Source organism: Pinus tabuliformis, chromosome 3_2 (genome assembly GCF_031772625.1).
Source record: "Pinus tabuliformis cultivar Carrire ecotype Pingquan chromosome 3_2, CPIR1, whole genome shotgun sequence".
NCBI lineage: Eukaryota > Viridiplantae > Streptophyta > Pinopsida > Pinales > Pinaceae > Pinus > Pinus tabuliformis.
Window position 1 is genome coordinate 9,109,142 of NC_142302.1, and position 72,089 is coordinate 9,181,230.

At 37.1% G+C, this 72,089-nt stretch overlaps 3 protein-coding genes and 1 pseudogene across 4 annotated transcripts; 2 read left to right on the plus strand and 2 right to left on the minus strand.

Moving 5' to 3' along the window:
• Window positions 1–12,560: 12,560 nt before the first annotated feature.
• On the plus strand, window positions 12,561–13,733 carry LOC149179552 (E3 ubiquitin-protein ligase AIRP2-like). Its single transcript, XM_089418014.1, has 3 exons — window positions 12,561–12,974; window positions 13,058–13,292; window positions 13,491–13,733. The coding sequence occupies exons 2-3, from the start codon at window positions 13,105–13,107 to the stop codon at window positions 13,675–13,677; spliced, it is 375 nt and encodes a 124-aa protein (XP_089274140.1). The 5' UTR covers window positions 12,561–12,974; window positions 13,058–13,104; the 3' UTR covers window positions 13,678–13,733.
• Window positions 13,734–15,127: 1,394 nt separating this feature from the next.
• Window positions 15,128–18,664, minus strand: LOC149179553 (chaperone protein dnaJ 8, chloroplastic-like). 2 transcript variants are annotated; one of them, XM_089415692.1, is made up of 4 exons: window positions 18,528–18,664; window positions 16,229–16,355; window positions 15,921–15,989; window positions 15,128–15,805 (listed from the first exon to the last, which is right to left on the minus strand). In XM_089415692.1, exons 2-4 carry the CDS (start codon window positions 16,337–16,339, stop codon window positions 15,635–15,637), a joined length of 351 nt encoding a protein of 116 aa, XP_089271818.1. In that variant the 5' UTR covers window positions 16,340–16,355; window positions 18,528–18,664; the 3' UTR covers window positions 15,128–15,634. The 2 variants fall into 2 exon arrangements, with proteins under 2 accessions (XP_089271818.1, XP_089271817.1); XM_089415691.1 differs by lacking the exon at window positions 18,528–18,664 and having other exon boundaries at window positions 16,229–17,478.
• A 205-nt stretch (window positions 18,665–18,869) lies between these two features.
• On the minus strand, window positions 18,870–21,862 carry LOC149179554 (uncharacterized). Its single transcript, XM_089413577.1, has 4 exons — window positions 21,363–21,862; window positions 21,180–21,257; window positions 19,733–20,291; window positions 18,870–19,634 (listed from the first exon to the last, which is right to left on the minus strand). The coding sequence occupies exons 1-4, from the start codon at window positions 21,860–21,862 to the stop codon at window positions 19,278–19,280; spliced, it is 1,494 nt and encodes a 497-aa protein (XP_089269703.1). The 3' UTR covers window positions 18,870–19,277.
• Window positions 21,863–33,845: 11,983 nt separating this feature from the next.
• Window positions 33,846–40,866, plus strand: LOC149179555 (chromatin remodeling protein DDM1 pseudogene; annotated as a pseudogene).
• Window positions 40,867–72,089: the final 31,223 nt, after the last annotated feature.

A 72,089-nucleotide genomic window follows, 5' to 3' on the forward strand; every position in this document is an offset into this window, starting at 1 on the left:
ATATGAAATAGATTCTAAGTTATAAATCTGATACCAGTGTTCAAGTTCCCAATGTTCCCACATTCCGGAAACTCATGCAATATAAATTCTAGGTTATATAATCCATATAAAATAGATTCTAAATTATAAATTTTAAGCATTATATTTATATTTATTTATTTTGTAACATGAATTTTTTATTGTAAAAAATTAAAATATAATTAATAAATATATAAATATAAATTTTCAAATTCGGATATATATATTTAATATCTATATCTCCAAACTCAAAAAATCATATATATATATATATATATAATTATGATTTTTTGAATTATATAATAATTATGATTTTTTGAATTTGGATATATATATATATATATATAATTATAATTTTTTGAGTTCAGAAATCTAAATCTATATCTATATCTATATCTATATCTATATCTATATCTATATCTATATCTATATCTATAAATTAGCTCCCCCGGACACCTTTCCCATGCCAACGTTAACCCTTCATGTAGTCCGCTTTCATCTTCTAACCTGTCCGACGTCAACCCTTCATCTCATATGCCTTCTTCTATTAACTTACCGACCATCCTTCTCACCATTGTTCGGATTCCCCTTGCTCAACGTCCATTCAACTCCCAAGGCATGTGTTCAACCTTCCTACGCCTTCCCTTATCAACTGTTCCGGACATACCTCTCCCTGTCGACCAATTTCGTATTCCTTATCCAGCTTGAACTTTGATAATCATAATTTTACGTCTAATAATCAATTATCCCTTAAAAGTTCATTTTCCAATAATTGAAGTGACAATTCTATTGAATTGTTATCTAAATAATAATTTGATTATTAAAGATTTGAATAATATAGATTTTGTTAATAATAATACGGACAATACAAATGATAATATTAAGGATTTGAATAATTATGAGTTTAATAATAATCTTAATTTCCATTATAATTATTCAAATAATAATTACAATATTAATACTAGTAATAATAATAATAATTTTTTTCTTTTTCTTTTTAAAAATGTAATTAATATTTTTAGTAAAAAATTTAGTTCTTCGGTTTTTAACCTCTTAAATAAGGGTCTTAATTTTGCCTTTGCCCCTAATAAGATTCTCAAGGGTCCTAATTTTTCCCTTGCCCCTAATAAGATTCTCATTAATGACATTATCTGTAAGATTGAATTTGGTATAAAGACCTACCTGATAATGTTAAGGAGGTTATCAGCCAAGACTGTGCTATCATTCTTAGAAAGGCTAAGTCTCCTAAAAGAAACATTAGCAAAGATGAATTTCTTGCCCTTAAAGCTCTAAAGGATAACCCTGACATTGTTATCCTTAAAGCTGACAAAGGTGGAGCCGTCGTCATTCTTGATAAATCAGACTATGTGAACAAAATGATTGACCATCTCTATAATAGTGGTAGTTACATCAAGCTTAATAAGAATCCTATTAAAAAACTTAATAAAGAAATATTAACTGTCATTAATTCCCTTAAACCTCTTTCTAAGAATCTTATTGAAAGCAATCCCCTTACCCCCAGAATTTATGGCCTTCCCAAGATTCATAAGGTTGGGCCCCCCTGAGACCTATTGTTAACACAATAGGTGGGCCTACGTATCTTCTAGCTAAATTCTTAGCTTAGAGGCTCAAACCTCTTGTTGGTTGCACTGATTCCTTTGTTAAGGACTCTACTTCCTTTGTTAAAGAATGGAAGGATATTAGGTTGGATCCTGGTGATTTGTTGGTAAGTTTTGATGTTGTTTCCCTTTATACCAATATTCCTATTCAAGAGGCCATTGATGTCATAAATCGGATCACTGACAATGACACTGCCAAATTAGTTGGCCTCTACCTCACCTCTACCTTTTTCAGTTTCCAAGGTGAGTTCTTTGAACAAACCTATGGGGTAGCGATGGGTTCTCCTCTTTCCCCTATAGTTGCTAACTTATTCATGGAATATTTTGAGATTAAGGCATTAGCCTCCGCCCAATTTCACCCTAAGAAATGGAAGAGGTTTGTTGATGACACTTGTGTCGTTTCGCTGCATCGTCGCGAGAAATTGGATTTGTTTCTTAACCATCTTAATTCTCAATTTGAATCCATCAAATTCACAATGGAGGTTGAGGTGAATGGGTGTCTTCCTTTCCTTAACATCCTTCTCTCTAGAATGAATGATGGTTTCATTTCTCACTGAGTATTTCACAAAAAAACTCACACAGAACAATATCTTCATTCCAGTTCTCATCATTTTCCGATGCAAAAATTTGGGGTTCTGAGTACTCTAGCCACCTGTGCTTTAAGAATTTCGGATGAGAAACACCTAGAAGAGGAAAAATCTCATCTTCTTAAAGTTTTTGAAAATAATGGCTATAGCAGATCTCAAGGCCTCAAATATTTTCAAAGGGCCCATAAAGAATCAAGGGTTAAACCTCCTTTGGATGACCCAATTTCTAAGGTGTATTTCCCGTTTATCTAAGGTACCACTAACAGGATTGCCCATATTCTTAAGAGGAACAATGTTTCTTCTACTTTCAAACCCCTTAATACCATTAGAAATTCTCTTATATCCATTAAAGACCCTATAGACCCTAAAGACATGAAAGGGGTCTACTCGATCTCATGTTCCTGTGGGATTCCCTACATTAGGGAAATCCACCGCTCTATTAAACAAAGAATCTAAGAGAATGCAACATAGATCAGGCATAACCGATCGTGCTCATCAGCTCTTTCGGAGCACGTAGAGAAATATAAGCACCATGTTTGCATTGAGCATGTGAAGGCTATTGCCAGGGTTGATCACTTCCACCATAGGAAGCTAAGAGAGGCTATTGAGATTGAGAAACATGTAATCAATCTCAATAGAGATAATGGGTGGAAATTGAGTAAGAGTTGGATTCCAGCACTTTCGTTTTGATTTTCCCTCGTTATTCCCCCCTTTCCTCTTTTTGTTTCTAAGAAGAAGTTTTGACCCCTTATGTTTTTATTTATAAATATGTTATTATAATTGCGTATATATAAAATAATAAATAATCGTTTAATATTATTAATGAATAATTTCATATATGTATAGACAATTAAATGACTAATTTTGAGCAGTTCTATAACTAAAAATTAATAAATATTATATTTATATATTATTATTATTTATTTATGATAAAAAAATTAATTATATTAATTAATAAGAATATGTTTATGATTTTATTCACTCTAATTTTTTTATAAATAAATTGTTATTATAATTTATAGATAATATATAAATATTAATTTAATATTATTAATAAATAATTTCATATTTATATAAACAAATATCAGTTAATTTATAATAGTTAGTCTTTAATTAAAGATTAGTAAATATTATTTTATTAATTAAATAACTAATTCCTAACAGTGAATTCTAGAATCTAATACATCTTTATTATTTATTTTTTAAAATCAATAAATTTTTCACCTTTATCTCAAGAATGAATCATATTAATTGGTTCAAAATATTGACCAAATAATAATGATATGATTAATACAAAAACAATTTTATTTATAAAATTCAAAAATAAAACTTCGTAAAATCTAAACCTACTCAAACCAACTACTTTAAAATTTTTCCAAACCAAACTTTATCTCTTTCATATTTTATAGCTTCCTTAGAGTCAAACTATTATTTTACTTTAATCTATCTATCAACTTTACGTCTTTGTCTTTGTCTATCAACACGACACACCTTGAATCCCCTTGAATCACGTCGCCATGGAGTTGTTTTGCTTTATGCTCCACTTAATTTCTCTCATCTTAATAACAAAGATTTAGCAAAAACACAACATATTTGATCCGAGCCAAACTGAACCGCTTTTAATAGTTTGACTAGGGTTTACAATTTCCATCACATAGGAATGATTTATGCTATGCAAAACAAAATGTTCTATAGATATTTGTATCTAAATATACTATTTATTATTATTATTGTTATGGTTATTATAATGTTTTTTGCGATTTTTCATATTTTTTAAATAATATTTTTATTAGTATTATTATTATTGTTATTGATAATATTTTGTGATTTTTATATTTTTTTAAATAATGTTTATGTTATTTGTGTTTTATTTTTTATTTTTTTCTTCTTCTTTATTATTGCTATTATTATTGTTTAATGTAAATTTTAAAAATAAATTATTTATATACAATTTGAGTGGGCTTAATGGTTAAGAGCATGTGTTTCTTTCTAAAAAGTCACAGGTTTAATAGTCAAATGGTTGGGCCTTTGTCCCACAAACAAGGGGGTCTTATACACCAAATTAAATAATAATATTTTACTAGCAATTGCCCCCTAAAGGTGCAAAGATACACCAAAGGAATAGAAGATTGAGGAAGATCGTCTTGCCAATAATATAAAAGAATATTTGGAATGATCATATTGCCAATAATAGATTCCATTGCTAAATGCATGCTCATAACTAAATTTTAGAATTGAAAATCTACTACATAATTTCAAAAATCTTTCAATAACACAAATAATCATAAGTTTTTATTTATAAAATACAAGTAACTCAATAAATTTAAGTACATTGATGACAAAAAATTATTCACTAAAATAAACTCGACTTACTATCAATGTTCTTAGAACAAGTTTAAATCATCATCTACATAGTATAAATGAATTTATTTTACCAACAATGCCCTTAAAACAAGTATGAATCATTATCTACAAATTTTAAGTTGATTTGCTATCAATGTGACAAGGAAAGATATTTTAAATTTGATACATCATAAGAAACCAAAAAATTGCGTCAAGTGAAAGCAAACCTTTTAGGTCATGCAAAAATTGTTTTATTTGTGTCACATCACATCACAAGTAAGTTTCCTTCCACACAATATGCCATGCCAGTGCAAAGTTCCTATCATCAAAACAAAGGAAAAAGTTCATTAGAAATGTTTTCATGGAACCTAGCCAAAACTTCTTTTCACATATTTCAAACATAAATCGATCTAGCAATTTGACCAAAACCCAATTTTGCATGTGACAAACAAAACATGACAATGTAATGTGTTGAACATTACTAACATTAAAATATGATGAACATAACCTGACGTCACATTGTGACAAACATAACTTGACATCACGGTGTGTTAAACAAAACCAATGTTGCAATGTGATGAACATAACTCAATGTTGCAATGTGAAAAGCATAACTTGATGTTGCATTTAAACATAACCATTCAACATCATCACATTGTGATTCAATCCAACATATCCCAATGTCATAATGTGACAAACATTACCTAATGTTGTAATGTGACAAACATAACCTAACATTGTAATGTGTCATGCATTACCCAACATCACAATGTGACAAACATTACTTGACATTATAATGTGATGAATAGAACTCCTGAGTTGATGTCACAATGTCAAGAACTTAACTTATTGTCACAATGTGACAAACATAACCTGACATCTCAATGTGATAAACATAACCCAATGTTACAATGCGATGACTATAGCCTAACAACATTATGTGCTAAACAAAACCCAATGTCCCCATGTGATGAACATAAACTGACGTCACAATTTGACTGACATAACTTGGTGTTGCAATGTGTTAAACAAAACTTGACATTGTGATGCGATGAACATGTCCTGATAGCATAATTGAATATCATTGTTCACCATCATCACATTGTGATGAAACCCAACCATAGTAAACTATTGTCAACTATGTTAAACAATGTTTAACCATGTTCAAACATTGTCAACCATGGTAAACCATAATCAAGCATGGTCACACACAATTAACCATGTTAAATCATAGTCACCCATGGTCAACATGGTCTTCCATAGTCTGCCATGGTATATTTTGGTCAACTATATTCAATCATAATGAACCATGGTCAACCAAAAGCAACCATGGGCAATAATAGTTAACCATGGTAAGCTTGGTCACCATTGTCAAATGTTATCGACCATGGTCATTTATAGTCTTTCATGGGCAAGCATAGTCAACCTTCGTTAAACATGGTTAATTGTGGTCAACCATAGTCAACCATGGTTTCTCCATGTTAAACCATAATCAACCCTACTTAAACATAGTCAACCATGGTCAACCATAGTCACCCATGGTCAACATGGTCATCCATAGTAGACCATGGTCTACCTTGGTCGACTACACTCAATCTTAGTTATTGATAGTCTCTTACTCAACCATATTCAACCATAGTCAATTATGGTTAGCCATATGTTCATCAAAATAAACTCTTATCATACATAACTTAATCATATTCAACTATCATCTACTAAACTTGGCCACACACATTGATCCTCAACTAACACAACTACATTTTAATCATTAAAATAGTTTATATACACTCACCCATGCTATTATTGTAATTTAATTAATTAAACCAAGCGAAGAGGGTGTTTGATCGTCAAGGTGAGTTGCACATGTGTTTTATTTTGACAGGAGTTGAGAAATGGAATTTCGTAGAACATCTTATCAATAATGTTATCTTCAATGAAGGCATGAGTGAAAGAAATAAAACATGGATGAGACAAAACTACACATAGATGCAAAAATGGAATATCTACCTCAGTGGCAGTCCCACAAATAGCAAGGAGCTAAAGAATTTTGTTATGGAGAAGTTTTGTAAACATATATGGGGAAAGGAGATGTGAAGAGGGTGTTCGACCATAAAGGTGAGTTGCACATGTGTTTTGTTTTGAAGAGAGTTGATAAATGGAATTTTGTATAGCATCTCCATATCAATAATGTTATCTTCAATGAAGGCATGAGTGAAAGAAAGAAAAGATGGATGAGACAAAACTACACATAGATGAAAAAATGGAATATCTACCTTAGTGCTAGTCCCAAAAATAGCAAGGAGCTAAATAATTTTGTTATGGAGAAGTTCTATAAACATATATGGGGAAAAGAGTTGGGTAGAAAGAAGTACTATGTTGAGGAATTCAACCCCACTTGTGATCTCTAGCAAAAAGAGTACATTGGAGCTAGCATTTCATGGAGGGAAAAGGTTCTTATTGCTCAATTAAGAACTAACTTACAACAACGTCAGTGTGAAACAAGACAGTGGAAAAGACATAAAGAAGCTTGGGAAGAATGAATGTGTACCTTTTGCACGTCTGGGGCAGTGGAATCAGAAAAACATCTCATTTTGGAATGTGATGCTTTCAAAGACATTAGGGACAATTATGGGAATATGTTAGCATAGATTCCTTGGCATTGTCTTTTCAATGAGGGGACTGTTATAATGTTGGGTCAACTCATCATCAATTTGAATAAGAAAGGATTAAATTGCGAAAGGTGAAAAGTAGGGAGACTGATGGTCCCATAGACTATTTTTAGTCTTGTGGATGTTAAAATATCATTTCATTTCAATAATGCTTGCTTACTCACCATGGAAGCATGTGGATGTGAAAAATGGTGCTTATAAATCAATTGTATGGCAAGTTTCCTACACCAACCCCATTACAATTTCTCTTTGGGTTTTAGGCGGTGTATAAATCAATTGTATGGCAAGTTTCCTACTCCAACCCCATTACAATTTCTCTTTGGTTTTTTTAATGAGTTATGTTGAGTGGTTAGATCCTTCAAATTTCTGTGAAGATGAAAGATGTCTCAAATTCCATATATCTTATTGGCGTTGTCTACAGAGGCCACAATTTTGTCAGAATGATGAATTTCTCGTCGGAATCTGGCATAAAAAAATATTCTATAAACCAACTGTGACAATGTTCAAATCATTTTTCATTGTGGAAATGGATTCAGCACCATCAAGAACCTTGACACCTAAAATCTTGAAGCTTGACAACTCTAACCCGAATTTTGAAAATTTCTGCTAGATTTTCTCAAAATCATGCTAGTATAAATTTTCAAAAATTTCTACCAGATTTTTTCAAAATCATGCTGGTATAAATTTTCAAAAATTTCTACCAGATTTTTTCAAAATCATGCTAAATTTTCCATTTGTTCGGCAAAGTTGCAGCATGTTTTGACAACACGTATCTTATCACTTATCTTAATGCATGGGGAATTTCAAGAGACGCTCTTATATTTAGAAAAACACTCATTGCAAATTTCTTTAATTTCCTTTTGCTTTCTCTTTCCATGATTTCCCCTTTAATTTAAGGAAAAAATGACCCACATTTGAATAATTTTATATTAAAACTTTGTAAAAACAAGGTGTCTACTATCCACCACAACAACTAAGGAAAAATATCTTTAAGCTTCTTTCAAAGTGGACGCAATTCATTAGCGCTTTCATTCGATGGCATTGTCCTTTACCAAGTTCACATATTAGGACAATGAATTTGCTTTATTGAAACCCAAAAGTACATTCATCAAAATAGTATTTTTTTCACTTTCTAGTTCACGGATACCCGGGCCAGTGGGTAGCCACTACGTCCAGGTTCATTTAACACTGAGTAGACGCCACCCAAAGGGCATCAACACCCCTCTGCCTATTTACTGACCTGACCCCAAGAGCTTTCGGGATTCAACTCTGTGACCTTCCATTAGCAAAGCACTTGATTTCACTAATTGAACTGACTCTTGAAACTTCTTTATCAAAATAGTATTGTAAGAGAAAATAATTATTTAAAATTAAAATAATAATGTAGCCATCCTCTCAAGGATTAACGATATTACAAGAATAGATTCATCTATGCTTCCATAATTATATGGCTTTGTTGTTGATAACTTCTACATTTATCAGGACTTTCCAATGAGTTTTGTGGAAAAAGTGACGACATTAGATTCAAAAGATCCGCGAGTACCCCGTTGTTTCCAACCAAGGACATTTCGTCCTTTTTGCCGTCATGATCTCTATCGCGATCTTTCATGGGTGTTCGGTTCAGGCTTCAGGTAGTCATTGGGAAAGTAATCCACTCCATCGAGGCGCATGAAATGGTTCACTCCACTCCGTCGGCTGGCTGCATGACGGGCTCGCTTGAGCTGCTATAACATCCCTGCGTCACGTCTAGGTAATGAATTTACTAGAATTGATCCCGTGTTCCGTAGCCCGGACAGCTGCACTAGTCGTTGACACATATGCCATAAGGCCCGCAGGCTCTAGGCAGTATGCAATTCTGATTAGATCGGTCCATTTTCCAGTCCGTTTTCGACTAGAAAATGGACCGTTGTGGTTGCCATCGCTGTCAAGTCTCAGGCACCTGTACTCATTCTCGTTGTAGAAAGGATCCATTGGCAATGACCGTTTCCCTTTAGCGCAAGCAGAAGAAGATAAATTGTCGATCGTCCCATTGAATGAAACGTGCAAATCCAGGGCCGTATAGACGGCCTCGGAATGGAGGGACAAAGAATTATGCCCTGCAATAATGTTGTTGCAGCTTCAACCATCCGAAACATTTCACCCTCAAAGATGCCTCTGAAGAAGGAGCATTGTCAATGCGCAGTGGTGGAAGACAATGATAACTGTTCGATCAAACAACGGTGGAAATAATGACAGCTGTTTGTTGAACCAACGGTGGAAAACAAAAAGGTAGACGAAGTCGGTGCTGAAGACTTTCAAAATAGAACACCTTTGGTCTAAAACTAGCAATTGTCCCAAAAGGTACAAAGAGAGGCCGATAGGATTAGTGAAAGGAAGATAGTTTTATAGATAGTCAAGCATATATAAAGGTATATAGTGACGAAGGCAATAATCACGTTGACCATCCTGTACCAGTGCATTTGATATTAGAAGAACAAAACCAAAACCAAACCATTCATATTAATATAGTAAGTGTAGAACACGTTCATACTTAAAGCTCAATAGGTTCAATAGATTATTGGCAGCACGGTTTTTTTCTAAATAAAAAGTAAATTACAACGTTGTACATGTTAAATGAAAAGTGGAGAAATTTGTGATTTGCAAATGTTAAAACAAATCACTTACATTACTGGTTGACAGTAGAAGTAAAACATTAACATTATTAAAATTTTGAAACCGATTTTAAATTCATGTATTGTATTTTTCAAAGTATTTTGTTTTACATACTTAAGTCCTCAAATATAGTGGTTTTAGATTCCATTTTGGCAAACCCACCATTCAAAACACTATGTATTTCTCTGGCCCTCAAAGCAAGCTTTTAGCACTTATTAATCTATGCTCTGTCCAAGATACAATTCAAACTTTCGTTTTCAAGCATTTTAAGAGGCAAAATAGTGCAAATATTTTAAATTTTCTATTTACTTGTCTGAATTTCTACAAATAAAATATATATGATTGTTTTGATAAGATTGGAATTGATGGTTCCTTTGTCTAATTTGTGTAACAATTCTTTTCATGCTGTGCACTGTTTTGATCCTGATGTTCTGGGCTGTAAATAGCATCTTTTTGTATTTGGTCAATGAGGTTTTTAAAAGAATAGAAACAAACGCAGGGCTTTATGACAGAGGGGAGCTGCTTCTGTAGCAGTAAAAAGTGATGAAAAATCAGAAGTGGTTACAGAATATGTTGTGGGTATATCAGGGATGAAGTGGGTCTGGTCTGATTGGGGTTCAAGTCCGCTGAAGTATGTAGTAATTTGGGGTGATGCAATCAGAATGGGCTTGATGGGATTGCAATACAGGAAAGGTCAAATAAACATCAGAAAAAAACAACCCATTAACATTAGAAATAAAAAAAAATAAGCAGGAGCACAACAGCCAAATTCTTATTCATTGAAATTAATTGAGGCAGTCTCTTCCATAAAGCTTATCCCCAGTCTATTCTATGCTTCCTTACATCAAGATTAGATTTCAAGCTTGAACCCCTTTAAATGGGAGCTTAATCCATCTTCATCCTTATCTATAAATGTTTATTATAATTTTTAATTTCTTCCTATTGTCTAGATTTGTCTCCCCATTATTATCTAGAATTATGTCTACAGCTTAATCCCAGTCATGAGTAGATATTTTAATCCATAAAATTTTATTATTATGTAGAACTCTACCTCGAATTATATTATCCATACATAAATATTACTGTCTATAAGTTTTCTAATACTATCTAAACGCCTTTAATGCCTAATTCTCAAATCCCTCCAGGAACGTGTTCTCCTGTGTGCTAATATGGATCAATTTGAAACACTTGATACCATCAGTATTCGGATTACTTGGATTTGCAGCGCTGAGATTAATGGTACACTGATGGTTCTCCTACATGTAGAATCAAATTACATATTTGGAAAGTTTCAACATAATTTTACCTTGACATGCAGGTAGTAGCCTTGCATTTCTTACAAAGGAGTAAAAATATTTGAATTTTGAAGGTTCGGATGAGTAATATTCCAGGTTCATTGAGAAGGCAAAGTATTTGGAGTCCTTCTAATGGCCAAGATAGGCAGTGAAATGTTTGAGCTTCTGCCGAAGAATTTTCTTATTTATTGTAAAATATTCAAAGCCCTTTTGGCAATGTAAAGGTATCTGGTTTTCAGTTCTTCTACGACATAGTATCTGAAGTGCAGATGGAAAATGGGAAATGCCCATTAACAAAAAAATGATTCAAATGCCTTCAACTGTCTATAGGCATACTATTTCAACTATAGTTTTTTGAGGGTGGAGGAATTCCAATCAGTAAATTCACTGCAGCATTGAAATCTGTTAATAGTTAAATTCCAATTCATGGGCCAGGCATTTGAAGCCCTCTTGACAGGTAAAATGCTTTTGGGGAAACTGCCTTTTTAAGCACTTTTGAGGGATTCTTCCTTTCCACTAGAGAAATATTCAAAGCCATTTTATTGACTGAATTGCTATTTTAAAGTTTTTGAATTCCTGCCCTTACCATGAAAAATATTTATAGTCCTTCTAATTGCTGAGTTACCCTTTTATGTACAAAATACTTGAAGACCTTCCAATGGGTAGAACTTTCTTTGGCTAGCAAAGTGTTAGAAGCCTCACTAATTTTTAGATTGTCATTGGCCACCATTAACAACTGATACTGTTGCGAAAAATGTTGTTCAAGAGGTAAAATAATTGAATCCTTATTGGAGGGGAAATACCAGTAATTGGAAAATGATTTGAGCTATTTTGTGTAGTATTGTGCAAAAGCAGATTGCCATTTAATTTGAACAAAACGGTATCTATGGTATTGACTCAATAGATGGTTAGCCACAAATTTTCCTACGTAGCGTTTTTTAAGATGTGGTAAAGATATGCCTGATCCAAGCAGACTCTACCTGGGGTTTCAGTTTTTTTATTTGGAAATTGAGAATCTGGCTTTACAGTGAGGCTGGATTGTTATGATAAAATTCTTTGAATTTTTCTACAGAAATGGAAGTCAACAAGAGACCCTCATCTTTATTCAACTGTTCCTTTTTACTTTTATGTTCTTTTCCAAATAGTTATTTTCTGTTTCTCTTTTACCTTTTTGAAATTATGTTAAGGCTTTTCCAAGATTTTGGCATTCTGGACTAAAATACTCAAAATTATGCAGGGGATCTTCATTTACAAGGGAGTAGGATGGCGCCTGCATTCAAATGGGATTATCATACAGCCCCATAGCACAGTTGTTCCTTTTTCTTGTACAATGGGCTGATTGCAGCCTAGCAAGCACATTAGGACTTCTGTACATACTAATATATAAGGTCCTATGCTTATTTTGTTTTTTTTCCTCTAGGAATTGTTCCGTTGTTTGACTGGCTTGAAATTCAACTAAATTATATTGAATAATATGATTTTGTTATTTAGGTCTATGTTGCTATTGTAAAAATTACTCCTGCTTCAAATCTGAGTCCCCTTTTGTAGAACCCAGAGTACCTCTGCAATCTGAAAAAATCTAATATTTTTAATTATTGACTAGTTATTATTTTTTATGGTATTTACTATTTATCTTTGATACTGGTATTTCATGGTGGTTTAATTCACTGCCACATTGTTTATTCTTTTATGCTTTCTAATACTGCAGTGTTTCCATTTAGCAGGTGTATTCAGATGGAACAACAACAATGTCTACATAAGAAAGAAAAGCCAGTCTTCGAGAATTCTATGGTAAGCTGTTTTCTTCTTTTCTAAATAAAGGGGAAAAGGGAGGTATAACAGCTGTGATCTAATGGAGATTTTGTCTTGGGCAGCTGTTATATATCCTTCCTTGCTGCAACTTGAAGGAGGTATAACAGAGATGGAAGATAATAAGCAGAAACTGATTTGCAAAGAAAGATACAAGAAACGTGTTGATGAAGAAAGGAGACATCTTTCTGAGCTTGATTTGGAACGTGAAAAAGAGTGTGGAATATGTTTGGAGACTCAGACCAAAGTTGTATTGCCTAACTGCAGTCATTCCATGTGTTTGAATTGCTATCGGGAATGGTAGGAGCAATGAATCCTAGTAATGTATTTTATTTTTTGTAGTTTCTTATTTTTCTAACAGCATAATTCTATTTTTGAGCTTGAAAGATCATCTTACCCCTAGTTTCAGGGTTAGGCACATTTACATGAGACAGGAGCATTGAAAGGTTTGACAGATTTATAATTAACGCTGTCAGTTGTTATTGTTGTGTTTTGCAGGCATGCACGATCAGAATCATGCCCTTTCTGCAGTGATAGCTTGAAAAGAGTGAACTCAACAGACTTGTGGATTTTTACAAGTAGTGAAGAAGTTGTTGACATGGAAACATTGGGCAGAGAGAACTTAAAAAGGCTATTTAATTACATTGATAAGTTGCCACTTATAGTGCCAGAGAGCCTGTTTTAGGTTTATGATTCTCATTATGATTCCTATATGAAGTGAATGAATGTGAATTATCACTAGAAAATAAACAACAACGTCCATGTCTTATCGCCGATTATTGTTCTTAGAATGGGTAGGATTGGTCATGTCCAATGAAGAAGCTTCTCTAGATTTTTATGTCTTCCCATTTTTAGCAGCTCTCAAAAAAATTAGAAACCTTTAATATAAGGTGAATTTTTAAAAATTTACATCAAGAATTTGATTCTGGAAATTTCTGCAATCCCTACACATCTTTCCTTTAAAGGGCATTTTACAATTTGGCTTTCCAAAAATGGAAATAGTCTCAACCAAAATTTTCAGTTATACTTTAATCTGTGTCTCCAGATAACAACTCCCAATGATCGCCAATTCACACAGAACATTGGTCACACACCAATTCTCCCACATAACACTGCTTATGCATCACTCATTCGCAATAGGTTAACAGGTTTCTTTGATATCCAATTCTAACAATAGTTTTAGACCATCTTTGTGTTTTGCTTCCTCACATAATCTGTGTCTCCAGATATTTTTCCTTCTACACTCCCATACTCCCATACACTCGTTTTCCTTCTACTCACACCAATCATCTTCAACTTTGATTTCAAACCAAGAAAGGGGTTCAAGGTTTCTACAATTTCAAATTCAATTAAAATGATTTCAGTTTCTTGGAATTTTCTCTGGAGCAATCTTTGCTGCCCCAAAACTGTTTATACCCTTTTCCATAAGTAGGATACATACGCAGCAACATTTTCACTCAAACCCTGAAAAAGAACAAGCCTTCAGGGAATTTCGTCTGGATCTTTTATCATTAATGTAAACAAAGAAACACAATCTATAAATTCCCACTATTTTCTTGAAAAAGGAATCAGAAGAATTTACATTTTAAATGGCAAATATGAATACTTTCGAAATTGTGATGAGTTTCTTCTTCCGTATCTATCACATAAGTAGTTTTAGTGCCACCCCATTGTTGGCCACTCTTCGCCGCTACATCTGTAACCTGGACACTTTGCCTACTTCAATCGCCCCGCACAGTTCAGATCTCTCTTGCTACAGGATCTACGCATCAATTCTGCACTCAATGGCTCCACAATTATAGCCCCAAGCATAGTTTGTCAGGGATTACCCTATATTTGTCACGGTAACAATCTAGAAAGCAAATACTCAAAACTAATTGATTGAATATATCTCAGTCCCAGATGAAACATATAAAATTAACATTAATGGTAAAACTTAACAACATTTGAATCCTGCAAATACAGGCAGGGATTGCCTATAGTTACAGCCAAGAATAATGCCTTGTTCATGATGATATACAATAGAAAAATTCATTATGGAATGAAACGGTTTCATTATGTCTCAAGGATCAAATATGTAGAAATTTTGCATTATGTAATGAAACGGCAGCATTTCATCTCAATGATCAAAGATCTCTTAATCAAAATAATGGTTTCCATTAAATGAATGTCATTACAAATTGCAGGAAGAATAGTTAGGAGCTCTTTAATGAAGAGCAGATCCCCATAATAATCACATGGTCCAGAGAGATATCCCGCAGGTATGTACAAGTAGTTGAGAGTATAAATGAACAGAACATATGTACAGGTAGTCTAATAATCAGGACCCATGACCAAATCAAATGACTCACTAAAACAGAGACAACTCAGAAAGCTGTTGCTTCATCTGGATCAGTAAGTCCTTTGTGTTATGGAAACCAACGGAAGATAAATAAAATCAACTATACAGTTAGAAGAACATATTGTATTTCCAGGAGATGAATGAAGAAGCTTTATGGGCTTTCTAAAACAGTTGTTTTTCTGCCAATAGCAGGAACTTTATAGATAGCCCATAACAGTCAACATGGGATTGGTAATGGAGAGGCCATAACTGTTTGCAAGGCCGGACAATAGACACCTACACAGTCTATGATAAAATTTCATCAGGCATAAATGTTAATATGAGAGGAATAATCAAGGGTTCCAGCTCCTTCCCATCCCATCCATTCTTCCCACTCGTCCCAATAAGCGTTATTGATTCCCATCATGCCCTCGACAGAGTAATCAGCAGAATAACTTTGCTGCTTTGCCTTTGCTAAACTGGACATTAACGTCTGCTCATTATCACAAAAGTAACAACAATCAGAAAACCGTGGGCCTGCATAAGAGTCCCATATTACAGAATGAAAATGCATATAGATAAAGATTACTCTTAGGCAGGCAATTTACCTCATAAGCCTGATTGATCTTGTGAAATTGAACCCCACGCACATCTCCTTTGCAAACATCCAGATGATACTGTAAGCAGATTATATCAACATATGAGTGCAATATTAATGTTTTCTGACATTATATATGACCAGGGATATTGCCAGACAAATTTTCTTAAAAATTCTCAAGAATGTGTGAAGTCTGACATTTTTAATTTCTATTTCAAACCTGTATCTCTTTTTCTATTTGCTTCAGAAATGGAAGATTTATTGAAAATATCTGATCTTGAAAGTAAGAGACATAGCTTCAAATGGATACTTGCATACCTGCAACGCAAGGCGACGGTAGGCTCTCTTCACATCTTTTTCAGAAGCCCCAGGGGTCAATCTCAGCGTCTCATACTGCTCTTTCATCCCAGGAAAAGCAACAGAGGCCATCACAGTTACATTCCTCCTGCCTCCCATTTGTAATAGAATACAGATTAATAGCAGTGTGCAACCCATTGTGAGTGTCTGGAGCATCTTCCATAGTAGAGAAAACAAGGGATCTATCTTATTTGTGACAAGCACTCACCATAATCCCCAACTTTCTGACAGAATTAAGTCTTCTTGTTTCATGACACATGTACACACTTGGCTCACAAAAGTTTGAATGATCCATAGTAATCTATATCTACCAGAAACAATTGCAACATAGCAAAATCATCCTGAACCAAAAACTATCACATGCCACGTACCAACACTAATTCTGAAGGGTTAATCCATAATAGTAATACTTTAGGTGAGATCACGTAATTACAGAAAACCATCTCTAAGCATCTTGAACCCAAATGTCTATAGGTCTCGTGTGAATTCTATGATAGGTGCAACAAAATATATAAGAGTTCAGTTTTGCAACAGTTAACAGAGGTTCGCTCAAAATAATTGTGAGTTAAACTTTCCTCACTGATTTCTTCACAAATTTTTGTACTTTTGTATTCCTAAAAAAAATTGAATATCTTTATCTTTTTGTACCTGTAGAGTTTTTCCCAATTCCAAATCTAGTATACCTTTAATGTTTCTAGTATATTTGAGATCTATTTCTATTATTATTGGAATTTATCAAATATATAGGGGTATTAGTGCCCAGTGGGAGCATGGGGATGCTACAAAGCATATTCCTTATATTCGACACTTCTATTAAAGTACACCCATGGATCCACTCAAATGTCTCTGTTTGCTATTTGCTTGGTATTTCCTCTATCGAGCCCCTTTGACTTACCTTACCAGGCATTAGAAGAGGGTTCAAACAAGCAAGAGAAAGCTGAACCAATGATCATACGCTGTTAATTTTGTGAAGTGAACCTAGCAAATGTAGGAGTAGTTGCAAAAAAAACTTGCAAGATTCTCCGACAATTACAAAAAAGGCATGATAAGCATCGGATTAGCACATACCTCTCAGATGGGGACCAAATATGATTGCACTTTTCGAAAAAAAAAAAGTTTAAATTCCCACATAAGAAACGAAACAATTAGATACAGACCGTTTGAGATTCTAGAGAAGATTGCAGAGACACTCTTTCCAATCAGCATTAGCCTCGTACAAGGGCATTTGTTTTGTGGTGAATATAGATCAATTGAAGCTTTCTGAACCATCTTTATCAACAGGGACTGTCTTATCAATAGGAAGTGTTGATGAAAGGTAAAGTGTTGCGGAAGAGAAGCACGTAGACTTGGTAAAATGAAATAGAGTTATTCAAAATTGGAAAGAAGGGAGAACTCTGAGTGTCTAATAAATGGTACATTTAATAGAAGGGATAGGAAAATTTCCCTCAATTAAAAGTTGATGAGGACATTCAACTTGTAGGGGAAAAGGTTGATCTGAGTTGGACAAGGAAAGTTTGATTTGCAAAGTTGGATAGGTTGTAGAGCTAGGGAAAAAAAATACAGAGTTGGTTACAAACGACCCGAGGCTAGCGGGGTTTTAAGTAGATTGCAATTGTATGCCTGTAGGAGGTGTAAGATTGTAACCCCAAAGTTGTGGGAAGGAGACAAGAAAGCAACCCCTTGGTTGGAGGGTTGTGGGCAAGACAAACTAACCATAGCAGTTGGACACCCGTTATCCTAAGTTGTGGAGTTAACCAAGAATGTAACTTTTCTTGCAGAGGAAAATACCATATTATGGGGAATCAAAAGGCCTGCAACTCAACATTGCTACAATATAGACATTCTTGAGTTGTATGTCACACTCGAGTTAAATGGGTCTGGACTAGTGTTCATGTTCAATGCACTTAATACAACATTCCATGGGCACACACCAAGAGTTACACGTCACATCTCTCAATACAATAACAATCAGTAACAACCGGATCAAACTAACCATTTATTATACAGCAAATTGCTTCTCCAAACAAGATCAGACATATGCTAGCTACCAATGACAGCTCAGCTAAAGTCTACAGGTCTACGTAATCACATAATTATGAGATATGATCAAAATAATTACATGATTATTGACTACATGTACTTATTCTATCAACAAAGCAATATAACATAGCTATACAATTCCCAAACAATGATTGTGTGAGCAGTCAGGAAACTGAAATAAAAAGATCAAATATACACAAAGTAAATAGCAAAATTTCACCTCTTTTAGATCATATGTAAGACAAAAAATGCCAAAGCAATCTGTTCTCTTCCCGTCCGGAGTCAGGGTGGTAGTGGGTGCAGGGGTTGGCGCCTGAGTTTGGCTACAAAAATACCAATAACGACACTTAAACAATTCACCAAACTGCACAATAAATCAGAGAATTTCACCATAGCCTTTCCAGTGTGGATTTTACCTTGGAGCAACTAAGCAGACAACTTTCATGGACGGAAAACATTTTTCTGTATTGACATTGAAGGAGAACGTGGCTGGTTTTTGCGGCAAGAAAGAACTGTTCAGACGATATAAAGAGACGTTCTTCTTCCTCTGCAAAAGCTGAGATGTCCCAGTAAACGAGATATCGGCCATGGCCATATCCAAGCTGATCAGACACCGTGAATTCAGAGATGTCGGAGCTTAAATTGAGTTGAAGGGTAGAATATAGATGGGTCTTTGTTGTATTAAATTCAGAGTTGTGCCGCGATGGGATATCCCGTTTTCAAAATTTTTGACAGACCCCAAATTTTATTAAAAATTTCTTTTTCATTGGGTATGATGCAATTAAACCACGAGGAAATTTGATATGAAACCTTTCTCACTGATAAAGCTATAAGTCAAAAAAACTGTTCTCCAGGCACCAAAAACTTTCAGATGGCAACCAATGACACCATTTCATTTACCTTTCAAAAAGATGAACATGACCTAAACAGGTAATGTCCTTTACCTTGGTTAGAAGGTTCGTTCCTGATTTTACATGAGCGAGGGTTGCTCCTGAAAGGTCAACCCTATAAGTTTATGTGTGCGTGTCCTGCAATACTGTAAACTAAAAGACACTGGAGCCAAAGAGAACCTTACATCTTCTACATGAGCATGATTTTGGTAGGTATCCAATGCAGCAATCTTACTTAAAAGTCTCTGTCTCAAATTGCCCGTATACATCTGTGAGCCCTTCAAAATCCTAGCATTGCTTCCTAAAACCACATTGGCAACCTCATCACATTGTCCTGACTGACCGTCCAATTGCAATCTCCTTGCAGTCTCATTTGTGGGTTTCCACAGCTTGATTCCATGCAGAACAATATCTGGTCCCAGGATTGGTATCAGGCTCTGCGATGAAAATATCCCCAAAAACCAAAGCATCTTCAGCCACCCATCATCTCAGAAACTAAAAATACAGGAGAGGAGAAGAAAGCAACGTTACTTACTTTCACAATGGCAGGATGTTTTGCGAGATTGTAGCATTCCAGAAGCCATAAAAAGCAGTTTAGCTCCGAGGGGCCCCTTAGTCCTTTCTTGGAGATCTCATTATGCAGTGCCGTATGGCGTATACCCCATTCAATATACAGTTTAGTAAAGTTATAATCGATATTTGTATTTACTGTTACATAGCCCTGTTGGCTGAAAACAGAAATGGCTGCGGGCCCCATTCTTGAGAGCCAGAGTAGGTGGTAAGCCGCCCAAGCGCCTACAGCTGCGATTTCCTCTGCAAAATACCTTCGAACCTGAGACATACAGAGTCGGCTAATAAGCACTCCACCAGAATCGATAAGAAGAACTGCAATTGTGCAACCTTGAGAGGGTTTCCGTTGAGGTTTCGCGAGACTCCAGCAATACAACTCGCGCCAGCTGCAGAGGTTTTGCGAGACCTGGGCAATACAACTCGCGCTAGCTGCAGAAGTTCTCGGTTGAGGCCATAGTAATTGAAGGGACCATGACGAATATCGTATGTCAGTGGAAAGCAGAAGGGTCGCGCCAGGTGTCAACCTGACAATGAAAAGAACGACGAAAGTCTGTTTCAATAGGAAGGCCTATCGGCCTAAATATAGAAAATTAAAATTGAATAATAATATATTTAAATATAGGAAAAAAATATTTAAGGTTTTTTTTTTGTGTTTTTTTTTTTTAAATAAAGCTTTTTTATTTCGTAATATGTTTAAATATATAAACTGTTTTTTTTTAAGTTTTTTCCTTGTTTTTTCTTTTGATAAATAAAACTTTTTTATTTTATTATTTGTTTGTGATTTATAAGACTGTCTAGTATCTAAAAAAACAATGATTTAGGGGTATCTAAGTTGTCAAAATAACCTGGGATTACACTCAGTTTGCTCTACACTAATCTTTAACATGACTAAATTTAAGGTGTCTTTTCTAAATTAGTACACAATTTGAAACTTAGATCACCTCAAAATATAAGACCCTTCAAAACCAATCACACTAATCAGATTTGGTAAAGTATTGAAGAATAATAAATTTTTAAAATAAGATAAAGTTTTAAATCTTTCGTAGAGTATTGAAAAATAATAATTTTTTGAAATAAGATAAAATTGTATATCATTATAGTTGATTTGGTAAAGTAGTGAAGAATAATAAACTTTTGAAATAAGATAAAGTTGTATACATTATAGTCATTGATGAGAAAACACTATTCATATTTAACTTCTTTCATGCCACTAAATTTTAAGTTCTTTTATTGTGAATTTGTACTTATAATTGATAAAAACTATATAATATTTCAATTTCTTATTTTTAATAATTTCATTATTTTTTTTTGTGAACTTGGTAGTACTTCCTCTATTTATATTATTTGTTCAAAATCAAATTTTCCATTTGTTCCAGGTGGTCTTACTTGCCCGAAGGAAACCAGGTAGCCACCTGTCAGCATTAAAAGCTATCCAAAATTTAAAAAGGTCCTTCTCTATCCGTCTAGCAGCATTATCTATACTATCTATACTGCAATTCAAGTTAAACAAGTAAAAACTATTCATCATAAAACTTCAACAAAATGTAACTGGACCTCTGCTTCAATCCTCGTCCGAGGATATTACTGGGGCTGGCGCTTTGGCGCTGGAGCCCAGCATCTCGCTCCTCTTCATGTCTTGCAGTGTTTGTTCAATTCTCCCCAGTGCTAAGTTGTTTCTGTAAGTTTGGATCTGGATTGCCACTATCTCCCTGAGGAGTTCTGCCCTGATGGGATCCTTCTCCTTGGTGTCTTCCTTTGCCTCTGGACCTCTGCTTGCTACTTGTTCCCTATTGAGAGTCATAGCCCAGGCCACCACGTTCTTCATGACCCAGTATTGTTGGATCGTCTGTCTGAAGAGAGTGTGCCATCCTCGGGAGTTCCCTGGGTCAGGAACCATGTCCTCCCATTCTTCCATGGGAATGTCTTGGTTCCTTATGTTGTCATTTAGTTCTCGCTCCCAGCCAGCTATTTGGGCTCTGACCTCCAGTGGGTTCCCTGCCATGTAAGCGTCGATGAGGGTTTTCATGTGTTCTCGTCCTGTCTTTCTCCCTCTCTTGCTTTGCTCTTTGTTTGGGCCGCTCACCCCCTTAGCCATCTTTTTGCCTGTGTCTCTCTTACCCTTCATGGTCACCTCTTTTCCGTCTCTTGCCATGTTGTCTTCGTAGCTGATACTGCTTGCTTCTTTCCTTTTGATGGCCTCCACTCTGTACTGGACGTAGTTTGAGGTGAGACCTATCACATAACCATAACAAGTATCAGTTTGATGTTGTACAAACATCCAAACAATTTTCCATTTACCTGTGTCACATTTGATATCCCTTTCAGGGCCGAATTTGAGGCTTTTTATGGTTTCTTTTAGTGTTTCCCAACTCGTCACATGGTTTTGGGTTCTTCTAGTCCTTTCTTTTTTACCTTCGTATTATTCTTTCGTCAACATCCGTCACTTAGACAATGTGATAAAGGCATCTACACAAGACCGCCACTAGGATAGACTGAATTACTATTCTTTGCTTCGCAGGGAAGCTTGGCCATGGAGATTTTCTCCAGGGGTCTAAACAGCAGGACCCTGGCCCTATTCTCCGCCGCACTAGGTAAATTTCTTATTTTTTGTTTTCCTCTTTTCTCTATTCTCTTTACTCTATGTAACTCTCTGTTTTTTCCCTCTGTTTTACCCGAGGAGTCCCCAACAGGAATCATAAGGGCCACACTCTCTCGCATTTCATTTCTTGAGGTTACCGTGGTGGAAACCTCTCCATTCCTGGTTTCTGCACCATCCTCTCCTAGTCGTAGGCACCACATGGTCATAGCGAGCTTCCCCATCCTAGTATCCTTACCAAGTTTGCTCGTCTTTCCTCTACTTGCTCCCTTCTCTCTGAGCTCTAGCTTCATCACTAGGGTTTTCATTAAGAAGTCTATAATCTTCACCCATCCAGGGTCCCAGGAGTTCCTGGATTCATCCCTACCAGAATCCCTGCCTATCCTGGACACTTTTCCTAGTTTTTTAAAGAAAGGCATCCTAATTCTTAAAATGTTGAGGGCCAGAGTAGCAACATACCAACTATCAGAGCTGGTTCCGCTGCTATCCCTGGGTTGCATCGTCGTTCCTCGGCCACCTTTCTTCTCTCCTGCTCTCGTTTTCTCCCTCTGCATGCATCTGCCTATAGACTTTTTCCCTTTATGTTTTATTCCCCTCCCCATTCTGTCCTTGCACTTCTCTTCCACCTGTCTATCGTATTTACTCCCCTCTCTGATCCCTACGTCATCACCTTAGAATGGTGACACTTCGTCCTTTCCCACGCTATATCTCATTAAATATCGCTTGCTCCCGGATTCTCTTGCAGCATGTCCTCTTCCCTCGTCCTACCAATTGTTGGCATCCTCTTGCCCACACTCCTGCTGGCCCCCCTGCCATCCTCATTGTCTTCCTTTCCCGTCTCCACCGGCCTGCTCTCGGGGTCTGTTCCTTCCCTGCCCTGTCCGTCCACCTGCCCTTCCCCTTGTCCTCTCCCTCCACTTCCCATTCTTATACTTGTCCTTTCACTCGTGTGGACTCTTCCTACCACTTCCCAGTCCCATCTCCCCTAACCCACTTCCTCCACGTTGCTGCACCCCGATCGGGGGTTCTCCTCCTCTTCCTTGTCTTTTTCTAGGATTTTCACTAAGTTCTCCATCTCCTCCATCTGATATAGTTCTTCTACTTTTTATCTAAAGTTCTTCCTACCTGGTCACATCCCCAATTTTCCAGATTATCTGCTACCACATTGCCCTTCCTTTAGACGTGTGTAGGGATGATGTAGTCTATTTGTCTGATTAGCTTACTCATCTCTTGGACCAGCCATGCAGTTCTCCAGCTTTGGATGATCTTCTCCCACTGTGTTCCTTGTTGTAGCTTCTTCACCATTTCAATCACCATTTTTGAGTCTCCTTCTACCTGTAGTTTTTGAAATCGCTCTCTTATCGCAATTTCCAGCCCTCTTTTCAGGGCATGAAGCTCTGCTTCATTATTTGTCGTGTTGCCACAGTCCATAGCGTAGACTCTAAGTGTCTTACCCCTATCATCTTTGAATAATCCTCCTGTCCCCGCCTCTCCAAGGTTCCCTTTTGCAGCCCCATCGAAATTTAGTTTGATGAATTCCTTCGGAGGCCTTTTGAATTGGTTTTCTTCCTCTCCTTTGGTGGTGTGGTGCTTCCATGAAGATGTGTGCAACATACTTGGTTTCAGGTTCAGGCGTGTCATTACCTTTTCTTCCTGTGGATTAGTTTTCCAATCCTCCTCAAACCATTTCTCTGCTAGTATAGTCTCTCGTATATTTTGGGTTATCTGGTTCCATTTTTCTGCTTTTGCTCTTCTTTCTTCTTTGAAGATCAGGTTGTTTCGTTCTTTCCATATATTCCATAGGACAAATCCTAGTGAGAGTCTCCAAGCACGGTTCAGGATTGTGTTTTGGTACGGATTTTTCTGCCAGTTATCTATTGTTGTTTTCATGTTATTTGGATTCCTATCACTGATTTCAAAAAGTTGATGGTGTTGTTTCCATAGGTTATCGCTGTATTTACAAGCATTGGTAAGGTGCTCCATTGTCTCTACCTGTTCTCGGCATAAGATGCATATCGAGGGGCCTTGCATCCCTTTTTTTTTCAATTGATCCCATGTTAATGCTCGACCATGGCGCAAGATCCAAATAAAGAAAGCAATCTTCAGCCATGTTTTTTCCTTCCATATGCTTTCCCAGGTATTTGTTTCTTGATGCTTGAGGTGTTCTGCTTGTAATTGATAACCTTCTCTAATTGTAAACATTCCTTTGATCCTGTAGCCCCATCTTAGAATGTCCAGTCCTTCTTTTTTTGCTATTTTCCTGGTTGCCATTTCCGTTTCGTATAGCTTCCATTGGGGTGTTTCTGGTGCTTCTAGCCAATCCTATTTTTGTTTCCACTTTCTCCAATATTCTCCTAGGTCTATGCACCAGAAGTTTTGCACTGTGTTTCCCCCTTGGAGATTAGTGAATTGGTGGATTTCTTCTAGCTGAGGCTGGCTGTTTAATTTTTCTCTCTGTTGCCACGCTTCTTCCCAGAAGTTGGCTTTGTCACCTCCTCTGATTTCCCAGAAGCTGTGGTTGCTGATTAGATCCTTGTTGACACTGGCTAGGTTCCATATTGTTGAACCTTTCTTGTCGTTATGGCTTCTCAGCCCAAAGGTCTATCCCTCCCTGTATCCATCTCCACCACAACTTTGCTCCCATTACCTGATTCAGTATGTATGGGTATCGGAGTCCAAGGCCTCCTTCTTTTAGGGGTTTGCTAAGCCAGCTCCAGGATAGAAGCGCCCATTTTTTTACCATGCTGGGTCCTTGCCATAAAAACTTTTTGAACATGTCTACCATTTTTTGGAAGACTGTTTTGGGAGTCGCTTGACTAGTTAGTTGGTATATCGGGATGGATTGTAATACTGACCTTAGTAGTATTACGCGACTTGGTATGTTCAAAGTTCTGAATGTCCAGTTCTGCATTTTTCTTTGGATTTTTCCCAACAAGGGTTTCCAATTAGCCACTCTGCTCTGCTGGTCATTTAGCTGGATGCCTAGATATTTCGTAGGGAAATTTCCTATTCTGAATCCCATAATTCTTGCTAGGAAGGCTTGAGAGGGTGCTGAGGTGTTAAAGAAGAAGATATTAGACTTATCTTTGTTTATCTCCGTCCTTGAAGCACTAGTGAAGTTTGTGAGGATTTCCATAATTTTCCTAGCTTCCTTGAGCGATGCCTGTCCATACATCATTATGTCATCTACAAATTGTTGGTGGGTTAATGGAAGGTCATTCCCCCATAGTCTAAGGCCTGTATATTGTTCACTGCAGACTTTCACTTTTATATATCTTCCTAGGCCTTCCGCTGCTAGGATAAACAAGAAGGGCGAAAGCGGGTCGCCTTGCCTGAGCCCTCTGGTTGCGTTGAATGCCTCTGTGGGGGATCCATTGAGCATAATTGACAGAACTAGGGTGGTTACCATTGACATTATCCAACTTATCCATCTTTCATCAAAGCCAAATGCCTTCAGTATTCGTTGTAGATACTCCCAGTTCAATCGATCATAGGCTTTGGCCAAATCTAATTTTACCAGCATTCCTTTGGTTTTTGATTTTTTTAATGAGTGAATTTCTTCTTGTGCCACCACTATGTCGTCTGTTATTTGTCTACCTTTGACAAACCCTGTTTGTTCTTGAGATATCAACCCAGGTAATATGGGTTTTAAACGGTTGACCATTATTGTGGCCAAGATTTTGTATATGACATTACAGAGTGCTATTGGTCGGAACCCTTGCGGTTCTTCTGAGTGCTCTGTCTTCAGGATCAGGGCTAGAAATGTTGAATTCAGGGTCGGGTGCATTCTTTTGGTACACCTAGACTCCTCCACTAGTTTCACTATGTCTTCACTTAGGAAAGACCAGGTCGCTTGGAAGAATTCGACAGTGAATCCATCTGGCCCTGGTGCTTTGTTTCTCGCCATATTCCTAATTACCTCCTCCACCTCTGATTTAGATATTTCTCTTAATAGAGCCAGGTTCTGGTCTCTTCTCACCAAATTGGGGATATGTTGAATGATTTTATTAATATTATCCCCCTTCTAATGTTTGGTTCTGTCAGGAGCCCTTTGAAATGCTGTACTAACAGATTCTCCATTTCTTCCTTTTGGGTGAGCCGATTGCCTTGTTGATCCATTAAGGAGAAGATTCTGTTCTGCTGCCTGTGCTGTATCATTGCTTTATGGAAGAACTTTGTGTTTCTTTCTCCTTCTTTTAACCATTGGATTCTTGATTTTTGTTTCCATAGGATTTCCTCTTGTTGTCTTCTTTCTTCCAATTTGTTAATCAGCAGCCCTTCCTCTTCTGCGAGCCCTTCACTTCTACCCTCATTGATTATTTGTTGTTGTATTTTCTTCATCTTTGTTTGGATTATCTCCTGTTCCTTCTGTATGTTACCGAATTCTTCCTTGTTCCATTTCTTTATCTTACCTTTTAGATATTTTAGTCTAAGTTGAAAGGTGTGCATCTGGTTTCTTCCTCCTATCTCATTCTCATTCCCTTTCCACCATTCCTTCATTTTTTCTATAAGGGTTGGTTCTCTTAGCCAAAATGCCTCAAACCTAAAGGGTTTGTTCTGGTTTCCTTGATTCATTTCTATTTCTAGTTTAATAGGCCAGTGGTCTGACCCTAGACACAGAAGAATTGATGCTTCATAGAATATGTCTTTGCCAATGAAGTGTTCTGTTGCCAAGAATCTATCTAGCCAAGAGGTTATCTGTCTGCTCCCTCCCCTTCTATTGTTCCATGTATATTTTCCATTTATAGTTGGGATGTCTACCAATTTTAGTTCTTCTTGAAGATCTCTGAATCTCTCCATTTCCAGCTCTTCTCTTTGCAATCCTCCTCTTTTCTCCTCTATTGATGTTATCAAATTGAAGTCCCCTGCTATCAGCCAGAGTTTTTCCTCGTGAAGTTTACCAAGCTTCTGTATTTGTTGGAGGAAATTTCCTTTTTCCACTGGAATATGAGGGCCATATATTGTAGAGACTAAAAACCATTCTCTGTTTCCAATTAGACGGAACTGCCCCGTGAGGATTCTTTTCATACCCACCCAATAGTCTACTGTGATCTCTGCTGGGTTCCACAATATTGTTATACCTCCCGCACTACCTTTCGCATCTATGGTCATGCATTCATACCTTGGTTTTATTTTGCTTAGTATGTCCTCCATTCTCCCTCCTGTGATTTTTGTTTCTTGTAGTAGCATGAGTTGAGGTTTTTCTTTTCTTAGTCTTTCAGCTAAGTGTCTCTGCTTGCCTCTGTTATTGAGGCCTCTTATATTCCAGGATGTAATTATCATTGGGTTACTTGGTTTATTTGTTGAAATACTGTCGATAGCGGTACTACCCTCCCTGTATTCACTAGCATTTCTCCCATAATCTGTATAGATTCTTGTAGGTTTCTTCGACCTCTTTTCTTTCCGCCTTTCATTTTATTTGGGTAATCTTGGGTACTGTCCTGGTGCATCCCCAGTTGTTCTGCCATCTCCACCTTCCCCTACCCCTGTTTAACTTGATACTGCTGGAATGTTTCTCTGTATAGTCATTTTTGGTCTTCTGGAATGAATCACTCATCTAGGTGTCTCCATTCATTCAACAGTTTCCTCAGCAACTCTTCTTCCATGCTTAGTTCTTCTCCCCTACTTGTATCTATTTCCATTGTAGTGTTATCCATCTTCTCTCTATCTCCCTTCTCCTCCTTCTCTGTCGGCTCACTTTGGGCTTTCCTCTTAGGTTTTAGTTTACCTTGACTTGAGCTACTTTCCTTTCCTTTTTCCCCCTGATAGTCCATTATTTGGACCTCGTTATCTTCTTCTTCTTCTCCTCCTTGTAGCACATCGAAGCTATTTGTTCTGCTCGGATGAGCTTGTTGTTCTTTTTCCCCCTGCTGGTATTCTCTCTTACTTGTCTTCTTTTACTTTTCACTTCTTGAAACCCTTCCTTGTCTTCTTGATTTTTCCTCTGTTGTTTATGCATGTTCTCTCCCTCTTCTATATTCAGTGGGCACTCCTTAAATAGGTGGCCATACTCATGACATCTTCTACATCTGAATGGGATGTGTTCGTAGTCTAGGGTTTGCTGCCAGACCTCTTCATGGTACTCTAGTTCCACTGTGTCTGGGATGGGTTCAGCTATATTCATGTAAACACATATTCTCGCATATGAAGTATATCTTCCTTTTTTTGTCATTTCTGCTATTTTAACAAATCTGCCTATCATGTTTCCTATGCCCTCCAGTATCTCTGGGTCCCAGAAGTCCATTGGGAGGCCAAAGAACCTACCCACACCGGGACTGCCAAATTTTTTTCCTTGTCTGGGTCATAGCATTCTTCCAAGCATCTCATAAACAATCCACCATTATAATGAAAGTAAGGACCATTTTCAATTTTCTTTGTCTTGTAGGTTCGAGAATATTACTGTGAAGAAGCCTCTAGCTCCTAGCTTGAGCTCGATATGGCCTCGGGGCTGCCATTTTTGCTGAATCCATTTGGTGAGGTCCTTTTCTGTCGGCCATACTCCGATGAACTTGCATATTAGTGCGTGGTATTTCATGTAACTTCTGTATCGCTCCAGTTTGTTCATCAGTATGATGAATCTTGGTTTCTTCGTCGCACATGGTAAACATTTACCTCTGCTGCCTGCCTGCCATCTTGCTTCGAGGACCGGTCCTGACATTCTGTTTGTTTCTCCCGCTTGTTTTTGGTTACTAGTGTTCTGGCATGATTCCCCTGCTGTCGCGTCTCGATAGGAGGGGATCTCTCCCCCCCTTTCCTCCTCTGTCATTCCGCTCTGTTTCCTGGCCTCTTGGGTTTGCAGCTTTTCTGCAGTCTGCAGGATTTTGGGGACGTGGTACCATCTATCTCATGGTTGCCTAGCCATTAGGATTGCAGAGCTCTCCGACCATTAACATTACAACATTGAGTGCAACAATGAAAATCCAAATCATTACTTTACAATATTATTAATGGTCGCAGTCTTGGCTTGGCCTAAACTGCTCCTTTTTTGGTGGCTGCATACTACAACCTTTGGAAAACTTAAAGAATTCTCGTGGCAATGCCCTTTCCGTCACGACTTAATAATTTCATTATTATTCCCAATTTTACTTTTTAAATTTAGGAGTATGATTATCTTCATTTATGTTTCAATGATAAATATATCTCTATCCTACTCTTTTTAAAGCCTATGCCAATTATTACACGTTAAAGGTAATAGGATTTTTTCGTATTTAACTTTAAAAATTTAGATCTATATTTTATATATTAATTATTATTAAATTTAATTATTTAGAAAAAACAATGATATTTATTTTTTTTATTAGAAAATTAATCTTATTTTTTTCATTTAAATCTAATTGGAATATAACAGGAAATTAGGTTTAATGGTTAAATAGGCTTTAAATTTTAAATGGTAGATTCTAACATATTTAAAATTTAAATTCTATTTGTTTTGAGAAGATTATATATATATAATTTGAAAAATAAAATATATTTTGAAGATGCATTTCATAAAATTATAATAAGAAGTTTCTTAAATAGAATTGTTAGATAACTTAACAAAAGAGCCTTTTCCTTTAAAAAAAAGCATAAGCAACTTCCATCAAGTTCAACAAATTATAAAACTAGAACAAATCCAAAAGAGATACATTGTCAATCCATATTGAAATTAGCGTTCAGAGTTAGTAAGATCAATTGATCGAGTCCCCATAGTTATGCATTCTTGGTATTGAGAGGTCACATGTTCAATTCTCTCAATATTCTCGGGGTGAACCAAATAGAAAAATTCGCATTGAAATCATCATATATGTATAAAATTCACGACAAGAAAAATGGCCCCATCACCTATACAAAATATAGATTCTTAAAGTTGATGAATTTGAAGAGGTAGATCATGGATACAAATCCTACTCTATTATTCATCTCGGACCCAAAAGTACACCAAGCACAAAACCTAAAGCCATAGATGTGCTCATTTCCTTGCCATGCCCTATTAGAAAATGTCAATGGATGACTCAAATACCAAAGGTTTCACCTATCTAACAAAGGAAGATTTTGATATAGAGGAATAAGAATTGAAGAGAATACCTTTAGACTAAAGTATTTACCATAAATCTCTCTCTCTCTCTCTCTCTCTCTCTCTCTCTCTCTCTATATATATATATATATATATATATATATAAAATTCACTTGCAAGAAAAATGATGAGAGTTCCCCGTCATTTATACAAAATATAGATTCTTAAAGTTAATGAATTTGAAAAGGTAGATCAGGGATAGAAATATCCTACTCTATTATTCATCTCGGGCCCAAGAGTTGCTTTAAAATAGAAGTAACAGTGTTCAAAGACACTCAGAACAAAACCTAAAAGCCCTAGATGTGCTCATTTCCTTGGCATGCCCTATTAGAAAATGCCCATCGATGATTCAAATACCAAAAGTTTCATCGATCTAACAAAGTAATATTTTCATATCGAAGAATACGAATTGAAGAGAATACTTTCCCTTAAAGTCATTACTTAAAGTGAAGTAAATCTCTCTTCAAAATAACCAAATTATGAGCAACCCAAATACCAAAAACATTAATAAAGAAAAAGCCCAAATGACTTTTCAATATAACTTGCACACCAATCTTGAAATAAAATATCTACAAATTTCTTATTCCATGGCCTATGCAGATTAAAGATTTTTGCCACCTGAAACAAAAATACCATTGTAAATTTATAGTATATAAAAAAATTAGATTATTTCCAGTACTTTCTTGACATAGAAAGCACAAGCCAAACCATACATATTTCTCTTCTAGAAAAACACCCCAAGTTATAACTTTTCCATTAAACACCAACCACACTGAAGCAATGCTTTTAAGAATAACTTTAAGTTTCCATAAAAACTTCCACCACCGTACAAGGGTCATAATCCAATCCTTAAATGTGCTTGATACCCACTCTTTGTTGAATTTTAACAACTTATATAGTAAGTATTTTGTATTTCCTTCATTTTTTAAATTGTTTTTAGAAAAAATCTATATATTTTTAAATAAAAATATTTTAAAATAAAAAATATAATTTCGTTGAATATAAATAACTAGTTTTAAACCAATGGCAATAAAATACTAAATCTTGTTATTAAGAAGAAGAAAAAATACCCGAATCATAATTATTATAATAAATAACACACTATCTATTTTTTTGATCCGTGCATCTCTCGGGTAAAATAATACTTGGAAAACACTTTTCTAAAAAGGTTAAAATGTAATACGTATCCCCACAAAGATAGAGCCATGGTGTATTAACATATTAATATAGTCAAAATTCAAGTAATCTTCATGAAAAAATCGTAAAAAGACAATAATTTTACTTAGCCTCAATGTACCTGGCCCCAATGTAAACATTGATGAAAAATGGGAACAACTAATTAAAAGAATGATTATTGGAAAAATTATTATTTAAATAATTTTATAAGTATATTAAATCTAACCTCAAAAAATTGAAATCAATAATAATAATTTTTAAACAATTCCAACATACGCATTTTAACCCGTCAAAACAAAAATCAATTATTTAAATTTATTAAACAATTCTTAAACTAAATTTAATGAATTATGTTTCTTAATTTTATAGGTTTTTATAAATTTCTTTATACTAATGAATTATATTTCTTAATTTTATAAGTTTTTATAAATTTCTTTATACAATACACCTGTATAAACCTCTTAAGGATCAATCTAATAAGATCCATAAGAAAATACTAAACACTCATAATCTCAACAAACAACCTTAAAATTTCTGATACACTCCATAAAAAAAATACTAAACACTCACAATCTCAACAAACAACTTTAAAATTTCTGATACACAAATAACATCATAAAATCCATAAGAAAATACTAAACACTCACAATCTCAACAAACAACCTAAATTATATTCTTAAAAACCAACAAAAACGCATAAAATATCTAATACACCTAACACCCTTGGATCACCTTTAGAGATTCCAATTCTTAATCCAGACAATGTCATAAATTCAGAAGTTTTCATTAATATTTAACAATTAAAAGTTGTACATAAGTATTTCGATAAACCATTCAAAATTAACTTGACTATCCTTAAAATGTGTGTACTTAATTTGTGTACGTGAACTTAGTGCAGGAGTTAGTGTTGCAACAAAGTATTTTGACAAATTTTTTACATGGAAAGACGAGTGGGAATTAACTTAAAAGTCAAGAAACAATTTCATTGCCGCACTCACGAAGTGTGTATATCATTTGCTTTTGTGAACTTAGTGCATGAGCTAGTGTTACAACCAACAAACTATATTTGTCTTCATCTTTGTATGGATGATAATATTATACACTAGCAATTGCACTTCACTAAGAGGGGTAAAAAAACTTTGAAAGTTTAAAAGATAAGTATTTTGCTTTTGACCATTAGTGTCTGTGGTTTTTTCTATTTTGTTTTAATTTCATTATTTTTTTTTCTCTTTTCGTGTGGTTCTGGCTCATTTAGTCTCAACTTCGTTATTTTTTTTTTTTTTGCGTAGAGGGTGAGAAATAAGTAATAAGTAAAGAGTAAACTCAAAGATAGTATGCAGAAACAAGCAAAGGTGTAAGGATCATCCTCGACGTGCAAGCGTCGGAGCATCTTAAGTTTAGCCCACTCGATTAGTTGTTCTAGGGCATACTGTAGGATTTTGTCACCTGTGAAAATTGGTTGGATTTTGGGTGTTTATTCACGACATATCGTTCGGTGCCCTAAAATTGGTTATAACAATTCCAATTGGGAGGGTTTTTGTGACCCCTACGCCGATGAGGCTCTAATCTGCATACATCTAATTGGGCCTGGGGCCAAGGAGGATATGAAGAGGATCTAATTTATTTTGACTTGGTCGTTTCCATTTATTTTGTATGCGCAAACATACACAAAAAAAATAAAAAAATTTGAAAGACCAAGGGTATTGAGTCAACCATTAAAACAAATTCAAACATCTAACTTAGGAGATGTCGATTTTCTCAATGCAACTCCTAAAGCACATCCATATCCGGGCAACTTGTCGTTTTAGTGTGCCTCGCACGGGTATATTTCAGGTGCCAAGTCTGACGGGTGCAAATTTCACTTAGACTTGGTACCCAGCTTCATCCCTTTCAAACTCATTGAATATGCATGTGATTGAACATAGTAGCGGAATCTTGGTTAAGATCTTAACACTCCATCGAGCGATTGGACCATTATCGGATTGGTATTGACGAATGATTTTAAAAATGGAGAAAGATTCAACCGCCAGCCTTAAAGGAGATGCACATTCACCTATATATGTTTTAGAAGATGAGAGAATGTCTGGAAGTGAAGTGCCAGTTGTTGATGCAGAGGATAATTATTTATCAGTGCATGGTGAAGCATTGGAAATTCCAGATGATACGGCCATGGAGGAGAAACGCCTAGAACAAGAACGAGTTGAGAGAGAAAAGAAGGAAATGTAAAAACGACTGAGCAATGGGAGTTAACAGATGGATCATGTGTTATTTAACAAACTGGATGAACTTCTTAGCCATATTCAACTTTATTCAGAGTTTCTACTTGAGAACATGGACGACATCACATTTATTCCAAGCAAGAATGGCAATGCAAAATCAAGTGTGGTGAAGAAAAGTGGTAGGGGTCGAAAATGTGGTGACTAATAATGCAGACTCTGATCAGACAAAGAAATAGTCAAAAAAATGTTATCAATGCTATGACTGAGAATTGCATAGGAGGCACCCCAGTTCAAGCTTATGATAATTTAATAGAGGAGGAGAGGAACTGGAAAGAACAGATGGAACTTGTTCCTCTATTGATCGGGGGAACGTTAAAGTCCTATCAAATTAAGGGTGTAAAGTGGTTGATTTCTCTGTGGAAAAATGGGCTCAATGGAATTCTGGCAGATCAAATGGGTCTAGGAAAGACGGTGCAAACTATTGGTCTCCTTGCTCATCTCAAGGGGATGGGCATGCATGGGCCCTTTTTAATAGTTTCTCCTCTTTCAACTCTCTCGAATTGGGTGAATGAAATCAATAGGTTTTTTCCAAGCATGAATGCTATAATCTATCACGACTCCAAAATTGAGCGACAAGAGCTGAGGAAAATCCACATGCCTCACACAGTGGGCCCAACATTCCCTGTTATTGTCACTTCATATGAGGTTGTTTTGAATGATAGCAAGGCTTTGGCTCGCTATGATTGGAAATATATAGTTATTGATGAGGGACACCGATTAAAAAACTCCAATTATAAATTGCTGAGGGAATTGAAAACCTTACCTGTTGAAAATAAGTTGCTTTTCACTGGAATGCCCCTACAAAATAATTTGGCGGAACTTTGGTCCTTACTGAATTTCATTTTGCCTCAAATATTCACATCACGTGAAGAGTTTGAATCTTGGTTTGATCTAGCTGGGAAACAAAGCAATGGGATGAGGCAGGAAGAAATTGAAGAGAAAATAAGAGTTCAAGTAATTTCAAAGCTTCATTTGATCCTTAGACCATTTCTTCTCAGAAGGCTGAAAGAAGAGGTTGAGCAGTCCCTGCCCAGGAAAAAAGAGATAATTTTATATGCAGATATGACAAAACATCAGAAGAAGATCCAGGATCATTTGGTCAACAAAAAAATTGAGGTTTATTTGCAAAATAAATCAGAAAATGGCACAGGTCTAAAGGGAAAGCTGAACAATTTGATGATTCAACTGCGAAAGAATTGCAACCACCCTGATCTTTTGGAGTCACAATTTGATCAATCATTTGAATATCCATCAGTGGAGCAGTTGGTTAAGCAGTGTGGTAAATTTGGTTTGCTAGACAGGCTATTAACGCATTTGAAAGCTTAGAAACACAAGGTTGATATTTTCTCAATGGACTAAAGTTCTTGACTTGTTGGAATACTATCTAAGTGAGAGGATATGAGGTTTGTGCATTGATGGAAGTGTTAAGTTGGAGGATAGGAAAAATCAGATAAGGGATTTCAATGACCCAGATAGAAACTTTTGTATCTTTTTTCTAAGCACACGTGCTGGTGGTCTTGGAATCAATCTTACTACTGCAGACACTTGTATTATCTATGATAGTGATTGGAATCCTCAAATGGATATGCAAGCTATGGATCGATGCCACAAGATTGAACAAACATGACCTGTACATGTTTACAGGCTTATCACAGCCCACTCTGTGGAGGGTCGCATGCTTAAAGTAGCATTTGGTAAGTTAAAGTTGGAGCACTTGGTGATTGAGAAAGGACAATTTCGTCAGGAACGAAATACCAACATGCTAGAGGAATCAGATCTACTTGCTTTGATCCAACAAGAAAAAGATGAAGAGGAGGAACTCATTGAGTGTGAAATTAGTGAATCAAATCTTGTCAGGCTGATGGACCGTTCTGATATGCTAAACAATTCAACTGAATGTTGAAATGTAATTTCAACTGCGACATTTATTGTAGAAAACCACCAATTTTCCCCGCTTTGCCTTTTGCCGATTGATGGTTTTCCTCCGAGGGCAGCGAGCAGGTACACCGGCTGACACGTGGCCACAAGCACTGTTCCAAAACCACCATCCCCCGGCGCGTAAAGCTCGGTTGAAAGGGACCTCCGGGGAATTGCTGACAGCCGTCCGATTGACATCAACGGTTGATGTACATGCCTGCAGCAAATTACTTGACGTGAATTAGAAGTTTCATTGACCGCTAGTTTTTCCAGTAAAGGTAATTAATGAAATTTAATGTGTTTGGTAAATGTAGGTAAAAGATTTTATTTTATTATGTACGGGAGTATGGCTAAATTAAAAACGTATGGTCATTTTTGTTAAAATATAGAAAATGCAATGTAGTGCGCGAATGTAATGTTTTTGTTGAAAAAGGGGATTTGTAATATGCAGCAGTGTGAGTGTTTTGTGGTTGTTCGTTGACTTTGCATTGTAGCGCAGTAGAGCGTGAATGAAAGAGGGCAAATATGTAGTGTGTGCGTATGTAATGTTTTGTTGTTGAACATGCAATGTAAGGGAATGCGCAGCAACGCAAGTGATTTTTTTTTTTACACAACAGTGTAGAATTTACAGCTGAGATAGAGTAAATTTTTCAGAAGAAACAGTGAAGTTTTTTTTTGTGTGGAATTGAAGCATTCCTATTGTAATCCCTCTGGAAGAGGAAGACCTTTTTGTAATAGGCAGTTTTATTAATGAATATAAGTTTCTCTGTGCATATGTAAAACTCTGTTCTCCAGAAACAATTTTTTTTGTTCTGATGTGCTAAGAAACAGAGCATTTTTCCTCTATTTATTTTGTTTGGAATTACCAGAAATTCCCATCATGGTATCAGAGCTTGTCCAGGCTCTTTGAAGGTGTCAAAGAAGCTGAAGGAAGGATTTCTTACTGCAACAACTTTTCTAGCAGAGTGAAGACTCAGTCAAGGTATTTCTCAAGTTAGTTTTTGTGTTATTGTTGAGGACAGTCAGTTATTTTCAATACACAGTAAAGTATTTTGAAGCATAGTTAAGAGTGCAAGAATGGCTGGAGCCAGCACTAGCATGGGTATCTGTAATACCCAGCTCCCAAAATTTAATGGAAAAAACTATGACTATTGGGCAATAACTATGAGAGCTTTGCTTGCTTCCCAAGACTTATGGGAATTTGTTGAGGATGGTTTTGAAGAACCAGTAGATGAAAATGAGTTCAATAATTTAACTCAGGTAGAGAAGGATCTGTTGAAGAGCAATAAGAAGAAGGATTCCAAATCCCTCTACTTTTTGTATCAAGCAGTGCATGAGAGTGTGTTTCCAAGGATAGCAGTAGCCAAGAGATCCAAAGAAGCATGGCAAACTCTCAAGATAGCCTATCAAGGCATGGAGAAAGTGAAGACAACAAAACTACAGTTGCTGAGGAGAGATTTTGAGACTCTCTGCATGAAGGAGTCAGATAATATTGACTCATTCTTCACACATGTGATTGGTCTAGTCACACAGATAAGGTCTCATGGAGAGATTCTTGAAGAAAGGAGGATTGTGGAGAAACTATTGAGGATCTTACCCTCAAGGTTCGATGTAATTGTCACCACCATAGAAGAGACAAAGGATCTCACAAACTTCTCAGTTGATGAACTACATGCATCACTGATAACACATGAGCAGAGATTGAGTAGAAATGAAAACTCATCTCTAGAGCATGCCTTTAAGACCCAGATGTTCTTTGGAAGAGGAAGAGGTCAAGGCAGAGGAAACAAGAAAGGAAGAGGTAGCAATCCAAATCAAAACCAAGGCCAAGGCAGCAGCCAACAAAGTGGACAACATCATGCTCAAGGACAAAGGTATGATAAATCCAATGTCCAATGTCACTATTGTAAAAAATATGGGCATTATGCAAATGAATGTAGGAAGAAGCAGCATGATATGAGTAATAGAACTAGTGTAAATTTCACTAGAGAAAATATCAGCCAAGATAATTTGTTTTTAGCTTGTAATATGGTTGAAGAAAAGAGTGAAGATGTATGGTTTCTAGACTCCGGTTGCAGTAACCATATGACAGGAAACATAGCCTTGTTTTCTATGTTAGATCAAAGTGTGAAGTCACAAGTCACACTAGGGACTGATAATAAAGTTCTGTTATGGGAAAATGAGAAGTAAATGTTTTAACAAAGAAAGGTGAAAAGAAAATCATAGCAGATGTTTATTATGTTCCTGGAATGAAATGTAACCTCTTAAGTATTGGACAGCTTGTTCAAAAGGGTTACAATGTTTTCTTTGTGAATGATGTATGCACCATCATGGATAAAAAACCCAGCAAACAATGTATTGCTGAAGTGAAAACGACAAGGAACAGGATGTTCCCTCTCAGGATGAAAGCAGATTTGAAAAATGGAGAAGAAATAGCAGCAGTGACACAAGAGGCTTTCCAAAGTGAACCAAAAGATGAAAATTGGTTATGGCACTTGAGATTCGGACATCTCAATTTTGGAGGTCTTAACTTGTTGAATAGAAAAGGAATGGTAAGAGGATTACCATTGATAGAGAAACCTCACAGCCTTTGTGAAGGTTGTATCTTGGGGAAACAACACAGAGAAAGTTTTCCATCTGGGAAAAGCATAAGGGAAAAAGCACCCTTAGAGATTGTCCACTCAGATTTATGTGGACCGATGCAAACTCCATCACTTGCAGGAAGCCACTATATACTAACATTTATTAATGATTTTACTAGAAAAACTTGGGTTCATTTCCTTAAGAACAAAAGTGAAGTGTTTGAAAGATTTTTCAATTTCAAAGCACTTGTAGAAAACCAAAGTGGGCTGCATATCAAAGTTCTGAGAACTGATAGAGGAGGTGAGTATATCTCCAAAGAATTTCTACGTTTTTGTACAGAAAATGGAATTCATAAACAGTTTACCACTAGGTACACTCTGCAGCAAAATGGAGTTGTCGAAAGGAAGAATAGGACAATCATGGATATGGCGAGGAGTATGTTAAAGGCAAAGCATTTGCCAAATGATTATTGGGCTGAAGCTATACACTGTGCAGCGTACATTTTGAATAGATTCCCTACAAAAGCAGTCATGAACAGAGTGCCGGAAGAAGCATGGAGTGGGACAAAGCAAGGAGTCACCCACATGAAAGTTTTTGGATGTGTGGCTTATGCACACATTCCAGATCAACTAAGGAAGAAGTTGGACAACAAAGAGGAGAAATGTATTTTTATTGGATACAGTGAGGAATCCAAAGCCTATAGGTTGTACAACCCATCCACCAAGAAGCTTATTGTGAGTAGAGATGTTCAGTTCATTGAGGAGGAAGCTTGGGATGGAAGCATAGAGAAAACAGTGAATGTTAAAAACTCTTTGTCACATGATGAAGATGATGAGGAGATGGCTGAAATACATCCCCAAACAGCAGCACCAACACAAGGGCAGCAAGAGACACCCTTGAGGAGAAATGAAAGTGCTTCTCCAAGCACACCACAAGGAGGAAATTCAAGTGTTTCTTCAAGCACTTGTACACCAAATGAAAGAGGTAAGAAGTTCATAAATTTAAGTGACATTTATGAACAAGAGGCAGCAAATGAAGGTATGAACTCTTTGTTTGCTTTATATTGTCATGTTGATGACCCTGTTCATTTCGAAGAGGCAGAAGCCAAAACAGAGGTGGAAGAAACAGTCCAGCAAATGCTCAAGGAAGAGGCAGAATATGTGGCAGCTACAGCAGCAGCATGTCAAGCAATTTGGATGAGAAGGATGTTAAGGAGTTTATGCCAAGAGCAAACAAAAGGAACTGTGATTTTTTGTGACAATAGCTCAGCTATTGCATTATCCAAGAATGTTGTGTTTCATAAGAGAATGAAACACATTGACACAAAGTTTCATTACATCAGGGAATTGGTAAACAGTGGAGAAATTGTTTTAAAACACTGCAGAACTCAAGAGCAGGTTGCAGATATTTTGACCAAATCATTGGGGCAGAAAAGTTTTGAGTTTTTGAGGAAATGTCTGGGTATGAATGATAACCCAGCAATTGAAATTAAAGGGGAGTGTTGAAATGTAATTTCAACTGCGACATTTATTGCAGAAAACCGCCAGTTTTCCCCGCTCCGCCTTTTGCCGATTGATGGTTTTCCTTCGAGGGCAGCGAGCGGGTACACCGGATGACACGTGGCCACAAGCACTGTTCCAAAACCACCATCCCCTGGCGCGTAGAGCTCGGTTGAAATGAACCTCCGGGGAATTGCTAACAACCGTCTGATTGACATCAACGGTTGATGTATAGGCCTGCAGCAAATTACGTGACGTGAATTAGAAGTTTCATTGACCTTCAGTTTTTCCAGTAAAGGTAATTAATGAAATTTAATGTGAATGGTAAATGTAGGTAAAAGATTTTATTTTATTATGTACGGGAGTATGGCTAAATTAAAAACGTATGGTCATTTTTTTTAAAATATAGAAAATGCAATGTAGCGCGCGAATGTAATGTTTTTGTTGAAAAAGGGGATTTGTAATATGCAGCAGTGTGAGTGTTTTGTGGTTGTTCGTTGACTATGCATTGTAGCGCAACAGAGCGCGAATGAAAGAGGGAAAATATGTAGCGTGTGCGCATGTAATGTTTTGTTGTTGAACATGCAATGTAAGGGAATGCGCAGCAGCGCGAGTGATTTTTTTTTTTTGACACAGCAGTGTAGAATTTATAGTTGAGACATAGTAAATTTTTCAGAAGAAACAGTGAAGTTAAAGCGTTCCTGTTGTAATCCTTCTGGAAGAGGAAGACCTTTTTGTAATAGGTAGTTTTATTAATGAATACAAGTTTCTCTGTGCATATGTAAAACTCTGTTCTCCAGAAACAATTTTTTTTGTTCTGCTGTGCTAAGAAACAGAGCATTTTTCCTCTGTTTATTTTGTTTGGAATTACCAGAAATTCCCATCACTGAACATGCAAGTGCAAATGCTAATACTCTTCCTTTCAAGGGACCCGGTTGGGAGGTAGCAGTAGGCAGTGGACATGGTGGGAGTATGTTCTCTTCAATTGAAGGCTAGCACAAATTCTCTTTTGATACTAACGACTTGAATTTGGATGGTTAGTGTAGCAAATCCATTGAGAACATTCGAAAATCAAACGATACTCTTCCTACTTAAAGAATTTGATTCAAGAAGCTTTTCTTTTTGAATGACGATTTACTATCACAACATAAAATTGTAAAGCATGAAGCCTTTTTTACCCTAATTTATTAAGATTTAAGTTGTAAAGAATGAATCTTGTTTTATACTAATTTATTAAGATGGCTTGTGGGCATTTATCTCTCCGTTGAATACCATGAGCTATATCCCGAGATCGAAGATTTGATGGAGGAATCTCAGATGACGCCTGCGGATGTAACTGAACATCTCATGAGTGGGGATCCCACCAGTGACCTACAAAGTCTAACTCAAGCTCTTGACGAGGCTAAAGAAAGAATATTTTTGGCAACCAATGCACAGATTATTGCCCCTGTGTGCAAATAATGTTTTCATTGTTTTTTTTAAGCATAAGAAAAAGGATCTTTGGATCACATTGATACCTTGAATTTGTGAAATTGTTGTCCCTCAGATGGTTTAGAAGCAAATAATCCCACAATACATTGTGTGATTCAAGTCGAATCAGAACAGAGGCCACCAACTCAATAGGACGTCAGGCCTTTTTGTTTTTATGTTTTGGGAATAAGACATCTAGAAGTGGAGCGACACCCGAGTTGAGAAAAAAACCCACAACAAAGTACTGATCATTGTTCTTAATGTTGATGAACAAGATGTCTCGTGCCTGTGAAACACCCAATGGGTAGGTGTTGAAATGGGTTTTGTTGATCAGGCTCATATGGCTTATCTCCAGATGCAATATTTTTGTATCGCAATACTTGGGTTCCTCAACATATCGAAATGGAACAGAAGCAGCAATATCCCTGCGAAATGGAAGAGCATCGGTGGTGTGGTTGTTCTTCAGGTATGAACCAAATGGTCAAATACTATTGGATTGAATGACCAATCAGTGAACAGTGTTTGGACATGAAATTCCATAGAGAAAACGCCTTAGACGTAATTAGAAGATAAAATATAATTATTATTTACTTTTAATTACCTTTTTATTATTTATTTTCATTTAAAGGTGTGATGTTATTACAACTCATTCACAAAATAGGGAGGAGATTTTTATTAACTAAATCAGTCTAGATCAATCTGAACTGTGCCGAGAGAGATCAAATTTATTTTCACTCTAAAAGATGTTTGCATCAAATTACAAACGCTTGGTAGATCTAGAATTAATAACCACTCTAAATTATAGAATAAATTGATATATGCATGTTGATAAATCCCCCTACCACATATTTGAACTCATATGACAAATTATTCACAGGATTGAAAGAATACTAATACACAACAATTAAATCAAGCACCTCATTGATGCTCGTGTCACATAAATAATATGAATAGTAATTCTTCGCACAATAGTCTTTTAGGATTTTATTTAAGGTTAAACAAATTCATATGTTTAAAATTACTTGAAGCCTGCCTTATCTTAAAGAAGATCTTAACTTAATCAAATAAATTGGAGAATGCATAACTTTATCTCAGCTCTGCATGAATTCAATACCTCTAAAAAATTGGATGGAAAGAAAAATAGACCAAATTTGGCTCAAAATGCACCAATCTCAACTCAAAACATTTGAAACTTCATAGAACTACAACTAGAGGAAAACAAAACATGATAAATTCTTCTGAATTTTTTGACCTTCACCCTCTGCATAAGAGCTACGAGTCTGAATGGGCCAGAGCTATATCACAAACCCTAAAAATACAAAATTTACCCCATTAACTCAAAAGATCCAGAGTTCCACACGAAAAAACAAGATTCATAGAAAAAAGGCCAACATATATGGGATGCCTTGAAATAGTTGAAATCCAAACACATAATGCACCAAATCTTTGCCAAAGGTGCCACTAGAGTCGAAATTTACAAAATCACGGCCTAGAATGAGCTAAAATCAGGGCCTATTTTCTCTAAATCGACAACATTGGGACAATGGTGCTAAATCAATAGAGCCCCGGGATGATCCAAATGCAAATGTGGCATATCACTACATCTATTTAACCTATTGTGATAAATGATAAGTGAGACTCATTGGTGGGTGGACAATTAAATTGTTACAATATCGAGTTGATTTTCAATGTAAATAAATAAGGCCAAGGTCATGGGGCATATATTCAAGTTGAATGATGGGAAAAACTTTACAATGGGATCACTTATGGTTTATTACTGGCTATGGAAATTAACAGTGGAATTGGAAAATTCAAAAGGGAATAAATGGAAATTAATCAAAGAAATAAAGGAAAATAAGAGAAAAGGAAGATGAAGAAACAAGACTATGCATGCAAGGGAAAATGAAGGAAAAATAAGAGGAAAAGGAAACAAAATGAGAGGAAGAACATTCTTTGCCTCTCTTAGTCACTTTTAGTCACTCTTGATCACTTCTTGGTTACACTTGGGGCATTCTAGAATTCACTTGGACATTGAGGCATTCTCACTTGGACTTGGAGAGAGAGAGCACTTAGACATAATAAAGCAAGCAAGCAAAGTAAATTCATGGGCAACAAAGAATAAGGTTGGAAAGGTAGCTACAACAGGAGAACATTATAGGTAACAGGGTTCATGTTTGGTTTCCTTGCTAAGATTTGAAAGCATGGTACATGCGTTTGTTTATTTGGTTACTTTGATGTCATTGACATGGGATTTGCCTGGACTGATAGTGGTTTTAACCTTCCCTTTGTTGTTTCCTGGATAGCCATGATGTGGTGGATTCCCTATGTTGGTTACGCTTTGGATGGTTGGTAGATTTCAGATATTGATGAGGTGGTATCAGGAAAATTCCCAAGGGTCAAGGGTGGAGATGGACATTCTCCTAGAACTCTTGACGAATGGGTGGCGACAGGAAAATTCCCCTGAGTATGGTGAAGACGTCAGAGGCATCGAAGCTTGTGTTGGTTTGGCTATTTCTATACCAGTTTAGGTGAAATCACTATGGTGGAGGGTTGAGGTGGTATAGCCTCTGGATGCCTTGGTTGGTTTTGTTTTGGTTTATCCCATGAGATCCCACATTCATGATTGGAATATGGCACAAGGGTGATTGGCTGAAAGAGAGATTTGGTTCAACCCAATTTATGATGGGGAGGTACATGAAAGTCCCTCACTTAGTTGAATTTATGCATATTTTATTGTGTGTTATTTCTTATTCAGATTAATGAGCACATGTATTGGTTATTGTGTTGATTTATGACTGGTTTATGATGGCTTCATTCTAGTTGAATATTGCTTATAGGCATGGTTAAATGATGTTCTCTTTTTATGGATATTGTCCATTCTCCGATAAGTTATTGAGTGGTTATATGAATGCATAATCTAACTAGTTTTGTTGCAACTAGCTTGAGAGGGCAGTGAGTCTTCTTGATGATTCTCTAATGAAACTAAGGAAGTAATGTACAAATATGCATTCATGACTTGTAGCTACCATGTTTACCATATGTTTGTATAAATGTTTATCATGTGATTGGTATGTTTGGGCAAGATCTAAGCCTAAGTATAGGTTATGCATACTTGTGATTATCTTAGACTTGGTTCTAGAGAGTTCTAGGAAGTGCCCTTTAGGCTAGCCCTGAAAACGTGGCATTGATTTCGCGGCCATAGTCTCTTAACTAATAAATCTTGACTGTGGCCGCATGGAGGAAGGCATAATGCATGTAGATTAAGCCTTATGGCCGTCTACACAACTTGGCATGCATGTGGCTAGGCTATGAGATCAAGTGAAAATATAGTTCTATTTTAGGCTAAGATTATCAGTGGATGTTATCTGACATTTGGGTGGTCTGGTATCCTTGGGAAGCTATAGTAAGTTTCAGGATGACATACCCCACTTCCACAACTGGAACTTAGAAGTTGGGTCATGCATAGTAACTCTCATCTCAAGTTTACCCTGGTAAGATTTTAAAAGCGGGTAAATGTGGGGTGGGGCGTTACAAGGTTGTATCAGAGCAAGGTTGTGGCACTAGACCTCACGGTGAATGCAGATTGTCATACATGCATGTAAGTTGTCTATAGTTTTATCATGCATGCATGTTATTTATTTATTGTTATGGTTATGATATCCATGTACAAGCTAGTATGCTTGTGATGTCGTATCATGCTAATCTAGATTAACCTATGCAGATGAAATAACCTCCCTTGAGATATATTGAGGTATGATTTTGATTATGTTTTTACTTAGATAACAATGGCATATTGTAGGAAATAAAAGGCCAAGAAATGAAGAGCATAACTGTTGAGTATATTTCATATGGATCTCCGTATAGGTCAGAAGAGATGTTTGTAGGATGGGAGATATTAGTGGAACAACGGGGAGAGGGATATTCTCCGGGGTTGGCAGATACATTGAGAAGTTTGAAGGCAAAAATTGTGAGTTGCAAGGAAACCAATGAGAGGTTAATTGGGGCACAGGAAAGGCTTGCCAAATCTCAATAAAAGCAACTCAAGGTTAATGTATTCGTCCTTCAAATCCTTTCAAATTTGCAGAAGCAGGGAAATATGGGGATAGCCAGGAAGAAAATACTAATGGTGTGGATGGAAGCATTTATTGGAAAGGGTACAAGATGGACAGAGATGATGCAGTGAAGAGTGGAAGATCCTTGGATACACCTGAGAGGAGGGTTAGCACTTATTAATTTTATTCTAGCTCAACTTCCAAGAGACATCATCACCATCACCACATGCATTCTTCTAAGAGTGAGGGGGTAATTTCTAGAAGAGTTCGAGAAATCCAAGTCTCCTACTTTTGATGGGGAAATGAAGAAATCGAAAGATGCATAGGCATGGCTGCTTGGGATGAATAAATTCTTCAGGTTGCATGATTACTCAGATAACATGAAAGTCAAGTTAGCTACCTTCAATCTCAAGGGAAAATCATATATTTGGCAGGAATATGTTAAGAATGTCAGAGGCATCAGGGAAGAGGAGTTGATTTGGGATGAGTTTGAAAGACTCTTCAAGAAGAAGTATTTGTCTTAGAGGTATTATGACAGAAAGGCCAGGGAATTCTGTGAACTCAAGATGGGTTCCATGACAAATGAAGAGTATACAACCATATTTCTAGAGCTATTGAGATATGTGCCCTATCTCAAGGACGAGAAAGAAAATATCCAAAGATTCATAAGTGGATTTTCATTGTAATTTAAATACTAGATTGATTTTTATGAGCCTCGATCATTGGAGGAAGCCAGCAGGAAGTTGAAGCATAGTTATGAGCAACAAAAGTGAAAGCCTGAGTTCAAGCGTGATTGGAAGGGTAATGAGAAGACTAAAGTAAAATGGCATAAGAAGTGAGGAATATCATAGGATGTAGGTGACAAGGGAAATGTACCACCTCATAAGAAGTTCAATGCAACTAATATAGGACATGGTTCTTAACCTGAGGAGTAGCAGAATAAAGGCAATGGCAGAAAGCCTTTGAGGTGTTGGACCTGTGATGAAGACGATCACAAGAGTGACTGCCCATCACATCATGGTGGTAAGTATCAGATCTATAGTGCTTATGAGGCAAAAACACTTGGGGATGTAGGTCAAAGAATTCCCCAGATCTATGTAGCAGTGGATAATAGGTAGGCAGATCATCTTGCATTCATTATCGAGATGGAAGGTAAGATTTGTGATCAATTTGTTTCTATTTTGATTGATCCTAGATCGAATTATAGCTCTATTAGTCATGATCTGGTGGATCAATGCCGGTTTAATAAGGAAGTGCATGCAGAATCTGGGTTGGTGCAGTTGGCTTCAAGGACCAAGAGAAGAGCTCATAATTGGGTGAGATCTTGTGCATTTGAGCTTAATGGCATGCCTACAATAGCACATCTAAATTTTCTTCCCTTGGGTTCATATAGCCTACTTTTGGGCATGGATTGGTTGTTTATTCACAAGACTAAGGTAGATTTCTATGACAAGGCCATTGAGTGCCTGGATGATGATAGAGGAAAGAGATTCTTTCATGGAAAGAAGAAGCCTACATCAGTGAGAATGGTCACAACTATGCAAGCTAAGCATAGTCACAAGAAAGGATGTTTATTGTTTATAGTATACGTTTCCAGTGACAAAGGGAAGGATGTTGAGTATGATAAGTCTTGAGGAAGTATCCTGTCTTATAGTAGTTTCAAAATGTGTTTCTAGTAGAGGCACTAGGGCAGTATACATTTCAAGCACGAGTGTTCTTTGTATTCAACACCTCAGTGCTTTTAGTTACGTATGTAGCCCTAGTGTCAAAATTCAAGGGGGTCTCCCCGATATGCAGTCCCAACTAGACCTCACATGGTCTGGGATAGGAGCCCCATCCGGGATTTGGCCCAACTGCCATTTACTTAAAGATTTTCCTTGGCTTTAATTGTCACCAGAAGAGAGAGAATCACATATGTGCCTTCGAAAAGCAAGCTAGTGTGCCTGGTGAATGTTCAGTTGCAAGTGCATCAAGGTTTGCTTATCACAGAGATGAGAGAAAGCGAGTCTCTAAGAGAGAGGTAATATTACCACCCTAACAAAGACACACATGAAGAATAATGTCTCATTTAACATCTAGTGGAATAGTCAACAAAGACGCGAAGAGCGTTACAAGCATCACAAAATGTTCTCAATTGGATAAGTGCTAAATTAACCAAAATAGTTTAAATATCTTAGTACTGGTAAAAGAAAACATGAATCACAAACACTCATAATCCATGTACGGAAAAGTGTTGGCCGTCAAGCATCAGTTATTAAGTAAAAGTCCCAAGGTGCGTGAATACAACGAACATAAATTTCTCTAGTAGTGGAGTGTTGGAGCTACTACTTGCTCCCTAAAAGTACTAACTTATCTCTTGTATGCCTTATGGGAGAAGCCAAGGTTAAAATTCCTTTATATGAGAAATAAGGATCTATTTATAACTTGAGGAGTGACCTTTCATATCCTCATGACTCTTGACTTTCTAACTTCTAGTGACCTTTGGACTTCTACAATCTTTGAAGTTCCAAATGACTTTTGGAATTACATATGAATTTTGGTATTACATGTCCTTTGGACTTCCATGACTCTTGGACTTCTACTTGTTTGTATTTTACAATGATTACAATAATACATCTTTGTCTTCCATATCATCATATGATGAAACTAGACACATCACTATCTTGGATGACTAGGACATGGTAGTGAATGATGACATGGATCTACTTTAGTGGTGACATGGCTACCACTGTGTTTATTTTTTTTATCATCTTCTACTCATGGTGCTTCCACCCTCCAAAGGGTCTTCAAACTTTGGAGTCTTCATGGTTCTTTAATCATCAAGTTTTAGGTGTGTTCTTGGTTCTTCTTGTGCTTCCTTCATTTATCCTCTTTTCTTGATATTCCTTATGTGTGCTTTCCATAAGGTTCCTAGAATACCTATTTCTAAAATCACTCATGACGAGAAACTATTAGTCTGAAAATTTCCTACTCTACCATGCTTTATGCATATTTTCTTGTTTATGTCCTTTCGGTGTGCTTAAAAATAGTTAATGGAGCTTCAAGGTGCAAGGGTGCACTCAGAAAGGTTGAAGTGTGAGGGACGAGGGGATTTGGCATGCACTCATGTTCCCTAAGGAATAAATAGATCAAGGCAGGGTGCATGTCACAGGTTGAAGGACGAGGGGAAGGGTTGAGGCTTCCTAAGTGCTCTATGTGCCCAAGGGAGAGAGAGAGGACATAGGGCGCACTCCCAAAGAGTGAAGGTTGAGGCTTCATGATTCCCAAGTGTGCTATGCACCCAAGGGGGAGAGAGAGGACACAAGGCACACTCCTGAAGGCTGAAGGATGAGGCTTTGTGCCTTCAGGGTGTGCTCATGCACCTAAAAGGCCTCAGGAAGGGTGGATGGGGCACTCTAGAAGGATGAATTTTGAAGCTTTGTGCCTTCAGGGTGCGAAAGTGTGCTCAAGTTAGTTAGGAGGGAACATGTCACATCAAGGAAGGTTGAAGGGCTGAGCTTTAGGTCTTTAGGATCCTCCAGGGTGCTCAAGGAGGGCGCACTTCTTCGAGTTGAAGGAATGTGCTCAAGGAAGACTTAGTCACTTCTTGAGGGTGCAGTTTGGAACAGGTAAGGGACTTCATGATTTTGGAGTGCACCCAACTCTATGAGAGGGAGTAGGGAACACTTCTAAATAGTGAAGGGTCACCCATCAAGGCTTCAGAGTGCACTCATTTGCTCTTGGCCTTAATGGAGTCATTTTGCAATCGAAATGTGTCTAAGTCTGGATAATTGCTCAAGGGGTGATCAAGATGACTTATAGACATAAAACCATGTGTGACACTTACTCACTCGTCAAGAAAAAATAGACATTATTTATCAACAATGAATATACATCAAAACTTCACTTTATGCACATCCCCCAAGTACAAACGGTGAAGTGTGTGTGCCTGCAACCCTAAAGTGTCATTTTACAACAATAAAGGTGTTGTGATCATGAAATGCATATAATAATATTTGAATCAATGAAATGAAACTTAAGAACACTCAAAGCACATTAAACAACAAAAAATCACACTTGACGACCAAGGCAACACTTGACATGGCAATGAGGTAGCCTTGAAAATTCAAATGTAGTGAAATTTTGGAGGGTGTTGTAGTAGCGACAACACTTGGAGACACACTGGGCGAACTTCATCTTCTCTACGTGGGAATTATCTTTTGGTTAAGAATCATACCTGTAGGAAGTATTTATTACCCTAGGTTTCCCTTTTTGTCTTGGTTTCATACATAGCATCTTCTCTTTTCTCTACTTGGTTGAACTCATACAAATATACACCACATCACAATCAGTTCAATTTAAGAAAGGGTAATGTTCGCGATGAGTTTAGGATATTCATAGTATGAATTTTAATCTTTGGTGTTACTCCGCTTCCACCAGGCCTTGATAGTAACCTGATGGAGTCACTTTAGGAGTACAAATGTTGCTTCATTACTAGCGAGTCTGGACAGTACCCTAGTGAAGTCGCTTGCTTCACCTGAAGCCTTTCTCCTCTTTCAACCTTTATTTATTTATTTAATAGAACTATGAATTGACACTTATTATTTTCAACGGGTGGAAGAGGGATCCTAACTTATTGAGAGCAGAGGAGGTTTCCCCTTTAGAGAACTATTTTGAGACCTCTGATTCGGGTTTGCTCACTTTAAAGTTTCCCATGATCCCTTCTCTACTAGATTGTACAAATGTTAATACACGTAGACATAGGGCAAGTTGAGTAGTTCAGGTGCTACCATAAGCATAGATCTAGTATGTTCCCTCAAGGTTCTCTTATTGGACAAATTGTATTTTCCATCTGGACCTATCTCAACCTACAACAATTTCCTAAACAAAGAAGGAGAATAAACAGAAATCCAAGCATTGTAGTTGCCACACTTCCCTTTGATTACACTACAAATCCTTTGGGCCATGCATTTTTACACATAGGTTTTATTTATGTACAATGACCAAAAATTAGACACGACACAACAAAACATAATAAAAATGTGACACACAAGTGACTTAAGCAAAATAAAATATAGTGCGAAGAAAATATATACAGGAGGTGTAGCTCATTGCTGCTACTGAAAATAATGCTTTAGGTCTCGAACGTTTATAGGTAGGGGTTCAATCCTCCCATCTAAACATTTGAGCTTGAAAGTGTTATGGTTGAGTTTCTCTTCAACTATGAAAGGTCTAATCCATAATGGCTAGTGCTTTGTATGCTTACCTTTGTCCTCATGGGGTTTATTCAATCTCAGAACTGGGTCTCCCATATAAAATCTCTTCGCCCCTGTAGATATTTTTATCCAACTAGTGCTTTATACGGTTTTGATGAACGAAAAATTAGTCCTTGGATTTGAGCCTCTCTTCCTCGAGTTTTAGTAAAGTGTCTATCCTATTCTAAACCAGTAAGCAAGGTTTACCTTGTGACTCTTGAGAGAGCTAAAAGGATGGGAGGTAGAGGTTCGGAGGCAAGATAGCCTCTTTACCATATAATGTAAATTATGGCGAGGTCTTTAGGGAAGGATTGGGAGTGACATATTCAGTCCATAATTCTTTAGTCAAAGAATTATGGCAACTCTTCTTTTCAGAGAAAATAGTCTTCTTAATAATGCGAATAAGATTTTTATTAGTGGATTCAGCTAGACCATTTCCCTAGGGATAATAATTAGATGCATGCTTAAGAAAAATCCTATTTTCCAATGCAAACTCATAAAGTTTTAATGATGAAAAATAAGTTGCATTATCAAAGACAAGTGACATAGGAATGCCAAACCTAGTGATGATGTTTTGTTGTATAAAGTGAATGACTTCCTGGTCATTTACTTATCTGAGTGGAACTGCTTCTGACCACCGAGTGAAGTAATTTGTAGCTGTTGTTATAGACATTTTTGTGCCCTGCAACCACAAGCATGAAATGTCCATAAACCAAAGGCTCCTAAGTCCCTGAAAGTGTTGTTCTAACCCCTAAAGGAACAAGGTCAACAGATCACAGCTTCTCCCAGATGTTCTCCATGAGAAACTACTCAGAATTGGTCAAAACAGGATCATTGCAGCTGCTCCACTGGCTAAGTGCGTTGCATCTCACCTAAATACACTGTGAGGGTGCGTTGCATTTCAAAAGTCCCTTCTGTGGGGTGCGATGGGCGAGAAATGACAAATGGCAGTGTCATTCCGCGAGGTGGAGAGACAATGGAAGCTTCCAGAATCTTCTCCTGTGACACTTGCCTCACTGAATTTGACCAAGGATGAGTAAGAGGCCTTCAGTCTCCAAGTGGAAGAAAGAACTATCAGAGAGAAGACACTAATCAAATCACAAGCTGACTCATCCCCCTTACAGATATCTATATATGGATCCCTCATCCCAGAGATCCAGAGGCTGGAATTTTGCATATTGTAAGGAATTGCTGTTGGTTTCTGGAGACAAACATCAGATTGTTGGGTGATCTAAGCTTTGTTTGAGGTGAAGAGGGGCTTCTTTGCTGGGAGGTTGATGCTGGGTCGGAACAACTGGTTGTAACTCCTCCTGGATCTTTTCTTGTTTATCAATAAAAACTATTTGAGTTTTCCTCCATGCTTTTGTATCATTGATGCTTATTACATTTGTATGGTCAATTTACATATGATCCTAGATTGTTTATGAATATAGATCCATGTCTTTGTATAGTGCTATGCTTTTGTGATCTTACAGGTACTTTGTGAAGCTGGGTGTGCAAGGGAGCAGGTAGCTGAGGAATATCAAAGAAGAGAGGGATCGAATCGAAGGATTAGAGCAAGACAGAGGTTGGTCTTTCTGTTCCTCTCTATCTATAATTCATAAAGGAAAAACAAAAGTAGTTTTTCTCTGTTTGTTTCTAAGGCAGCTGTCACACCTTAGTGGGATAGAGCAGTTCTATATAGACACTTTTCCCTGTAACAAAATGGCGACTCCACTGGGGAACTAATTAGTTTGTTTGTTTATCATTCTTTGTTGTTTGTTTCATAAACTTACAAGTAGCATTCGAACTGCATTTGCCATAACAAATGCAAAGTAGATAACTGCTGCTTCAATCCATCTACTGGATCTATTTATGATTTAAACAACTGATTCACAAACTATCTGATTGCCATTGTGATAGCTCTTAGATCCTCCTTAGATCTGCCCCTGATTGTTGCATTACTGATTGCTTTTTACTTGGCCAAAAACCAAGAACTGAACTGCAAACTGTAACCCGGAACCCGAACAGAATCTCGTTTCTGGCCCAGCGCAGGTACTGTTCAGAGATTTTGAATTTCAGCGCACTTCCCGAGTGGACAACCTGTGCTGCATTTCAGATTCTCTGTGTTACAGGTGCGCTGATCAGACTAGCTCTATGCAGCTGTGGCTTCTGTGCTTCATTCTTTCCAGTTCTATTCCTGTATTTTGCTGCTTGTGATCAGTGTATGTCTGTTTGAAACTCCTTTTCCTTACTGTTATTCCGCCTCCTTTGTACAAAAGAACTGTAGATGTTTTTGTGTGTTTGTTGAGTCATTTACAGTTTTCCTTTGCAAAAGTAGCATAGTCGTACTGTCGTCCTTTGATTTGAATCTGTCGCAAGTGTCGATTTCGGTCGTAGGAGAAAGTTTGATTGCTGTTGATGGTCAATTATCCTGTTACTATTGCCTTTGGTCTGAATTTGTAATTTTCTAGTGTCAAAAACAAGTATTCATTTCAAAATCGTAAGGTGTCGTAATCATCTCTATTTTTGATTTCGAAAAGAAGCTTGTTTATATTTGTCGCTTGAAAAAAAAAAAAAAAAAAATCAGATTTGTACATCAACTTTCTTTTTAGCATCCATATACTAAGAAAGTCGAAAACAAATACATGCATGTGCATTTGCATATAGACAGTCTGTTTGGCTTGATTTAGGAAAGTGCATTTACAGTGTGCTCTTTGCTCTTTGTGAAAAGATTCTGTCTTTCTTTTCCCTAGTAGCTAGGATTTTCATTGCATAAAAGAGATAAAAAGCTTGTTTATCATCTTAGATTGCATTTTAGGAATTACATCTACATCTCGTGGTGAACCCGAAAGGAAAACTTCATAAGCAAGATCAACTTAAAATAAATTCAATGAATCTAACAACGCTTTGGAACTTAACGCACAACATTTAGAGGTCTAGGCTAGAGACGTATTCCGGCGTCGTAAAGCCTGGTAACTGTTGTTCTCACTGATGGTTGGGTTATTCCTCCACTCTGAGACGATAAGTGCCAGTACGGGCTTGTGCTCCCACGTACCGTCGAGTATATTTTGGGAGACCCCTATAGGCTTAAATCCTTTATCCATAGGAAGCCGTGTCTGCCGCCCTATTGATCGCAATGCACTGAATACAACATTCGGGAAGATTGACTGCCGTACCGTAAAACGTATTTTGCAGTTTTGCGATTGGTTTGGTACTCCCTCTACCTAGACTTCCAGAGCAGTCCCTTTCATTCCTTTTTAGACTTCTTAACAGAAAAGGTCCATCTGAGCACTTGTCACTTCAGGCTCATTAAAAATCGAAGGAGACTAGAGTCATCTTTTGTTTTTTCTCGACTCTTAAAAACTGAAAAAACAAGTTGTGTCAAAGCGTCTAAAATTTATTTTAAACGGAATATTCATTACCCATTTCCTACGTCGATCTTGGGTTGAGAAAATGGAGTCCACCAACGAAGGAATTCCCCTTGGAGGAAATCCTAGTCCCTTCTCCTCTTGGGGAGATGTTGGTGCACCCCATATGGCCACATTGTCGCTTCCAGGACTGACAATTGGTTTGCCTATATGGCTCTTCTCAACCTCTGTCGTTCAGAACACCACTATTCCTGAATAATCAAATCAGCAAATAGACGAGTCCAGAGTTACCCACCAACCTTCTACTTCCTCTAATTCTTCCTCTCCCCCTTCCTCTTCGCTTGATGGGGCTGGTAAAGCCAAAAGTCGAGTACCTAAGGAGAAGAAGGAAAAGAAGAAGAAAGAGAAGAAGAAGAAGGAGCCAAAAGCGAATGGGGGCAAACGAGTGTCGTCTAACGAAAATCCACGCACTGCACCGACCACGCCTAAATCGCCATGTGTCATTTGCAAGGGAGACCACTATCACAGAGATTGTCCTTGCATCCCTTGGATCTTAAGGGACTGGTCTCCCCGTTTGCACAACACGGTGTCGTCAACCTCTGATGATCATGTTGAAAACACACCATCAACTAGTGAAAGTGAAGCTCTAGGACAAAAAGGAAAATATAGATTTCCTTGCAAACTGTGCGAAGGCAATCACGCCGTCCACCGTTGTCCCTTCTTAGACGAGGCTAAAAGAGTTTTAGACGATCATCCGGTTTCACCGTTACGACTTCCTCCTGGATAAAAAAACCTCTTGCCGAGTCCGTCACCAGTTGAAAATCCGGCTGGCCCGCTCAGGTGGTCGGCTGAAGCATCTATCATTGAAGATAAACCATCTGAATCCATACCAGACAAAAGTCAAAAGGTCGAGGCGGCAGTTGACCCGGTCTTACCTTCAGAGGTTCCATCTTCAGATGATACAGTCACTGAAGAGAACAAGGATGACACCGTCCAAATTCTTTTCATAAGCACAGACTCCAACGAACATGGGGGCAATTTACCCGTTCCTTTACCGCAGGAAGGAAGTTCGTCAGAGTCGTACCCGGCCGTCTATTCGGTCCCACCTCCAAGCAACCTGGTTGTCTCCTTCGACTGGAATCAACTAGGCAGACCCCGTTTACCAACTAGTATACCATTCCGAATTATTGTTCAAATATATAGAATGGTTATGGCTGGTACCATCATAGATGAGGGGGCTTCTGTGAGTATCCTTTCCTCAACTGCTTGGAAAGCGCTTGGTTCGCCATCGCTTTTGCCTGAGATGAGAAATCTGACAGGCTTTGATAAAGGAACCAGTCGACCATTAGGGATCCTTCCCAATGTGCCCATAACATTGAGAGGGAAAAATGTTCACATGAACGTAATGGTAGTTCAAGGACCCCTGGATTACAATCTACTCCTTGGACGAGACTATATTTATTGCATGGGAGCAATTGTCTCCTCACTCTTTAGAGTAATGTGTTTTCCGCACGAAGGAAGAGTGGTCAAGCTCGTGGACCAGCTTTCATTTCCCGGATCATACAGAGCAAATAGTCATATACCATCCCTGAATGGTCTTTTCACGCAAGAAATGTCTCAATCCCCAGTCCGTCCACCCGATGAGCGCGAGTGATTCGGGGGGACATGACTGAATCCCAGGGGGCATGCACCCTGGTCTGCTTCGGCAGGAAAACTTCGGGTATAGGGTAGGTTTCCGCGAGAGAATATGACTAGTCTATACCCCCGTCCGTGATTGGAAGAGGGGGTTATTCTAGAACAAGATCCTCTTGTCAAAGTTATGTGGGTTGGCGGGCATCGCCGCTCACCTTTGTTTATTTCGATAGACATCGCCGAAGAAGTGTTTTGTTTGCGCTGTGAATAGAGCAATCTTTGGGTAGCCTGAAAGAGGTATACCCTTCCTGATAGAACAAATGTTTTGTCAGCTCGAATAGAGGGTGACCTTGAAACTCTGTTTTATACCTGGGGGCATGCAAACCTTTTGGAGTGCAAGCGAAGAACGACTATTTATTTTTTAAATTTGTAGGTCCTCTAACCCTTTAAACTCGTAGGATTAGTCGTTTCCTAACTTGCATAAAGAAAGGATGTGGGGCAAATCTCTAAAAGTTGCCGTTTTATATGAGACATTCTTATCACACGACTGGATTAATCGAGCAGTTTTAGCACATAGTTCAAGCTCGTTAAAAAATAAACATAAGACATGAGAAAATGTTTCCACCCGCGTTTAAGCTCGTTAAAAAATGAACTATTCCCCGGTAAATAACCATCGTGAATGTAGTACTTCAGCCATTAAAGCCTTGGTCGTGTTTGCACCGTCACCTCCACTTTTTCATTGGCCGATCATTCACCTCCATTTGATTGTTTACCCATTTTGAGGAATAGCTGCGAAGAGTGATTTCACTAGCCATCCTTGTGACACTGCCGTGATTGGAAAATTCCAAACCTTACTTGGAATCAGTTGCTACCCATTTTATCACTCGTTCCTCAAAAGACGAGTCTCCTTTAAGCTCTTTTCAACTGACTCGTAAAATATGAAAAGATTGCCGAGCCATTGGCCTCTCCAGCTCGTTAAAGGGACAGGAAGTGCTATCCCTCCTCTAGATTTTAATCTTTTTGGACCTGAGGGATTATTACACAAAAAGATTGAGCGCTTGTTTTGTTCGGCTCGTTAAAAGTATCAAAAATTCATCCCTTCTGTATTGTTTTATACTTTTTCGGACTTAAAGGATTAGATGACGAAAAAAGAATTTTGGAGTTACCTTTACGTTCCTTTTCAGACTCTCTAAAATTGAAAAGGACCGAGTTATCTTTGTCGTTAAACTCGTTAAAAAGATTAATAGCGACAAACTTGTCTATAGACGAGAACGAGTTTCACTATCGCTAGGCTCGTTAAAACATAGCGATGGGTTTGCCCGAAGGGAAAATTATAGAACAAGCATATGTTATCCTCCTCAAGCTTGACAAAAATAAAGAGGTACTGGTCAGCAATGACTGGGGAAAATTGGGAAGAAAACTCAAAGAAACTTTATTGGTAGCAAGTCGCTCTTGAACATGACACTTCCACTCCGTGTCCTTGTCGGGTTGGGTTGTTTCATTCACCGGTCACATCACTATGGTCACACCATACCATCCACATTTGGGGTTAATGCTACCAATCCATCACATCAGTGTCGCCGATATGTTCAAGAGAAGTCATTCAGTGAATTCACCTGTGTCTCACCCACTACCATACATTATACTCCACTCTTTCATGACCGCCACCTTGAACCTTATATCACCAGATCGTTTTCACCTCCATTAAAATCATTTGCTCCGTTCCGTGTCATTGATGTGGGATTCATTAAGGCCCTCCTGTGACGGATCACTTCTTGTCGACATCAGCTCATTATCCAAGAAAGTTGATCTAGGAACACCCCATTCAGTACTTTGAAGCTTGCATGCCTCAATGGCAAGTTTCTCACTTCTGGCGAAAGGTTTACATCAATGGCCTTCGATCGAAAGATTTTGCGTGGTGTTCGACGCCAAGTCCTTTATTCACACCACGTGAATTGTACTGCAGTACCTTGAGGGTCATTATCATTATCGGTGATTCCTCTCGCGCTTGTTAAAAGTTTACATCATTGACTGGTAATCAAGCGATGTCTTTCCGTGTTCGACTTCAGAACATTTCTCACATGGATCGACTTGTACTTCGAGTGAAGATAGGACGAGATTGAAGACCCCGGATCTAGTTTCATCCATCTGGGCTGCGATATATATTCAGGGAAATAAATACATTAATTGTACATCATTGTTGCACAGATAATCATCCACTCAAAAGGATGATGGCTCTATCAGAATCATCAGTCTACACTCAGAAGATTGTCTGTCCTATGTACATGAAAATGAATTTATAAAGCTGAGCATGGGAATGCTCGCCTCAGCTAGATCATGAAAATAGTATGAAGATAATGTATTGTATTGTATCTTATTACAGGTCTCCTCCCAGCATTTAAAGAACTTCGGATCCTCATAATAAAGCATTTCACCCGACACCAAAAGGTTAACGGCCTCATACTTTAGGGGGCAACTGTTATAGACAATTTTGTGCCCTGCAACCACAAGCATGAAATGTCCATAAACCAAAGGCTCCTAAGTCCCTGAAAGTGTTGTTCTAACCCCTAAAGGAACAAGGTCAACAGATCACAGCTTCTCCCAGAAGTTCTCCATGAGAAACTGCTCAAAATTGGTCAAAACAGGATCATTGCAGCGGCTCCACTGGCTAAGTGCGTTTCATATCACCTAAATACACTGTGAGGGTGCATTGCATTTCAAAAGTCCCTTATGTGGGGTGCGATGGGCGAGAAATGACAAATGGCAGTGTCGTTCCGCGAGGTGGAGAGACAATGGAAGCTTCCAGAATCTTCTCCTGTGACACTTGCCTCACTGAATTCAACCAAGGATGAGTAAGAGGCCTTCAGTCTCCAAGTGGAAGCAAGAAATATCAGAGAGAAGACACTAATCAAATCACAAGCTGACTCATCCCCCTTACAGATATCTATATATGGATCCCTCATCCCAGAGATCCAGAGGCTGGAATTTTGCATATTGTAAGGAATTGTTGTTGGTTTCTGGAGACAAACATCAGATTGTTGGGTGATCTAAGCTTTGTTTGAGGTGAAGAGGGGCTTCTTTGCTGGGAGGTTGATGCTGGGTCGAAACAACTGGTTGTAACTCCTCCTGGATCTTTTCTTGTTTATCAATAAAAACTATTTGAGTTTTCCTCCATGCTTTTGTATCATTGATGCTTGTTACATTTGTATGGTCAATTTACATATGATCCTAGATTGTTTATGAATATAGATCCATGTCTTTGTATAGTTCTATGCTTCTGTGATCTTACAGGTACTTTGTGAAGCTGGGCGTGCAAGGGAGCAGGTAGCTGAGGACTATCAAAGAAGAGAGGGATCGAATCGAAGGATTAGCGCAAGACAGAGGTTGGTCTTTCTGTTCCTCTCTATCTATAATTCATAAAGGAAAAACAAAAGTAGTTTTTCTCTGTTTGTTTCTAAGGCATCTGTCACAACTTAGTGGGATAGAGCAGTTCTATATAGACACTTTTCCCTGTAACAGCTGTGAGGATATATTGGTGCTTCTTTGACGAGTTTGGAAGGATTTCTCTGATAAAATCAAGGAACTACTGTTGAAATGGTTCTTTGATTGTTACTGGGAGAAGTGGGGTGACTAACCTTTGGTCACGACCAATGCATTTTTGAAAACCTTGGAACTTGCGGACATAAGCATGAGAATCCTTAAAAATAGTGGGATAATAGTAAATAGCCCTCATAACTTTGTGTGTTTTTGTCACCCACAGATTGGCCACCTACTGGTCCATCATGTAGATCCTTCATAACCTTGTTCGTATCTTGTGGCTCAAGGCACCTTAGCAGGACTCCATTGTGATGCTTTCGGAAAAGAACTCCATGGACCAATTGATATGATAGAGAATTTAAACGATTTTACCTTTTCTGTTTATTTGATAAGTGCAAGGTAAAGATGGCATGTTCTAAAAATTACCATAACTCTGCATACCAAGGCACTGTGGACGTGGATTGAGGAATGTGATCAATATTGTACATCTCAATTTCCTCCTCCCATACTGAGATATTTTATTCGAGAGCATCATTTTAATTGGTTGCTAGTCTGCATAGGTCATGACCCTTTATAATGTTAACTGGTTTGAACTCCAGATCATATTCTTGAAGACAGGTCACCCAATTAGCCCTCTTCTCACCCAACTCTTGTTGCACAAGCAACGTTCTTACTGCTGGGTGAGGTACGAATACAGTGGTGTGAGATTTCAATAAGTAGGGCCTGAAATAATTCACTGCCTTATATATTGCATAAGTTTTTCTATCAATGGAAAGGTAATTTAATTTTGGTCCCTGTAGACTAGAGCTCATAAAAGAGATAGGTCACTCATTTCCTTCATTGTCCTTTTGAGTTAATACAACGGTAATCGATAAATCTGAAGAAAATGTATAGAGAAGGAAATCCTTACCGTAATCTGGATTGAAAAGTGTGGGTGCATCAACAATAGCCTATTTAATCCGAGAAAAAGTGTATTTCTCCCATTTGTCCCACTTATATACTACATCTTTCTTAACCATCTCCTATATGGGTTTGACTATCTGTGTGTAATCAGAGATGAATTTTCTGAGGAAATTGATTTTCCCTAAGAAAGACTGCATGGATTTCTTATTCACCGAGAATGAGATATTTGTGATATCCTTGACTCTCTCGGGGTCAATCTTGATATCACTCTTTTCTCTGATGTTCCCTAGCAAGATCCCTTCGGACACACAAAAAATTCTCTTCTTGGGGTTCATAGAAATTCCATACTTCCAACACCGCTCAAATATTTGTTTATATGACATACATGATCCAACCTTCTCTTAGAAAATACGGTGACATCATCCAAGTAGAAAACAATGCTCTGACCTATAAGGCCATGAAAGGTGATGTCCATTTCTCTTTGAAAGGTTGCACTAGTGTTGATTAGCCCAAACGAAATTCTTTTGAAAGAAAATGTTCCCCATTTAGTCTGGAATGTAGTTTTCAATCTATCGGGTTCTGCTACTAGCACTTGATTATAACCTGAAAATCCATCTAGTAGTGAAAACATTTCAGACCCAGACATTATCTGGAGTATCTACTCCATGGATGGAACTAGATAGTTATCTTTGTTAGAAGCCTAGTTAAGATTTTGAAAATCAACAAATAGACATATTTCTCTGGATTCTTTCTAACCGAGACCAAGTTGGAAACCCACATGGAATGTATGACTTTGAAAATGATCCGGGAATCTAGCATCTTTCTTAATTCCTTCTGAATAAGGGTCTTCAATGTTGGATGAACTTTTTGTAGCATCAATTGGAATGGTTTCAAGCCTTATTTTATGGGAATCACATGCTAGATGATGCAGGTATCATAAGTCTTTAACTCATCGCATGTACAAGTGAACACATCGCGATACTGGTTGAATAAACAAATAAATGCTTGTCGCTATTGCAAGCAATAGTAAGTACCGATATTGACATACTTCCGATCTTGTAGGGTTCCCAAATTAACTTGTTCAGATGCGAGCTTTGAACTCTGAGTATTTGTGTTTGTTTTCCCTCTAAATTGGTTCTGCAAGTCATATAATTTTTCTAGGGACACCACACCTTTTGGCATAGTGTTTCCTTTCAGTGCTTGAGATGCTTCTTGCAGATCCTACTTGTGCTCATCCTCCTCTATGGTGGTGTCTTTAAATACATCAGTGTTTTCCATAGAGTGTAGTATATTTTGGTCACCATTGAAAATGCGTAAGTTAGTGACATTGTTGGGTAAAGATAGTTTCTATAGAATTTCAATAGAAAAATCATTTTTTAATGGAGACATCCTAGCAACAAAATTTTCTAATATATCTACTATTGTGTTTCTAAGTCTTGGAACAAAAATAATAATCAAAGATTTAAAATGATTTATCAAATGCCATTCCTATTGTTGGTAGTTTATGAGATGAGGTGAAACACAGTATATAGTATCTCATACCTGACAAGTGACTAGCTTTGAGTCACCAATTACCTTCATAAACTCTACCTTTAGGTTTATAGCTTTCTTTAATCCAAGAATGAGTGCTTCATATTTTGTAGTGTTATTAGTTCACTCAAAATCCAGACAACATGAAAGTACATGTTTCTTGTTATGAGGGTTAGTGAGGACACAATCGAATCTGGAAACGTCTTCCGTCTTAGAACCATCAAAATAAAGAATCCAAAATTTACAAGCTATCAATTTATTTCCTGTACAATTACTACTATTATTACTAGTAATTATATGTAAATTTATATTACATAAATCATTTTCACCATCGAGAGAGCAAGGAAGGAGCTCCAACTGTGTATCTAGTGGAATCAGTGATGGATGTGCGAGATAACACCCAAGGTCAGTTTCCAAAAAGCAGTGGCCGGAAATTAGATCAACGAAAGAGACCGAATCATTTTTTTCCTTTCGAAAGATGTAATCGTGTATTTCATGTAAGGTTATGTTTCCACCTTGATATGATTGTTCTTTCCCCTGTACAGAAGCCACAAATGTGACCAGTCGATTGTGAAATACCCTTGTAATTTGCTTGACCAGTCTCTACTAAGGAGTAACCCATATGATTCTAGTATGTCTGCAATTATGATATTGATACATTGATGAACTCGATCGTCTTTAGATAATTTGATAAGCGCATCTCCAAGTTCACCAATAGCCTCGACTAGAGATCTATCTAGCAAAATAATTTGTGCATCAGTTTTATCCCATTTGGAATTTATTTTCTTTGCAACAAATAAGTGGCATTACATTTACAGACGCACAAGAATAGACTAAACAATTGTGAACATTGTAATTGAAGATTTCAAAAGTCAATAGAAACATGTTAGATGATCCAAAAATAAATTATTATCATAGGTTATAAAATTGGAATAAAATAATTATTAATTTAAGAAATTAAATTAATAATTATTATTCTAGAATTTTTAATTATTTAATGGAGACATTTAGAATTAGTATATTGTTGTAACAAGATATGACTCTCCAAATGTGTCGTATCTTAGGCTCTATTTTAGGAGATTTGTTAGCTAGTTGGTTTGAATAGCATTTATTGTAAATGGATACTTGTTATTTAATAAGTGATCCATAATTAGAGGTAGTTAGGACATGGAGCTTATAAATAATTCATTGCAAGAGTGTTTGGTTGTTCGGGTGTAAACTCTTGCAAAATCAAATTATGTAATTTTTTTTTTTTTTTTTTTTTTTTTTCTGATTAATAAAATTACGTGTCTGAGGACACTTCTGCCATTATTGTGGTATCAGAGCTTCAGTAATGCTACAGTGGATGTGAGGAGGAGATTCCAGCTCTACAAGTTCTTGGAAAACTCCATTGAATTGTTCAACGAATGATTGGTATGAGAATTGTCCAGTTTTTGTTAAAAAGAAAAGAAAGTTTATTATGTTATTGATTTTAGATTTTTTAAATCTGAAAAGCAATTTTTTGAATTATTATCAAAAGTGTTGAATCCGTTTCTGTGGAGGTTGCTGCAAGCAAGCAAATCCATTGTGCACTCCCGCACCCAATCTGAGAATGTGAAGAATCTGGTAATTTTGTTGGTTGTTGGTTCTTTTTTACCTTCTGAACAGTTATCTCCTCTTCAGATTCTTCGCTATCAGATCCCTCATCAGACGGCTCATCCTCACTGTCGTCATCACCACTGCTTTCTTCCATCGGTTTCCCTTTTAAAAAAACCAATTTTCTCTGCACCATTTGTTTGCAAAGGCTTCTTTACCTTTTCTTCTTCGAAATCCCTCTCTGAATCATCACTTGATTCTGCTTTACCATTCCTTATAGCTGAAATTGAACCATTGTTTGCCAACGTCGAGCTTTTCTTAGCCGCAACAACCAGTTTTCGAGTAATCGAGTTAAGATGGAGGACACGATCTGATGTCAAACAAATGAATTAATCAATCACCATGAAGGCAAGGCAGTACACTGTGGTTGATGGGATTTGTTTGCCAGAGGAGGAATTCCGCGTCTTGAATCTGCAACTCTGCATCCAATTTCACAGTTAGACGGTGGCTCTTGGTGGTGGTTTGTGGTTTGTGTTACATTGACCAGTGGTTCTTTCTCCCTTCATAGTTAGACGATTTGCATTGGTGGTGGTTTGTGGTTCGCGTTACAGTAACTGATGACATTTCTATTGCGACTGAAATACAAGACTGTCATCAACTCCAGTGGTCTTGGAAACCCGAGGAGATCTTCATTGTGGAAAATGTAACCAGCCAGCTTTGCCAGCCTGCATGGAACAATGAAAAGTTTTTAAATAAAAGTGCAATGCTAACGGAATTGCAGCACAATATTTGGTGTTATTTATTAATCCCTCAACGCATTTGAAAAGTGAATATTTATATTGCAGGCGAGTTTTGATATTAAATCATGAAGCTATTCATTTAAACTCACATGAATATTATTTGCACATAAAATGTTCATGGTTATAAAAAGCATGTTACTTAAGTGGATTTTCAATGAGGGTATATGGAGAAAAGTTTATTTGTAAAGATAATGGAGGGATAAAATACTTTGGGAGAAATAAGGTTTTTTTATATTTTGTAATTTGTAATTTGGAGAGATAAGGAATTTTCTCTTATTTGTAAAATAATATTCTTGGAGAAATAAGGTGTGAGGGGTCATTTATAAATGTTTAAGGCAGTAATTTTTTTGGAGTAATAAGGAGATTTTATTTGTAATTTTTTTTTTGGAGAGATAAGTGTGGCATTGTAACTCAAAGTAATTTTACTTTGAGGGGGGGTAACAATTTTTTTTTACCAAGTTTTGCAAGAGCATCATTGTAAAAATCAAATTTTGAAAGTTACCTTGTAATTTTTGAGAAATTGACTAGAGCCAAGTGCAAAGCTCAGTCATTTTTCTCCTGCTTCAACAACTATACGAGGGTCAAGGCCAAGCCCTGATAGATCGTGTTTTTTGCGTGGTGTGTTGCATGTTGTGTTGCCCATCTTGACATTTTTGTTCTGATTCTTGGTGCAAAGCTTCAACGCTACAATGTCTAAGTTGATTAATTTGTTTTCTGATTCCGATAAAATTGAAGGCACAAAATATTATAAAACATGGCACCATCTCATAGAAATCACTCTCATTTGCAATGAATTATGGCAGGGTATACGTGATGGAGATATTAAGCCGAATAAACCCAGAGATGCAGCTGCACTAGCAAAATGGGAAGTTAAGAATGCCAAAGCCTTAGCTCTTATTAAATCTTCTGTGAATGATGAAATGTATGTCCATATAAAAAATTCTACAGATGCATGGTCTGCTTTGAAAACTTTTAAAGACCTCTTTGATACTCAGCTTGAATTAAAGAAAGTTGATATGCAATTAAAATTGTTACAACAAAAATTGACTGAAGGAGGTGATGTTCTTGAATATATCTCAAGACTTAAGAATATTAGGCATGAAATCATTAATGCTGGTTTTCCAGCAATAGATGATAGTTTTATGGTAATAATTGTAATTGCTAGACTTCCTTCTTCCTACACGCATTTTTTAGAGTTTACAATTAACTAGGAAATTAGATAAACTAAAGTTTGATGAGCTTTGTGAAATGTTGACCCAACATGATAAAACCTTTGGTAAGAAGAAGAAAGTTGGTGAAGATGCTTTTTTTTACAGAGGCCAGCACTAGTAAATCATCAGCAGACAGTTCTCGAGGCAGAGTCAGAATCAAGCAGCACATAATGTACAAAGTCGAGGTCGAAGCCAAAGCAGATGAAATAACTTTAATAGAGGCAACAGTTCAGGAAGAAGTAATTTTCAAGGTAGAGGAAACAACCAAGGAAGAGGCAATTTTCAAGGACAAGGAAATAATAATCAAGGTCGAGGACAATATCAACATAGAATTCAAAGCAGAGGTAGAGGACAATCTTTAGGAATAGGAAGAGACTTAAGTCAAATTGTGTGTCGAAGATGTAACAAACTTGGCCATTATGCATTATGCTGAATATTGTCGAACATCTCTTAATAAAATTCCCAAGTTTTAGCAGCATTCAACCCAATTTGCAAATGATCAAGATGATGATCACTCAGAATATGTTTTTACTTCCTCACCAACATCACAATTTTCATCCCATCTTAGAAGTGATTATGAAGATGCTTGGATCTTGGATTTAGGGCCAACTTAGCACATGACTTGTCGATGTGATTTTTTCTGGAATTTTCAAGATTGCCAACCTAATTCCATTTTTCTTGCTGATGATACAAAACATACTCCTTATGGAAAAGGAGCAGTTAAAGTTTTTCTCCCTGGCATTGGAGAAAAAATGATTTCCAATGTATGGTATGTACCAACTTTTAAGAAAAATTTTCTCTCTTTAGTCACGATTCGACAAGCTGGACATCAGGTGATAATGGAAGATGGTTTAGTCAAGATTAATTCAATCAAACAGAACTTGAAAATTGTCATGACAGGTTATGAAGATGGAAAACTCTTACGTATGAAAGGGACAGTTATTCCAAGGCATTCTGATTTTGCAGGGGCAATGACTACAGGTATTTCACCTGTAAGACTATGGCATGTAAGACATGGACATTTAAATTTTTAGAGTTTTCTCAATTGCGGAAATAAGGAATGGTTAAAGGACTTCCCACTTTCAAAAGGGAAAATGCAAAATGTGAAGCTTGCATTTATGGAAAACAAAGTCGAGAAAGTTTTCCAACAAGTTCATGGCGTGCAAACAGGCGGATACAACTAGTTCACAATGATGTTTGTGGACCACTACAAACTTCATTTGGTGGTTGCAAATATTTCTTACTATTCATTGATGATTTCAGTAGAATGACTTGGGTTTACTTTTTGAAGAACAAGTCAGAAGCATTTGAGAAGTTTAAAATTTTTCGCCAACTTGTTGAAAATGAAGTCAAAGAAAAGATAGGTACTCTCAGGACGGATAATGGGCAGAATTCACTTCAAATGAATTCAAAACTTATTGCAGTGAAAATGGCATAAGAAGACATCTTACTAATGTTTACACTCCACAGCAAAATGGAGTAGTCGAAAGAATGAATCGCACCTTGTTAGGAATGGCGAGATCCATGTTAACTTTCAAGAGGTTAAGTCCAACATATTGGGCAAAAGAAATACATACAGTTGTCTACTTAAGAAACAGATCTCCAACTGCTTCTTTAGACGGAATCACACCTTATGAAGCTTGGTTTGGTTTCAAACCTTGAGTTAAACATCTTAGAGTTTTTGGATCAGTATGTTATGCCTTAGTTCCGAAAGAAAAACGAACTAAGCTTGACTCAAGAAGTTTAAAATGCACAATGATTGGCTATTCTGATGAGAAGAAAGGGTATCGTCTTTTGACCAATGGAAAATTCATTATGAGCAGGGATGTCATTTTTGATGAAATTGAGAGTAAGAGTGCTGAAGAAATTGAAAATATTCTTCACAAGTTAGAAACTAAGGGAAGTAAAAGAAATGGAAAAATGCAAAGTCAACCAACTTCACCAAATTGGTATGAACTTGATTTTCCTTCCTTTGAAGATGAGTCATCCAGTCCATCTACATCAACAACATCATCTGGGTCTTCTAGCAGTTCATCCGCATCTCCAAGCAGCAACAGTTCTTCTGACAGTGATTCTCCACACTCTTCACCTGAATGAAGAACATCAGTTTATATTAATCCTCTTTACAATGATGGAGATTTTATAGAAGTGCAAACAAGTGAGCACCGACTACCGAAATGGGCAGTTCAACTTTTGAAAAATGTAAAGCCTGATGAGTAGAATAAAATAGACACCAGAAGGGCACATAGAAGTGAAGCCAATTTGCCTTGATAGCAAATGATTTTACTGAACCTTCCACATACAAAGAAGCAGTAAAACATAAAGAATGGCAACAGGCTATGGTTGAAGAATATCAAGCAGTAATTGATAACAACACTTGGAAACTTGTTGATTGTCCATCAAATGTTAAACCCATAGGATGCAAATGGGTTTATAGAATTAAATATAATCAAAAGGGAGAACTTGAAAAATATAAAGAACGACTTGTCACAAAAGGTTTTTCGCAGCAGGAAGGCATTGATTATGAGGAAACTTTTGCTCCTACAGCTAAATGGAACACCATCTGATTACCACTTGCATTGCCACTCAGAAAAGATGGAAAGTTCACCAAATGGAAGTGAAAAGTGCTTTTCCCAACGGGGATTTACAGGAGGAAGTGTATATGACACAACCACCAGGTTTTGAAATTGAAGGACAAGAACATAAAGTCTGCAAATTGATCAAAGCTTTATATGGATTAAAATAACCTCCCCGAGCTTGGTATGCAAAGATGGATGAATACCTTAAGGAAGTTGGTTTTCAACGAAGTGAATCTGATGATACTTGGTATGTACGACAACAGGGAAAATATCTGGTAATTCTTGTTATGTATGTAGATGATTTGATCATTATTGGCAACCATGATGATCATATTACATAGGTGAAAAAGGAGTTAAATGCAGGTTTTAAGATGACAGATTTGGGATTACTTCACTACTATCTTGGAGTTGAAGTCTTCCAACATCCAAATCATATTTTCATTTCTCAGAGTAAGTATGCAGCAGAGGTTCTTCAGTGACTTAGCATGCAGGATTGCAAGCCTGTACTCACCCCCATGGAACAAAACTTGAAACTTTCCAAATTGAAGGGGGGGGAAGGTGGACAGTACAACTTACATACAGTTGATTAGCAACTTGATTTATTTGACAAATACTCATCTTGATCTATCTTATGTAGTCAATATTCTTTCACGTTTTATGCAGGAACCACGAGACAGCCACTGGAATGCAGCCAAAAGAGTTCTTCGATATATCCAAGGAACAAAAGATTTTGGTCTTCTTTACACAAAGACTAAAAATTTTGTACTTGGTGGATATTCCGATGCTGACTTTACTGGAAGTATTGATGATTGAGCATCAATATCAGGTTATTTAATGAACATGGGGTCAACATCCATATCTTGGAGTTTTAAGAAACAAGCTATAGTGGCCACTTCTTCAGCAGAAGCAGAGTACATTTCAGCATGGGAAGCATCATGTGAAATTGTTTGGTTGCGCAAAATTTTGCAGGTCTTGGGCATTTCTCAGGTAGAAGCTACATCATTATTCATTGACAGCTAGTCAACCATCAAACTTGCCAAGAACCCAATTTTTTATTCAAAGACAAAGCATGTGGACACCAATTATCATCATATCAGATCTCTCATTGCCATAGATGTCCTCAAGCCAGTTTATTGTCCTTCCGAAGATCAAATCTCCGACATTTTCACAAAACCGCTTGGCAGAATAAAATTTACTAAGTTCAGGGATGAACTTGGTATCTGTTGTAATGTATCTTTGGATCATAGGGGGGAATGTTAGGTGATCCAAAAATAAATTATTATCATAGGTTATAAAATTGGAATAAAATATTTATTAATTTAAGAAATTAAATTAAGAATTATTATTCTAGAATGTTTAATTATTTAATGGAGACATTTAGAATTAGTATATTGTTGTAACAAGATATGACTCTCCAAATGTGTCGTATCTTAGGCTCTATTTTAGGAGATTTGTTAGCTAGTTGGTTTGAATAGCATTTATTGTAAATGGACACTTGTTATTTGATAAGTGATCCATAATTAGAGGTAGTTAGGACATGGAGCTTATAAATAGCTCATTGCAAGAGTGTTTGGTTGTTCGGGTGTAAACTCTTGCAAAATCAAATTATGTAATTATTTTTTTCTGATTAATAAAATTAAATGTTTGAGGACACTTCTGCCATTAAAACAGAGAGAAAAGAGTATTAGCTTCTAATGTTGCAGAGTTAATGACTGACTCGAGGGGACCAGAAGACTTACTAGATACCTTATGGGAATAAAAATTATTACTTGATGAGGCCTGATCAAGGGCTCAAACAAGTAGTTCCCATTGGCTTGTTATTCTTTTGAGGTAAAAAATAGAAATATTTGTGCGTGCTTTATTCATATCCTCGACTATGTTGTAGTCAAGTGTAGCGGGGATTGATGAAGTGTCTGGAGGAGTGACTTTTCTTGGCACTTCCGATGTGATGGTCTTGATTTTAGTGTTGGTAGAAGTGTTATTTGTTGTGGTAGCATATCCAGACTTGTTCAAATCTTGGTTGATGGGCAGAGTGAGTTTCCTCAAAAAATTTTCTTTCAACACTTTCCTTCCAACTCTTGTTTAGGAATAGACTCGTGACTTCTCAATTTATTTTTCTTCTGATTCAGGGTCTCATTCATTGGTGGTTCTTTGGCATTTTTATTCTCAACATTGAACACACAACTGAAAGTATTAACTGTGTGTATGACACTTGTAGTCTCTTTAACCACCTCAGATTCTTCCTTTTCTTCTGTTTGTTCAGTCTATTCATCTGCAAGCACTGAGTCAATAATATGTGTAGCTAGAGCATTCATGTTGTGATTCCACTGTGGGCATGTATTTTCTGAATGATATTATATATGAAAATAACAATATTGGTCCATGCCCATACTCTCGACATTAAGCATGACATTTGAGCTCTTTGCAAACTTAGTCGGTTGACTATTGTTGTTGCTGCTGTTATTGAAATTCTTGAGGAAGTTAAACTTTGGGGGCTTGTTGCTAATAGTGGTCTCGCTTGTCCTTTTATTTAGTTTTTCCAATTCATTGGATAACTTCTTGATAGTGTAGGTCAAGATTTCTAGATCAATAGCCTCTTTGTCCTTGGCCTTGCTTAAAGAGGCCTGAGACCTTTTTCCTATCACCTTGGATTATTTGGATTAATCATCATAAAAAATGACTCCAATTTCATACAAGTCCTTCTCAACAACAATTGCGTCTTCAAAATTTTGGGCTAAAGTTTCCTTCATCGCCCTCTTCACAGGCATGAGGTGTTGTATCTGGAGGAAATTAGTTCAATAACAGATTGAATGTCTGATTAAAGTCCTTGAGCTTTTCTATTTCCCCCATATTTAGGTTCCCTAGCTCTTTTAATAACATGTCAAGGTTTTTGTCATCGAAAAACTTTTCTAGGAATAACTTTTTAAACCCCCTCCAATTCTGAATTGAATTTGTAGGATGACTATGATACCAAGACATTTCTCTAGCATATAAGGCACAAGGAAATAATCTACATGCAACATCATCATAATGTACCTTGAGCATCCGTAGGTGTTGGTAGAAATTATCCAAATGGTCTTCTGCTTTGATCGCCTTGTTAGGGTCATATTTCATTAGTAGATTTTTTGCGTGCTTTGTCATCTTGTGTAAAACACCTGGAAGGGAAAGTGGACCTTGAGTCATCCAATCCAAACCTTAGTATGCCATATTCTCAACTCTATCCTCCTCCTCTGCTTCAGAATATGAGGAATCTTCTTTGAGACTTCCTAATCCGTGGAAAGTATCGTCTAATAGCACAACGTTGTCTCTGTCACCCCGGTTGAAAGATGGAGGCTACTATGGTTTTTCTGTGGATTCTGTAGATTCCACTAGCTCTTCGAGGGTAGCGAAAACCAAATATTTGATTGTAAAAACAACTATCCATGTAGGAGTTTCTTCTTTCTTCTTAGAAAAATAAGGAAGATTATGTGCTCCAGGAATTAATCCAATAGCATTTTCAAAATGATAGGTTATAGGTCGAATTGCCTGGATGTATTTGTAAGGAGTTTCACAAATTTGTTCAGGGCTGGGCTGAGAAGATTTTTCTACTTTAGGAATATGAGTCAAAGAAGTGTTGGGAATGTTTATACCTTGACCAAAGAAAGTGTGATGTGGTTGGGTGGATTTATCAACCATAAAAATCTGGCTACCCTCCTTCTAGTGCTAGAAATTTTGATAGTGATGGACCTGCCAACATTCAAAGGGGTCTCCCTGATATGCGGTCCCAACTAGACCTCACACCATTTGGGATAGGAGTCCCATCTAGGATATGGCCCAAATTCCATTTAATTAATTATTTTCCTTGGCTTTAATTGTTAACAGAAGAGAGAGAATCAAATATGTGCCTTCGAAAAGAAAGCTAGTGTTCTTGGTGAATCTTCAGTTGCAAGTGCATCAAGGTTCTTTTACCACAAAGAGGAGAGAAATTGAGTCTCTAAGAGGGAGCTAATGGTACCACCCTAATAAATACACATATGAACATGAATATCTCGTCTAACATATAGTGGAATAATCCACAAAGAGGCGATGATCATTATACTCATCATAACACATTCTCAATTAAATAAGTGATAAAATAACCAAAATAGTTCAACTATCTTATTATTGGTAAAAGAAAAAATGAATCACAAACATTCACAGAATAGTCTTACAAACATTCATAATCCATGTACAGAAAATTATTTGTCGTTGAGACTTAATTATTAAGTAAAAGTCTCAAGATGCATGAAGATAACGAACATCACTCGCTCCAATAGTGGAGCGTTGGAGCCACTGCTTGCTCCCCAAAAGTACTAAATTATCTCTCT

Coding starts and splice junctions, on each gene's coding strand:
- LOC149179553 (XM_089415691.1), bottom strand. CDS start 16,423: ATGCTCCAGACACTCACAATGGGTTGCACACTGCTATTAATCTGTATT. Junction 15,990..16,228: donor ACCGTCGCCTTGCGTTGCAG/GTATGCAAGTAT, acceptor ATCTGCTTACAG/TATCATCTGGATGTTTGCAA. Junction 15,806..15,920: donor AGATCAATCAGGCTTATGAG/GTAAATTGCCTG, acceptor GATAATGAGCAG/ACGTTAATGTCCAGTTTAGC.
- LOC149179552 (XM_089418014.1), top strand. CDS start 13,105: ATGGAAGATAATAAGCAGAAACTGATTTGCAAAGAAAGATACAAGAAA. Junction 13,293..13,490: donor TTGAATTGCTATCGGGAATG/GTAGGAGCAATG, acceptor TGTGTTTTGCAG/GCATGCACGATCAGAATCAT.
- LOC149179554 (XM_089413577.1), bottom strand. CDS start 21,862: ATGGCTAAGGGGGTGAGCGGCCCAAACAAAGAGCAAAGCAAGAGAGGG. Junction 20,292..21,179: donor ATAGCTTTTAATGCTGACAG/GTGGCTACCTGG, acceptor TTTCATTGTCAG/GTTGACACCTGGCGCGACCC. Junction 19,635..19,732: donor AACATCCTGCCATTGTGAAA/GTAAGTAACGTT, acceptor TTTTCATCGCAG/AGCCTGATACCAATCCTGGG.